This window comes from Saccopteryx bilineata, chromosome 9, assembly GCF_036850765.1.
Source record: "Saccopteryx bilineata isolate mSacBil1 chromosome 9, mSacBil1_pri_phased_curated, whole genome shotgun sequence".
Lineage (NCBI taxonomy): Eukaryota > Metazoa > Chordata > Mammalia > Chiroptera > Emballonuridae > Saccopteryx > Saccopteryx bilineata.
In genome coordinates, this window is record NC_089498.1 from 42,458,268 (window position 1) to 42,526,894 (window position 68,627).

At 47.6% G+C, this 68,627-nt stretch overlaps 4 protein-coding genes across 8 annotated transcripts; all 4 read left to right on the plus strand.

Annotated features, from left to right (window-relative positions):
* Positions 1–16,882: 16,882 nt before the first annotated feature.
* Positions 16,883–28,198, plus strand: HAUS5 (HAUS augmin like complex subunit 5). Its single transcript, XM_066242319.1, has 20 exons — positions 16,883–17,010; positions 17,723–17,785; positions 17,878–17,910; positions 18,031–18,055; positions 18,665–18,770; positions 18,849–19,008; positions 20,107–20,176; positions 20,269–20,351; positions 20,787–20,844; positions 20,994–21,118; positions 21,343–21,406; positions 21,517–21,647; positions 21,864–22,026; positions 22,239–22,319; positions 22,409–22,554; positions 22,813–22,924; positions 23,003–23,135; positions 25,428–25,560; positions 25,741–26,233; positions 27,937–28,198. The coding sequence occupies exons 1-19, from the start codon at positions 16,913–16,915 to the stop codon at positions 25,856–25,858; spliced, it is 1,902 nt and encodes a 633-aa protein (XP_066098416.1). The 5' UTR covers positions 16,883–16,912; the 3' UTR covers positions 25,859–26,233; positions 27,937–28,198.
* A 4,803-nt stretch (positions 28,199–33,001) lies between these two features.
* RBM42 (RNA binding motif protein 42) lies at positions 33,002–41,657 on the plus strand. 3 transcript variants are annotated; one of them, XM_066242324.1, is made up of 10 exons: positions 33,002–33,316; positions 33,558–33,693; positions 34,980–35,061; positions 35,168–35,242; positions 36,725–36,790; positions 36,871–37,046; positions 37,706–38,038; positions 38,387–38,504; positions 41,145–41,339; positions 41,413–41,657. In XM_066242324.1, exons 1-10 carry the CDS (start codon positions 33,189–33,191, stop codon positions 41,523–41,525), a joined length of 1,422 nt encoding a protein of 473 aa, XP_066098421.1. In that variant the 5' UTR covers positions 33,002–33,188; the 3' UTR covers positions 41,526–41,657. The 3 variants fall into 3 exon arrangements, with proteins under 3 accessions (XP_066098421.1, XP_066098417.1, XP_066098418.1); XM_066242320.1 differs by having other exon boundaries at positions 33,093–33,316; positions 36,895–37,046; XM_066242321.1 differs by lacking the exon at positions 36,725–36,790 and having other exon boundaries at positions 33,093–33,316; positions 36,895–37,046.
* A 3,359-nt stretch (positions 41,658–45,016) lies between these two features.
* Positions 45,017–47,620, plus strand: ETV2 (ETS variant transcription factor 2). 2 transcript variants are annotated; one of them, XM_066242970.1, is made up of 4 exons: positions 45,017–45,092; positions 45,231–45,305; positions 47,088–47,200; positions 47,407–47,620. In XM_066242970.1, exons 1-4 carry the CDS (start codon positions 45,023–45,025, stop codon positions 47,605–47,607), a joined length of 459 nt encoding a protein of 152 aa, XP_066099067.1. In that variant the 5' UTR covers positions 45,017–45,022; the 3' UTR covers positions 47,608–47,620. The 2 variants fall into 2 exon arrangements, with proteins under 2 accessions (XP_066099067.1, XP_066099066.1); XM_066242969.1 differs by lacking the exons at positions 45,017–45,092; positions 45,231–45,305 and adding an exon at positions 46,700–47,003.
* A 5,389-nt stretch (positions 47,621–53,009) lies between these two features.
* COX6B1 (cytochrome c oxidase subunit 6B1) lies at positions 53,010–66,726 on the plus strand. 2 transcript variants are annotated; one of them, XM_066242747.1, is made up of 4 exons: positions 53,010–53,145; positions 55,460–55,576; positions 58,704–58,804; positions 66,547–66,726. In XM_066242747.1, exons 2-4 carry the CDS (start codon positions 55,471–55,473, stop codon positions 66,598–66,600), a joined length of 261 nt encoding a protein of 86 aa, XP_066098844.1. In that variant the 5' UTR covers positions 53,010–53,145; positions 55,460–55,470; the 3' UTR covers positions 66,601–66,726. The 2 variants fall into 2 exon arrangements, with proteins under 2 accessions (XP_066098844.1, XP_066098845.1); XM_066242748.1 differs by lacking the exon at positions 66,547–66,726 and adding an exon at positions 66,390–66,458.
* Positions 66,727–68,627: the final 1,901 nt, after the last annotated feature.

Below are 68,627 nucleotides of genomic sequence, written 5' to 3' on the forward strand. Positions count from 1 at the left end.
TGAGGATCATCTTAGTAGGATATTTTATAGGGTCAAAGACATGGTTGTTTGGGTGACAATGAGGCAGTTATAGGAACAAAGTATGATAGTGGATTAGTTGAAGTTTCAGGGAAGACAAGTGAGTCATTAGAGTCAGAAGGGGATTTGGGGGGAAAGATGGGGCAAGAAAGACATGCTTTAAGGCAGTGTTCCCCAACCCCCGGGCCACGGACCGGTACTGGTCCATGGGCCATTTGGTACCAGTCCACAGAGAAAGAATAAATAACATTATTACATACATAAATTACATTATTTCCATTTTATTTATATTTAAGTCTAAACGATGTTTTATTTTTTTTAAATGACCAGATTCCCTGTTACATCCATCTAAGACTCACTCTTGACGCTTGTCTCATTCACATGATACATTTATCCGTCCCACTCTAAAGGCCCATCCGTGAAAATATTTTCTGACATTAAACCGGTCCGTGGCCCAAAAAAGGTTGAGGACCACTGCTTTAAGGGTCTGCAGGCAGTTATAGAAGTCAGAGAAGAGGTTATAGGAGAAAAGGTTACAAGGAACAGAGAAGGATTAGAGCATGGAGTAGGTAGGGCTAGTTGTTCTAAGAGACAAGGAGATATTAAAGGGGATAGGGAGAGGTTGGAGTTGGTATGGTGTGAGTTAGATAGAGTCAGTTAGAGTTTGAAATGAAGAATTTACAGGAGCCAAGGAGAGATGTTAGTGTGAAAAGATATATAGTCAGAGGGGAGGGTAGAGTTCAGAAGCCATACTAAGCCATAATCTACTCTCTTCCCTCAGGCATTTGAAATTTTGCCTGACAAGCCCCCCAAAGATTACATGTGCCTGTCAATTTTGGCCTTCCTCTTGTGTTTTCCCATAGGCACTGTAGCCTTGATCTTCTCTATCCAGGTGGGAATCTAAGTCATACCAATTCTCACCCTTTCCTCCTTCTTCATCCTGGCCATAACCTTAACTCAGATTCTTCCTTGTTTCATTCCTGTGGGTTCAGGTCCCCATCCTATGTCTATATAGTTCCGTGGATTACCTCTATACTATAACCCTTTTAAGCCCATCTATTCCTGTTCTACCTCTCCCTTCAAATCAGACAAAGCACAACAACAAATGGAATGAACGAATCTTGGCAGCTGAGACCTCCCACCAAGTCTTCTACATTGCAGTCTTGGGAATTGTTATGGGAAGCCTCATCATGCTCATCCTCTTGATTTTCTACGTAATGGACTTATTTTCTCGATAATATCCTCTTCAGTTCATAAACAAACCAACAAATACATACAACTGTGTCACTGACCTTGGCTCTAAGTATCATCTAGTTGGGCCAAATAGACTCCTGCTCTTCCATGTCTGGAATGTCAAATGTTGCCAGTCTGAGACTGCAATTTGAGGTGTTTGATGGGGAAGGAAGTGGTAGCTCAGGCCACCCATTGGACCAGAGCTCCAGATCAACCCTGGGACCCTGCCAAGGGATGGTGCCCATGGGAGATAGAGTGGGGCACAGCTCCCCAGGGCAGCCTCCCCTCCCGCCAATATTTATGTATGTATGCCACAAATCTATTTATATTAACCAAGGGCCTTGACTGTGCTGCCTGACTCTGGGGACATAGCAGTCAGCACTTAAGTCCCAACCTCACCTCCACAGAACTTATAAACCAGAATGAAAAGAAAAACACATCACCAGACAGTGACAGTCCAGAGCAGTCTAATTTCTAGTGGGGAAAACTAAGAGAGATGCATTGTAAAAGCCAGACCTAATCTGGGTGCTTAGGATCCATCAGCAAGCTGAGAGGTCAAGCAGCTGTCAGTGAAGTGGTTAGAATGCTCATGTTCTTTTATTATTTTTATTTTATTAATTAAGTGAGCAAGAGAAAGGGACAGACAGGAAGGGAGAGAGATGAGAAGCATCGACTTGTGGCACTTTAGTTGTTCATTGATTGCTTTCTCATATGTGCCTTGACTGGGGGGCTTCAAGCCAGCAACCTTTGGGCTCAATCCAGCAACCATGGGGTCATGTCTACGATCCTACACTCAAGCCAGAGACTCCACGCTCAAGCTGGTGAGCCTGCACTCAAGCCAGCAACCTCAAGGTTTCGAACATGGGTCCTCAGTGTCCCAGGTCGATGCTGTATCCACTATGTCACCGCCTGGTCAGGCTGGTTCATGTTCTGATTGTAGAGAGCTTCTATAACAGGTATGGATTGTCTCCTCTCTACCCCGCCCCCCAGCCATCAAGTTCATGATTTATTTATCATTCAACAAATATATACTTTCTGAACACCTACGATGTGCCAGGCACTACACTAGGAACCAGAAACAAAGCAGAGGAAAATAAATAAGACCCCTTTCTGATGGAGCCTACACTCTAGTTGGGAAGAAAACCAAAAATAGTCTAACCTGTGGTGGCGCAGTGGATAAAGCACCTGGAACACTGAGGTCGCCGATTTGAAACCCCAGGCTTGCCTGATCAAGGTACATATGGGAGTTGATTCTTTCTGCTCCTCTCCCCTTCTCTCTCTCTCTCTCTCTCTCTTTCTCTATAAAAATTAATAAAATCTAAAAAAAAAAAACCTTGAAAAAAAAAAAGAAAAGCATAAACAAATAGACCTCTAAATAAGCAAGATAATGATAGAGAATGGAAAATGCTATGGAGGGAAAAAAAAAAAAAAAAGACAAGGCCATAAGCTAACACAGTGCCAGTACTGGTCCCCCGCTGTTAATGCATTGTCTGCAACAAGATTAGTGAAGGAGCTGGCAGAAGTGCTTACAGGGATTGCCATTACATCCATCCAATGTCATTGCCATTACATCCAAGTGAATGATCATTATTAGAGTTCTGTCAAATAGGGTATAGACCAAAGGATCAGTCCATGAAACACGGGAGATACCAAAAACCAGGTCCTACTCCACAACCACTGATAGTCTGATACACTGGTAGGGGACAATGAGATCTAGAAGGTATATTGTTTAAGGTCTTGCTGGTAGCTGTAACAAACTTCACCAAATCAGGAGCTCACAAAATAGTTTCTCACTCACAGAACCTACCAATGTGGGCATTTCTGATGATCCACATGTTAAGTCAGGAGTCCAGGCTTCTTTCACTTGGTGAGTACACCGTCTGCTAAGCGCTCAGAGTCCAGGCAGAAGAGAGTGAAGAAAGCATACTTTCTTCTTAAAAGCCTAGGCCTGAAAGTGAACCCTTGTGCACTGTTGGTGGGATGTAAATTGGTACACTATAGAAGTTCCTCAAAAAATTAAAAATAGAAGTATTCTATGATCTAACAATCCCACTTCTGGGTATATAGCCAAAGAAATTAAAATCACTGTCTCAAAGAGGTATCTGCACTCCTGTGATCACTGATTACTCACACTAGCCAAGATCTGAAAACAATCTAAGTGTCTGAAAACAGACAAATGAATAAAAAAGATGTGGAATATATACATAAAGGGATATTATTCAGCAATGAGAAAAATGAAATCCTGCCATTTCAGCAACATAGATAGACCTTAAGGGTATTATGCTAAGTGAAGTAAGTCAGAGAAAGACAAATATTGTGCGATATCACTAATATGTGGAGTCATAGAAACAGAATGTAGAATGGTGGTTGCCAGGGGCAGGGGGTGGGAAGAATGAGGGCAAGCTGATAAAAAGGTGCTACCTTTCAGTTATAAAGAAGGTTTGAAGAGCTAATGTTAAACATGGTGAATATGATTAACAATACTGTATTGTATACTAAAATATGCTGAATATATCTTAAGCATTCTCACCAAAGCTTTTTAAAAAGTAACAATGTAAGGAGATGATGTGTTAATTAATGAGATTGTGGAATAATTTCACAATGTATATGTGTGTCAAATCACCATGTTGTGCACTTTAAATATATTACAGTTTCGGCCCTGGCCGGTTGGCTCAGCGGTAGAGCGTCGGCCTGGCATGCGGGGGACTCGGGTTCGATTCCTGGCCAGGGCACATAGGAGAAGCGCCCATTTGCTTCTCCACCCCCACCCCCTCCTTCCTCTCTGTCTCTCTCTTCCCCTCCCGCAGCCAAGGCTCCATTGGAGCAAAGATGGCCCGGGCGCTGGGGATGGCTCCTTGGCCTCTGCCCCAGGCGCTAGAGTGGCTCTGGTTGCGGCAGAGCGAGGCCCCGGAGGGGCAGAGCATCGCCCCCTGGTGGGCAGAGCTTCGCCCCTGGTGGGCGTGCCGGGTGGATCCCGGTCGGGCGCATGCGGGAGTCTGTCTGACTGTCTCTCCCCGTTTCCAGCTTCAGAAAAATACAAAAATATATATATATATATATTACAGTTTTATTTGGCAGTTATACCTCAGTAAAGGGTGGGGGAGGGGACGGGGTGGGGGTGGGGGAAGGATTGTAACAATTAAATTTTGGCCCTAAAGTGCCATACACTTTTGCTCTCAGTCCATTGGACAGAATTAGTCTCATGGCATCAGAAGCTGAAAGTTCAGACCTTCTCTTTTTTCTTTTTTTTTCTTTTTTTTTAATAATTTTATTTTTTTAATGGGGTGACATCAATAAATCAGGATACATATATTCAAAGATAACAAGTCCAGGTTATCTTGTCGTTCAATTATGTTGCATACCCACCACCCAAAGTCAGATTGTCCTCTGTCACCTTCTATCTTGTTTTCTTTGTGCCCCTCCCCCCCTATCCCTCTCCCATTCCCCCCTCCCCCCCCCCCCCGTAACCACCACACTCTTATCAATGTCTCTTAGTTTCACTATTATGTCCCACCTACGTATGGAATAATACAGTTCCTGGTTTTTTCTGATTTACTTATTTCGCTTTGTATCATGTTATCAAGATCCCACCATTTTGCTGTAAATGTTCCGATGTCATCATTTCTTATGGCTGAGTAGTATTCCATAGTGTATATGTGCCACATCTTCTTTATCCAGTCATCTATTGAGGGGCTTTTTGGTTGTTTCCATGTCCTGGCCACTGTGAACAATGCTGCAATAAACATGGGGCTGCATGTGTCTTTACGTATCAATGTTTCTGAGTTTTTGGGATATTTACCCAGTAGAGGGATTGCTGGGTCATAAGGTAGTTCTATTTTCAGTTTTTTGAGGAACCACCATACTTTCTTCCATAATGGTTGTACTACTTTACATTCCCACCAACAGTGTATGAGGGTTCCTTTTTCTCCACAGCCTCTCCAACATTTGCTATTATCTGTCTTGCTAATAACAGCTAATCGAACAGGTGTGAGGTGGTATCTCATTGCCGTTTTGATTTGCATTTCTCTAATAGCTAAAGAAGATGAGCATCTTTTCATATATCTGTTGGCCATTTGTATTTCTTCCTGGGAGAAGTGTCTATTCATATCCTCTTCCCATTTTTTTATTGGATTGTTTGTTTGTTTGTTGTTGAGTTTTATGAGTTCTTTGTATATTTTGGATATTAGGCCCTTATCTAAGCTGTTGTTTGAAAATATCATTTCCCATTTAGTTGGCTTTCTGTTTATTTTGTTATCAGTTTCTCTTGCTGAGCAAAAACTTCTTAGTCTGATGTAGTCCCATTCATTAATTTTTGCCTTCACTTCTCTTGCCTGTGGAGTCAAATTCATAAAATGCTCTTTAAAACCCAGGTCCATGAGTTGAGTACCTATGTCTTCTTCTATGTACTTAATTGTTTCAGGTCTTATGTTTAGATCTTTGATCCATTTTGAGTTAATTTTTGTACAGGGGGGGAGACTGTAGTCCAGTTTCATTCTTTTGCATGTGGCTTTCCAGTTTTCCCAGCACCATTTATTGAAGAGGCTTTCTTTTCTCCATTGTGTGTTGTTGGCCCCTTTATCAAAAATTATTTGACTATATATATGTGGTTTTATTTCTGGACTTTCTATTCTGTTCCATTGCAGACCTTCTCTTGTCTGGCCCAGGGAACAGGATGAGACATAAACTGGCAAGGTACAGCATAGCAGTCATTATAAGCCATATTCTGGCTCAAAGATTGGTTTAACAGTGGGCATGTGAAACTTCCTGAGCCAATGAGACTTAAATGGTTTCTGAAAGTAAAGCAGGGGTTGGGAACCTATGGCTTGCGAGCCAGATGTGGCTCTTTTGATGGCTATATCTGGCTTGCAGACAAGTCTTTAATAAAAAATAATAATAATGTTAAAAATATGAAACATTCTCATGTATTACAATCCATTCATTTCCTACCGCTCACGTTCATGGTTGCAGGTGCCTGGAGCCAATCACAGCTGTCCTCCGGGACAACACCAAATTTTTATTGAATAATACATAATGTACACGGGTCGTTGTATGGCTCTCACAGAATACATTTTAAAATATGGGCGTTCATGGCTCTCTCAGCCAAAAAGTTTCCCGACCCCTGTAGTAAAGAGAAGCAGCCTACCTTTTCCGTGGTAGCCTCTAAAACCACATCTTTTTCCCACACCTCGGAAGGTGCAGGGTAAGCCAGTTTGCAATCCTGCAGAAGAGCCTGGGTTTGCCAAGATAATGAAGGAGCCAAGGAAGCAAAAAGTAGAAAGTAGAGAAACAGGAAACTGGGTCCTCACAACATCACCATCATCATCATCATGATAGACTCTGAACAGTCAATTGTGTTCAAGCACTGTTCAAAGAGCTTATGCGCATTATCTCATTTAAATACCACAACAAGACTGAAAAAATAGGCATTGTTATTGTCACTAATTCATAAATAAGGAAACTGAAGCCAGAGAAATTGAGAGATTTGCCCAAGGCTATCCAGCCTGTGAGTGGTGGAGCCAGGATCATGATTCAAACCTAAGAGGTTTTGCTTGTTATACCTGCCTTCTTCGAGTTGCAGGATCAACCTCACCTGAACCTTTTTTTTTTTTTTTTTTTTTTTTTTTTTTTTTTTTTTTTAGTGAGAGAGAGAGACAAAGAGAGGGATAGACAGGGACAGATAGGCAGGAAGGGAAAGAGATGAGAAGCATAAAATCTTCGTTGCGACACCTTAGTTGTTCATTGATTGCTTTCTCATATGTGGCTTGACTGGGGCTACAGCAGAGCCAGTGACCCCTTGCTCAAGCCAGTCACCTTTGGGCTTAAACCAGTGACCATAGGGTCATGTCTATGATCCCATGCTCAAGCCAGCGACCCCGCATTCAAGCTGGATGAGCTTGTGCTCAAGCCAACGACCTCAAGTTTTCAAACCTGGGTCCTCTGTGATACTTTATTCGCTCTGTCCACTGTGCCACTGCTTGGTAAAGCTAAATCCATTTTTTTAAAACCATGTGAGCCAAGATAAGTTTCTTGATTTAGAAGGGGATAAAAACTACTTTGAGTTGGATTTTCAGACATTTATAATCCAAAAAGAGTTTTAGCTTTGAGAGTCCAGAGAAGGTAATCCAACAAATTGGTGGGGAGGGGACAGAGAAGACTTCCCTGGGAGGGCACATCTGAGGAGGAGGTAGCTATTGAAGGTAAGGATTAAGGGTAATTGAGGTAAGGGGCACAGCAGGAATAATACCCCAGAAGTGGAAGGGAGGTACTGTCCCAATGAGAACACCACTTCCCTTTCTGGAAAGGTTCTAGCCTGTGGATACGTTTCCTCCACTTGGCCCAGCATCTCTCCCACTTACTCCCTGCCTTGCTTCAGCCCTGTCATCACCTGCCCCAGTCCCCTGCCTCAGCCTCAATTTCCTCCTCAGCTCCACCCTCCACAGACCAACCAGAATATTCTCTCCTACTTTTTAAAAACTTTAAATTTCTTAATTTATTTAGATAAAGGTTTCAAATCTGCTTCTTCTCCGATGAAACACCAAGTGACAGTTGACACCGGTGCTACAGGAAGGCCCAGAGTTCCAGGGGCCCTGGAATGGGAGGGTGTGGCTGCTTCAGGGAAGGATTTGGCAGCAGCACCCAGGGCCAAGGTCATGGTTGGGGTCAGGCTGGGTTGAGGCTATGGAGCTCTCAGCAGTAAGGACAAGGAGTGGATCCCCATCAATAAGTTGGACCACTTGGTCAAGGTCATGAAAATCAAATCCCTGGAGGAAATCTGTCTCTTCTCCCTGTCCATCAGAGAATCTGAGATCACCAACTTTTTCCTGGAGGCATCTCTCAAGATGGAGGTTTTGAAGATTATACTCCTTGAAAAAGCAGACCTGCGCTGGCCAGAGGACCTGGTTCAAGTGCTCCAAGGAAGTAGCCACTGCCGTCCATTATCCTGGCCAAGCTCTCTATTTTACCTGTGCAGGGAGGCTACGGGAGGAACAAGACTGGAAAACTCCACACTGCCCCTTGCAAGGTGACCAGCTGCTGTGGCTCTGTGCTGGTGTGCCTCATCCTTGCCCCCAGGGGCACTGGCATTGTCTCAGCCCCTGTGCCCAAGAAGCTGTCAATGATGGCCAGTACAGTATCAACGACTGCTTTATCTCAGCCAGGGGCTGCACTGCGACTCTGGCCAACTTGGCCAAGGCCACCTTTGAGGCCATCTCCAATACCTACCGCTATCTCACCCCTGACCTCTGGAAAGAGACTGTTCACAAAGTCTTGCTATCAGGAATTCACTGACTACCTTGTAAAGACCAACAATAGAGTTCTGTGCAGAGGACCCAGGCTCCAGCTGTGGCCACCACATAATTTTACACAAGAAAAATAAAGTAAATTGAGCCTGCTTTTAAAAAAGCTTTCAAATCCACAGACTGTACAAGAAAAAGAGTCTAACAGACCCCTGTGTAATATCCAGATTTAACAGAGGTAAACATTTTCCTATATTTACATCAGATTATTCTTTTGTAGAAATAAAATATTATAGATACAGATTAAGCTCCTGGCCCCTCTTTTCCGTTACGTTCTTCCCACCCTCCATCCCTAGAGAAAACACTGAACTCAGGGGGCCGTGAATCACTCCCATGTGTAGTTGGCACTTTTACTCAATGAGTATGGATACACCTGATTGTTTTCAGTGTGTAATAGTCCTTAGTGACTTCTGCCAAATCTTCCCAACTTCACCTTCCAGTTCTCACCTTCTGGGTCTTTCAGTTGGCTCAGTTAGTGTCAGTTCACATGGTCACAAAAATATGAGTTTTCAGCCTGACCCGTGGTGCTGCAGTGGATAGAGTGTCGACCTGGAATGCTGAGGTTCCTGGTTGGAGACCTCGGAGTTGCCTGGTCAAGGCACATATGGGAGTTGATGCTTCCTGCTCCTCCCTTCCTTCTCTCTCTGTCTCTCTCTCTCTCTTCTCACTAAAATAAATAAATTAAAAAAATAATTTTAATATGAATTTTTATGAGGAAATTAAAGACAGGATGGTCTAAGATGTGCCAGATATTGATCACATATTTTAAAACTGTATATCCAAGAAGCAAATGATAAAAATCCATCTCTAGCAATTAATGGTAATTTAAAAAAAAGAAAAAAGTTTCATCCCTTTAAAGTTGTGTGCTATAAACTGCACTTCTTTTTTTTTTTTTTTTTTTTAAGTGAGAGGAGGGGATAGAGAGAGACAGACTCCTGCATGCTCCCCAACCAGGATCCACTTGGCAACCCCTGTCTGGAGCCAATGCTTGGACCAATCAAGCTATCCTCAGCACCCAGAGCTGACACTTGGATCAACCAAGCCACTGGCTACAAGAGGGGAAAAGAGAGAAAGAGAAGGGGGAGGGTTAGGGAAAGAGAAGCAGATGGTCGCTTCTCATGTGTGTCCTGACTGGGGATCAAACTCAGGACATCTGCACCTGGGCCAATGCTTTTATCCACTGAATCAACAGGCCAGGAGCAGACTTCACTACCTTTTTTTTTTTTTAATTTTATTTTATGGAGAGGGGAGAGAGAGAGAGAAAGGGAGAAGGAGCGGGAAGCATCAACTCGTAATAGCCGTTTCTTATATGTGCCTTGCTTGACGAGGCAAGCCCGGGGTTTTGAAACAGCAACCTCAGCATTCCAGGTCGATGATTTATCCACTGCACCACCACAGGTCAGGCCAGACTACACTTCTTAAACTTCAATATTCATACAGATCACTGATAGATTTTGTCAAAATTCAGCTTTTGATTCAATAATTCCAGGGGTTAAAGGGCAAGGATTCTGTATTTCTAACAAGCCCCTCTGGGATGCTGGGGATGCTGGCCTTGAGCACCTTCTCAGTTTTGGGACAAAAATCACTTTCCCAAGTATATTAAACAGACTAAATACAGTGAGGGTACATGATTTATGTTTCTTCTCCTGTGAGTAAGATGTCAATCGCATCTTTTTGCATCAGACGTTTTTGGAGTGGAGAGAAGAGAAGCCACTGTAACTTTCTCCCTGAACAACAGCTTAATATAATAGTGATTTCTCAGACATCAAGAATCTTTGCTTACGGAGCGTTCCAGGTTTCAATCAGAAAGGTTGAACAGCCTGGCTGGATAGCTTGGTTGGTTAGATCATTGTACCAAAGCCCGGAGATTGCTGGTTTGACCCCCAGTCAGGGCTAATACAGTAACAGATCAATGTTCCTCTCTTTCTCTTTTTTAATCTCCCTCCCCTTTCCTCTCTCACTAAAATAAATAAATAAAATTTTTAAAATTAGCCCTGGCCGGTTGGCTCAGCGGTAGAGCGTCGGCCTAGCGTGCAGAGGACCCAGGTTCGATTCCCGGCCAGGGCACACAGGAGAAGCGCCCATTTGCTTCTCCACCCCTCCGCCGCGCCTTCCTCTCTGTCTCTCTCTTCCCCTCCTGCAGCCAAGGCTCCATCGGAGCAAAGATGGCCCGGGCGCTGGGGATGGCTCTGTGGCCTCTGCCTCAGGCGCTAGAGTGGCTCTGGTCGCAACATGGCGACGCCCAGGATGGGCAGAGCATCGTCCCCTGGTGGGCAGAGCGTCGCCCCATGGTGGGCGTGCCGGGTGGATCCCGGTCGGGCGCATGCGGGAGTCTGTCTGACTGTCTCTCCCTGTTTCCAGCTTCAGAAAAATGCAAAAAAAATGCAAAAAAAAAAAAATTTTTTTTAAATTAAAAAATACAGGGAGGCTGAACCACTAAGGGAAATAGATTCTATATAGATAGATAAAGATAACAGGGTTTTGACCTTGCACAACTAGTGGAGTTGAGCTGTCCCTAAGATTGTCTTAGTGTCTAATACTCACACTAGGACAAGCTAGAACAAACTTGCCTCTGCCCTTGGTGAGTATCCACAGAAGCTGGAGCTAAACACACACCTGGCCCAGGAGTTCAAGTTGAAGGAAGGCCCAGGAGAAGGTGCACTAATTGCTGGTCTGATTGCTGCCCTATGCAAAAATGATGAGTCAGCAGCCAGCCAATGAGGCAACATGTGTGATCTACAAAATGGCAGTTGCTTCACTTCTGACCTTCAAATTTTGTCCAAGAATTTTTTGGCCCATTCTAACTGGACACATACAGAGAAGGTAATTCCAGCCCTGGCTGGATAGTTCGGTTGGTTCGAACATTATCCTGAAGCTCAGAGGTTGCTGGTTCAATTTCTGGTCAAGGCACATACAGGAACAAATTGACGTTCCTGTTTCTCTCCCCTCCTCTCTCAAAAAAAATCAATATAATAAACATTTTTTAAAAAAACGAAGAAGGTGCCTGACCAGGCGGTGGCGCAGTGGATAGAGCGTTGGACTGGGATGCGGAGGACCCAGGTTTGAGACCCTGAGGTCACCAGCTTGAGCGCAGGCTCATCTGGTTTGAGCAAAAGCTCACCAGCTTGGACCCAAGGTCACTGGCTCCAACAAGGGGTTACTCGGTCTGCTGAAGGCCCACGATCAAGGCACATATGAGAAAGCAATCAATGAACAACTAAGATGTCATAATGAAAAACTGATAATTGATGCTTCGCATCTCTCTTCGTTCCTGTCTGTCTGTCCCCATCTATCCCTCTCTCTGTCTCTGTAAAAACAAAACAACAACAACAAAAAAAACAAAGAAGGTAATTCCAGGATATAGTTCATCCAGCCTAGTCATACTGACATATTACAAAGAGACTGGAGAAAAGTAGTGAGAAGACAGTGAGTGCCTGCAGGGGAGGTGGTCACATGACCAGCTCTTTTCTCTCTCTCTCTCTCTCTCTCTCTCTCTCTCTCTCTTTTTCTCTCTCTCTCTCTCTCCCTCTCTCTTTCTCTTAGATATCCTAGAGGATGTGTCTAATAACCCCTGGGTGGCTTTTCTTAGAACTGGGGGTAGTGGTAGGGGGAACCACTAGTAGTTATATATTTTTTGGCTTTAACTTTTTTATAAAAACATACAAAATCCTTTTATACTGTATTTATATACAATTATGTAGCTTGAGTCAAGGTGCAGCTGATTAGTTGTCATTAGGTTATAGTTATAGATATTTCATTAAATAATAATAATCCATCTTTCAGCCAATCCTTTTTTTAAAAAGATGTTATTTATTGCCTGACCAGGCGGTGGTGCAGTGGATAGAGTGTCGGACTGGGATGCAGAGGACCCAGGTTCAAGACCCCGAGGTCGCCAGCTTGAGCACGGGCTCATCTGGTTTGAGCAAAGCTCACCAGCTTGGACCCAAGGTCGCTGGCTCGAGCAAGGGTTTGCTCGGTCTGCTGAAGGCCCGCAGTCAAGGCATATATGAAAAATCAATCAATGAACAACTAAGGTGCCGCAACAAAAAACTGATTGATGCTTCTCATCTTTCTCCCTTCCTGTCTGTCTCTGACTCTTTCTCTGTCCCTGTAAAAAGAAAATAATAATAAAAATAAATAAATTCAAAAATATTTTTTAAAAAGATGTTATTTATTGATTTGGAGAGGCAGGAAGCATCAATTTGTAGTAGTTGCTTCCCATATGGGCCTTGTCCAGGCAAGCCTGTAGTTTCAAACTAGTGACCTCAGCATTCCAGGTTAATGCTCTATTACAGGGGTCCCCAAACTTTTTACACAGGGGGCCAGTTCACTGTCCCTCAGTCCGTTGGAGGGCTGGACTATAAAAAAAAATATGAACAAATCCCTATGCACACTGCACATATCTTATTTTAAAGTAAAAAAACAAAACGGGAACAAATACAATATGACGTGCTTCTGGAGCCAAGACGTGTGCATCTCGCATCACCGGAAGTATTACAGTAAGTGAGCGACACCGCGCTTTGAAGCGCGACCACATACAGTACTCCACATACAGCATCCACATCCTGTGCTCCTCTCACCACCAGTGAAAGAGGTGCCCCTTCCGGAAGTGTGGTGGGGGCCGGATAAATGGCCTCAGGGGGCCGTAGTTTAGGAACCCCTGCTCTATCCACTGCACCACCATGGGTCAGACCAGGCCAATCCTATTTTTTCTTTTTTTCAGAGAAAACATCTCTACGTTATTTTGACATTTGATTATGCTGCATTCCCATCATCCAAAGTCCAATTGTCTTCTGTCACCTTCTAACTGATTTTCTTTGTGCCCCTCCCCTCCCCAACCCTCTCCCTCTCCTCCCTCCCACCCTGTAACCCCCAAACTCTTGTCCATGTCTCTGAGTCTCATTTTTATGTCCCACCTCTGTATGGAAGCATACAGTTCTTAGTTTTTTCTGATTTACTTATTTCGCTCAGTATAATGTTATCAAGGTCCATCCATGTTGTTGTAAATGATCCAATGTCATCATTTCTTATGTCTGAGTATTATTCCATAGTATATATGTACCAAAGCTTTTTAATCCACTTGTCCACTGACGGACACTTGGGCTGTTTCCAGATCTTCGCTATTGTGAACAATGCTGCCATAAACATGGGGGTGCATTTCTCCTTTTGAAACAGTGCTATGGTGTTCTTGAGGTATATTCCTACAAGTGGAAACTGGGTCAAAAGGCAGTTCGATTTTTAATTTCTTGAGAAATCTCCATACTGTTTTCCACAGTGGCTGCACCAGTCTGCATTCCCACCAGCAGTGCAGGAGGGTTTCCTTTTCTCTACATCCCTCCAGCACTTATTCTGTGTTGTTTTGTTGATGAGAACCATTCTGACTGGTGTGAGAAGATATCTCATTGTGGTTTTAATTTGCATTTCTCTAATGATTAGTGATGTTGAGCATTTTTTCATATGCCTATTTGGAGAAGTGTCTATTCATTTCTTTTGCCCATTTTTTAATTGGATTGTTTGTCTTCCTGGTATTGAGTTTTACAAGTTCTTTATAAATTTTGGTTATTAACCCCTTATCAAATGTATTGTCAAATATATTCTCCCATTGTATAGTTTGTCTTTTTATTCTGTTCAGGCCAATCCTTTTTTAAGACTATTTTTTGTGAGCAGTTTTATGCTTACAGAAAATCCCACAAAAAGAAAAGGAAGTTCCCATATACCTTCTCTCCTTCTACCCACACTTTCCCCTATCTTGTAGGAGTACATTTGTTGTGATTGATGACCAATAGTGAAACATTAAATCCATACCTTACATTAGGACTCATTCTGTTATACAGTTCTATGGCTTTATACAAATGCATAATGTGATGACTCCACCATTACAATATCATACAAATAGTTTTATCCATATTAAAATGCTCTGTGCTATACCTCTTCATCCCAACACCCATTCTATGATTCCCCTGGCAATCACTGATCTTTTTACTGATCTCTATAGTTTTGCCTTTCCTGGAATGCCATATAATTGTAATCATATAGTATATAATCTATTCAGATTGTCTTCCAAAGTGGCTGTATCGTTTTGCATTTCCATGAGCAATTAAAGGGAGTTCTGTTGTTCCACATTCTCAACAGCATTTAATGGTGGTGTTGTTTTTTATTTTAGATATTCTAATAGATGTGTTGACATATCTCATTGTTTTTGTTTTGTTTTTGAAAGAAAGACAGGGAGAGAGAGAGAGAGAGAGAAAGGAAAACAGGCTGTTCCTGTACATGCCCTGACCAGGGAATCAAATCAGCAACCTCCACACTCTGAGACGATGCTCCAACCAACCAAGCTATCCGGCCAGGGTTCAATATTTATTATTTTAGAGAGTCCAAGAGAGGCAGGGAGCAAAAGGGGAAGGGGAAGGAAAGCATTTTTTTTGTTCCACTCATATGCTTCTTTACCATCCGTTTGTTTTCTTTGATGAAACATCTGTTGTCCATTTTTAATTGGATTATTTTATTGTCTTATGATTGAGTTTGAAGAGTTCTTTGTATATTTTGGATCCAAGTTTATTATCAGACATGTGTTTTGCAAATATTTTATCTGTGACTTGTTTTTTCATTCTCTTAACAACCAATAATTTTTTAAAGCCCCTTGAAAGGCTCATAGACCTATGGCAGACATGCTCTTAGTTGATTTTTTTTTTTTTTAATAAAAGAACATCCCACAGCCTGACCAGGCAGTGGCGCAGTGGATAGAGCGTCGGACTGGGATGCCGATGACCCGGGTTCGAGACCTCAAGGTCGCCAGCTTGAGCATGGGCTCATCTGGTTTGAGCAAAAAGCTCACCAGCTTGGACCCAAGGTTGCTGGCTTGAGCGAGGGGTTGCTCGGTCTGCTGAAGGCCCGCGGTCAAGGCACATATGAGAAAGCAAACAATGAACAACTAAGGTGTTGCAACGAAAAACTGATGATTGATGTTTTTCATCTCTCTCCCTTCCTGTCTGTCTGTCTCTATCTGTCCCTCTCTCTGACAATCTCTCTGTCCCTGTAAAAAAAAAAAAAAAAAATCCCAAAAGGACAGAAAAGTAGAGATACTTGAGAGAGTAGCAGCTGCTACTATTCCTTCTAGGAAGTCCACCTGGATTACACCAGCTTCTGGCACCATTTTCCGCTTTTCAGCCCTTATGAAGCATTTGAAGCTGGACTCAGCTTTCCCCCCAAATCTGCTGCCTCACTGGTGCTCTTATGGTCCCCTTGTCCTTGGGTCAGAGATTGAGCCGGCCCTTGGATGTCTTCTTGGCTCCTCATACGGATTGTTATCAGCACCTCCCCCAACACTTCCTGCTCTTTTGCCTCTGCTCCACTTATTCCCCAGCCCAGAGCTCTGGACTTCATGCTGGATGCCTCCCCAGCTCTACAGCCAATCAACCCCATCCACTCAGTCTCCTCCTTTCTGCTCCATAGCCCTACTGTGGATGAGCAATGTCCTTCTCCCCTGCTCCTCATCTGCTTCACCCTCTCCCTGGGTGCCCAGTTTTAGTGTCACCTCACTGCTTCTCCATCTCCAATTTGTTTCTTCAACAACTATTTGGAGTCAGGCTCTGTACTGGACACTGAGTACAGAGTGGTCACCTAGGTAAGCATGTTGAATGAAAGGTCCCTGAATGTTGCCAGTTTTCAGGGCTCTACTGGAGGCTAAGAGGGCTCTCCAGAACTCCACCTCTAGTATCTAATGCCTTCTGGCACTCCCCACAGGTCTCTCACACTCCCTGTATCCCAAAGCGGCCCACCCCTGCTGTTTATTTTCTACCATCCCTGCCTGGTGATAACGCCTATTCGCCCACTAAACTGTGAGCTCCGTAGCATGGAGACTGGGGCTACCTCAGCCATTGCTGTGTCCCCAGCACAGGCTCATGAATGTTATGGAATGGTAAGGAAAAGCGAGTCTGGAAGAAAGCACGCCAGGGCCATATTAGGGCCAAGCTATCTGCCCTCCATCTCTCATTCAGACCTAAGATACCCTGTTTCTGAAATCAGAGGCAGTAAGTTTGGCATCTCCTTGCCTAATTCTCATCCTCCTAGAATTAAAGTCCGATTTTGTCAAGAAAACCAAGTGAGGCATTGGGGACCTTTTGCCTCTTGGGGAACAGCTGGTAGTGAGAGGGAGGACGCAAGTGGGCCCCACCGTTTTTCCATGCCTTTTCCATTTTCATTCAGTGGGAACCATGCTGGAGGATCAAAACATCTCCAGGACCCTGCAGAGCCGGGAGTCCCGCATCTGCCTAGCAACCGAACAAGTCACTGACGCCGCGCTCGTGACGTCAGAGGCGGGCGCCACTCTTGAAGAACAGGCGGGAGGTGGCGGCGGAGGCGCTGTCATGGAGTTAGTGCAGGAAGCGCGGGAACTGGTTTGCTGGGCGGCCGAAGAGATGGAGGCCCCGGAGGCAGTCCGGGCCCCGGAGTCGACACTGCGCAGGTGAGGGTCGCCCAAGAGTGAGGACTCCCCACCCTAGAAAGAGTGTTTCCGGGAGTGAGAACCCCGTCTTTACTAAAGACACGCCTTCCTCCTCCTCCGCGCCAGTGAGAATAACCTCTAAAGGCGCGTCCCCCACCCCCGAGTAGTTTACCTAGGAAGAGGACACGATCTGAGCGAGGACGTACAGGCGGTAACCCTCATACTCCTCCCCCACCCCGTGAGGCCGCCCAGAGGTCTTTGGCTCCAGTGAGCATCCTTGAGTTAATGAAGCTCTCTTCCCCTGTGTAAATATGATCTCGTGGGTAAGGAAGGCTGTCCCTGCACTTTACCACCCACCACCCAGCCCAGCCAGTGAGGACACTCTGGAGACAGCAGAGACCACCCCATTGGAGATTAGATCTGTAGGAGTGATAGCCCACATCCAGTAATGACAGAGCACTTCCTGCCAGTATATACCCAACCCCCACCTCTGGAAGTAACCCTCTCCCAGGAGAAAGGAAGCACCCCATCAGGGAATAAGACTGCCTCCACACCCAGTGAGAAGCCCACCCTCTCAGTGACCTATCCAGGAAGGAATATCTTAGCCCCAAAACTATCTTCCCCAGAAGTGAGAATTCCCTATAAAGTCCTGCCCCCACCCCCACCCACCACCACCACCACCACCCTGGGAATGAGGAGCCTCTGTCCTGTGTGATATCCACTGTCCCCACAGGCTGTGTCTGGGCCAGGGGGCTGACATCTGGGCCTATGTCTTACGGCATGTGCGCAGCCAGAGGTGAGCCTAGCTGCAAAAGGGAGGCTGTGGCAGGGGAGGGGACACAGGTAAGTCCCACGGTAACTCCTCTTCCTCCTAACTCTGCACTGCAGGAATGTCAAGAAGATCCGGGGAAACCTACTCTGGTAACTGATCCTGAAAGCTATCCCTTACTATCATCCCCAGTCCCATCCAGCCCTGTCCCCACCCACAGTCTCACACCTCCAGAAAGCCCCTGTCAGCTAACTCTGGCCTCATTTCCTCAGGTATGGTCACCAGTCCAGTCCAGAGGTGAGTAGAATGTGCTACAAGATTTTCTGTCATCCAAAAAAAGGACTTGTAGATCTGCTCTAGGTTCAGCCTTGTGTTTGATGATAATGGGGACACTGGGTCACAAAACAGCCTTGATCCGTGCACTCATAGGGCTTACAGTCCAAGGGGAGAGAGGCATGAGTTGGAGAGAAGGGGAAGACATAGATATGAGACGTCAAAGCTAGTGAGGGTAGATGGGAAATGGACTAGTTTGGGAAAGATATTGAGGCCAGTTTGGGACTCAGTATGTATAAGCAGCCCAGGTGATCTAGGGGTTGCTTCCAGGAAACCTCGGTACTCCTAGATGAGGGGCTCATGAGGAGATGAAGACTGATACAGAAATGTGGTGTCATCAATGCAGAGACAGGAAACAGGTTGGGAGGGTGATATGATTCCAGGAGGAAGGATTGGGGGCCAGTATAGTACCCTAGTGCTCCTCTGGGCCTAGAGGTTCAGACACAGCAACTGCCTAGGAAAAACCTTCTGATAACCCCCTGGGCAGTTGAAGAGACATGCTCTACAAAGGACAGTCAGCCAGGCTGAGCCACCTACAGGCCATGTGTCTGACCCTGTACCCGATCCCACCAGGCCAGTCAGAAATCGGAGCTGGAAGCTGCTATTGCCCGCCTACAGACAGAGATCCAGGAGTTAGACCAGAGCTTGAAGCTGATGGATCAAGAGACCGAGGCTCAGGGTGACTCAGGGGGCTGGACAGATGGGCAGCAGACTGGGTGTTGGGAAGGTACTGATAGCCACTCTGTTTCTCCCACAGACACGGCCATGGAGCAGGCGCTGCAAAACATGCAAGACACCCAGCGGCGTGCTCTCCTCCTGCGGGCCCAAGCTGGGGCCATGCGAAGGCAGCAGCATGGACTCCAACATCCCATGCAGTGGCTACAGAATCAGCTCAGGCGCCTGCAGGACATAGAGAGGTGGGCCTCAGGTGCCCAGGGACTAGCCTTCACCAGGCTGGGTGGAAAGACATCTTTCTTAGAGACCCTAGTACTCTGCCCTGACCGCTTCTTGAGTTCCAGAATTCTGAGCTCCACTCTTTAGTATTTAAAGTCCATAAGGCCAGGAAGTTTTGTCATTTCAGCCACCTGTATTTGTGCCCAGAATGGTGCCACCTATATATCTAGAATACCACTGCTAGGAAAGAACAGTAAATAATGGACAACCCTGCCCTCATGTAGTTTATACTCTGATGCAGAGGAGACAGATGGTAAACCAGGAAGCAAACCCTGTAATTGCAGGTAGAGATAAGTGCTGTGAAGAAAAGTGACAGGATAGAAAGGGAAAAGGAGATGCTACTCTAGGTAGAATGGGCAGAGATGGCTTCTCTGAGGAGGTAACATTTGAGTTGGGGGAAGAATTTTCACGAAGAGAGACAGCAAGAGCAGAGGCCCTGTGCTTAGAATATGGGGAAAACAGCCAGAGGGCAGTTCGGCCTATTTCATAGGCACGAGGGAAAGCATGAGAAGATGAGGTTGGAGAAGTGAACCTAGCACCGCGGAGGCACTGGAATTCTCTGAAGCTGAGTTCATGCCCTGGCTTGGCCGCTTATACCTGTATGGCTTTGTTAAAGTTTGTGTCTCGGTTTCTAAGATCTATAGGATGGGGATAATACCACCTACTTTATATGGTCGGTATGATAATTAAATGAGTTAAATAATTTAAAGTGCTTAGAGAAGTCTATTACCCATTGTTATTCTGAGGGTAATGAGGACACATCACATTGTTAACAGGGTTTTTAGCAGAACAGTGACATGATCTGGCTGAGGTTTTAACAGGATCGTTTAACTACTGGTTGGAGAACACCCTGCAGAGAGCAAGAGCAGTAAGACCAGTGAGGAGGGTGATGGAATCTATCCGGCCAGGAAATGACAGTGGCCTAATTTGGAGGTGGCCCCTGAGATCAGGCTCAGTGATCCCTGTGACTAGCTTTACTGGCAGCAGGAGGGGACACAGACATCGTTCTCCCAGCTCCCTCCTTCCAGGGACCCTAGCCTCAACTGTACTCTTCTCTCCAGGAAGGCTAAAGTGGATATAACCTTCGGACCTTTGACATCAGCAGCAGTGGGACTGGAGCCTGTGGTCCTGGTAAGAGTCCTGGGCCATGTGTGGAAAGGGGTGGGGAGTCTGGGGTCAGATGAACCTGAGTCCCTTTTATGTCCCATCCTCTTTTTCCCCAGGGTGCTGTCCGAACAGCCTGCACCCTCCGAACCCAATTCCTGCAGAACCTCCTGATTCCTCAGGCCAAAGGAGGCAGCAACCTGTGAGTGTCACCCATTCCCCAGAAACCCCGCAGAGAACCTGGCCTTTGGGAGGAGTTACTTGTCCTGACCTGAAGCTATCACAGACAGTGACAACCCAGACAGGTAGGGCTGTTGGAGCATGGGGAAGCCTGATAGGCTCTGAGGACGGAGAGGAGACGCCCTACCCAGCTAAGGAAGCAGGGAGGGTGTGTTCTCTGGTGAGGAGGCTTAGCAAAGGTAAACGGTTGAGATGGTATAAAAGTAAGCAGTGCATGTGACGGCCCATGGCCAGCAAGTTGGTATAAGAGAAGTCAAATCTAGCACTCACAGGTGAACGTGGTTTCCTCATCTATAAACTGGGGGTAGGGACAACTCCCACTTTGTAAGTTGGTGGTGATTATTAGAAGAATTGATATGTCTTGTAACATTCTCTGTCCCCTCTCTCAACCCTACAGAACCCCTCAAGATGACCACTTAGGAACTTCCTACCAGCAGTGGCTTAGCTCAGTGGAGGTAAGGGGCCTCTCAGGAAAGGCCACACTCACCACCCAGTGATCGAATTTCTGGATACCAGGGCCTGATTCTTCATCCCTTCTTCATCCCTATGTGGTCCCACAGCCCTGCCCCCATCCTGCCCTGACTGCCCCCCTTCCTCCCACCAGACACTGCTGACAAACCACCCTCCAGGCCATATCTTGGCTGCCTTGGAACACCTGGCTGCAGAACGGGAGGCAGAGATTCGGGCCCTGTGCAGTCCAGACAGGCTCCAAGATACGGAGATAGCCAGGTGTGTAGTAGATTGCTTCTACAGCCATGCAGGGCAGTGGCTGGGTGAGCTGGGACAGGGCCAGGACCAGGCACCGTAATCTGCTGATAGGGGCAGAACTGAACTCCAGGGACCAAACCAGGTGGACTAACATTGGCTACCCTCAAGGGTCCAAGCAAGGGGCCAGGGCTCCTCCCTTAGCGGTTTTACCCCATCCTCATCCCCATCCCCATCCCCATCCCCAGGTCTCAGGTCCCAGACCAGTCTGACTCCAGCCAGGCCCTGCCGTCTGTGGTGCATCTCATCCAGGTGATCCCCAGACACGCTTTCCAGATCCTATGCTTTTCCTATCCCAAGACCCATTTGTTCCCCTCACCCTCAAGGAAGATGCCCACCCTGACTTTGTACTCCTGCCCCAGGAGGGCTGGCAAGCTGTGGGTGTGCTGGTCACCCAGCGGGGCCCCCTCCTGAAGGAGCATCAAATCCTGACCCAGCGCCTCCAGAGCCTAATGGAAGAGGTGGAGAGGTGTACCCTGGAACCCAGTGAGAGGTGAGGGGGCTCCCTGAGCAGAGGCCTCCAGGACATCTCTTTCCCTGGAGTGTTGGAATATTGGACTTTTTCTGCCCCTGTGACTCTCATCTCTGCCTCCCTACTCTCCATGCATCATTTGTAGCTCCTAGTGCATCCTTGCAGATATTACCTGCCCTGCTGCATTGTAGCCTTAGTCACCTTCCTCTCCACTGCTCTCATCTGCTTGTCCTCCAGGCAGGCACTGGTGCTGGGGCTCCGGGGCTGCGGCCTGTGGGCAGAGCTCAAGGCCCTGTGTGCCCAGAGAAAGGAGCTGGAGGAGATGGCTGGACAGCGGCAGCTTCTGTTGCAGGAGCTACAGGCCAAACAGCAGCGAATCCTGCGCTGGCGCCAGCTGATGGTGAGAAACAGGGCTCTGGGAGAAACGGTAGGGCCTGATGGAGGGTCAGAGTGAGGCTGGGAGCCTTATGATCCAGAGCTAGACCTCCTGGTTGGGAGTGAAGCCCAGGCTGAGTCTTTCGAGAGGAAGCAGGACCAGTGGGAAGGGCAGGGCCAGAGGCTGGGAGTTGGGAAGGAAAAGCCGCCTGTCTTGGTGACCTCCTGGTTGTCCAGGGGGAGACACAGGAACAGGTCCGCCTGCTCATCAAGGGCAACTCAGCCAGCAAGACACGCCTGTGCCAGAGCCCCGGGGAGGTGAGTTGGGATTTGGAGGGAGGCCAGGTCTCCAAGGGATGGGGCTGGATGACCTCAGGCGTCCCTCCCATCCCTTTCCTTCCCCACAGGTGCTGGCTCTGATTCAGCGAAAAGTGGTTCCCACATCTGAGTCGGTGGCACCACAGAGCCAGGAGCTGCTTCACTGTCTAGAGAAGGAGGCCTTGCATTTGCCTCACCTTCTGCTGGGTACCCTGCTGCGACACAGCCCTGGAGGGTGAGACTAGGGCCATTCCCTATAACTCCTCCCTTGGTTGACTGTCCTAGTCCAAAAACTAACCTCAGACCCCAGTGTTCCCAGGCTGCCAGACCTCACCCTCAGGTCTTCAACCCCACTCTGGAATCCTCTGGAATCCTAGTCCCTAGACCTACCACCAAGTTCCTGGACCTTCCGAGTCCACCCATCAGCCCCCAGAGCCTCTGCAACCCAAGCTTCCCTGCTCAGTACCTCACCCAGCCTGGATTTTCCCCCCAGATTACAGCCTCTGCCCACAGTCCTGCCATCTATCCATCAGCTGCATCCTGCATCTTCAAGGGGCTCTAGCCTCATAATGCTTAGTCACATGCTGGGGCTGCCCGCAGGGAAGGTGAGTGCCTGCACCCTATGACTTGTCTTCCCATCCCTACCCCCACCCAAGGTGACTGTCCTTTCCCCCTCTCTCCAGGCTCCAGAGTTGCTCCTCCCGAAGGCTGCCTCTCTTCGCCTGGAGCTTCTGTTCTTGCAGGACCAGTGGAATTTCTGGTGCTGGAATCTACTCCACATGAAGACCAGCCTACCACCAGGACCGTCCACCCAGGGTAGGCCTGCCCTGCTTCCATATCTAGCATCTCTGCCCATTGCCAGGACCATCAGCCTCCAGAACTAATCACAACCCATTCCTGACACAGAGCTTCCTTTAAGTTTGCTCACTTACTCATATGCACAGCAGCCGCAAGGGGTTAGTGCTCCCATTCTCCCTTTTACAGAGTTGGGACCTGGACAGAGGCCCTGGTAGTTGCCCAGATGGCAGAACTAGGATTTGAATCCAAGCATTCTAACTCCTGATGGGTCTGTGCTCCTAACCACTATGCAACACTGCCCACCTAATTGCCCAGTACTCATTTGTCACCATTCAGTAGTATACTTTAGTAGTTCAAAGCCAGGTAGTAGAGTTCAAGTCCCTGGATTCTCCTCTCAGCACTACCTCTATGTGAGCTCCCTGTGCCTCAGTTTCCTCCTCAGTGGAGTAGACATAGGATAGTACCTCACAGAGTTGCTGAGAAGACACAGTCAGGTGACCCCAGTAGGGCACTGAACAATGCAGGGCATACAGTAAGCACTCTCTGTCTCTGGTGAGATTGCAGTAATTTTTTTTTTATTCAGTGAGAGGAGGGGAGGCAGAGACAGACTACCTCATGCACCCCAACCAGGATCCATCCAGCAAGCCCAATAGGGGGTCCATCTGAGGTAAACTGTATTCTTTAGTGCCTGAGGCAGAGGCCATGGAGCCTTCCTCAGTGCCTGGGGCCAACTCGAGCCATGGATGCAGAAAGGGAAGAGAGAGAGAGGAGTGGAGAAGCTGATGGTCATTTCTCCTGTGTGCCCTGATCGGGAATTGAACCTGGGACATCCACACGCTGAGCCAGTGCTCTACCACTGAGCCCACCGGCCAGGACCAAGATTGTAATCATTTTATCTGCTCATGCAAACAGTCTCTTCCAGTCCTTACAATGAGGGAAGGAAGGAGTTATTAAGACTCAGTTTATAGTTGAGAAAACAAACTCAGAAAAGTCATTCATTCCTGGACTCACTCAGCAAGCAGAGTTCAATGGAGAGAGAGGCGAGAGCAGTCCACCCCCAGGGCAGTGTTCCCATGGTGGAATCAAAGAGCAAAGAATCAAAGAATAAATAGGAGATGTGAATTGACGAGAAATGAATCGGGGTGCCATCAGCAAAGTAGGAAGAGACCATTTTCAGGCCTTTGAGCTTCAGGCTCTGCCTTCCCCCTCTCCATTGGGCAGGGAGTGGTGTGCAGGAACAGCCCAAGAACCAGCTCAGTCGCATCCCCCTAACGGGCACTGTGGACTTGAACATATCTAAACGGGTCTTAGTTCCCTCTGCTCCAAAAGCAGTTTTGTTTTTCTTCGGTCTGGTTTCCTTCCTCAATAAATGATCCTACCCTACTTATCTAGGTGTGGAAGCCAGAAACCCAGGAGTCATCCTTAATTCCTCCCAGGCCTCTACCCCCCCCCCCCCTTCAGCCTGTCAGCAAGCCCTGGGTCCCATCTCCAGAGTACTCCAATCTGTCCCCGCCCCACTAGCCTGTGGCTCAGAAAATGACACCTGACACAGAAGTGGCTGAACAAAGGGCAAATGTTATGCCCAATGTCACAAGGCAAAGATGGGTTGGAGCAATCCTTTCAGACCCAAGGGATCTGATCACACTGCAGATCTGCACTGTTTGGGGCCTGCGGAGAGGGACTAGACCTAGTCACAGTCCCCAGGGGAAAACACCGCGGGAGTGAAGGGCCGCGGCAGTCTGGGGAGGCAGCGCTGGGGTGAGGAATGCTGGGAAGGGTCACCCAGAGGAAAGGTGCTATTTCAAGTGATCCTTGGGGGACAGGTGAGGTTTTGCTCAGGAATAGTGAGCAGCAGCCACATAATGCAGAGCCTCAGGTACTATGCTGAGGAGCTTGGACTCTGTCTTTGGGGCACTAGGGAGCTTTGGCAGAGTCTCAGCAGGAGAGCGAAAGAATTAAGTTTAGACTTCGGGAAGATCACTTTGGCTGCTACATGGAGAATGAAGCAGAGTGGGTGGCTGAGGCCTGGAGCCTACGAGGAGGCTGGGGAGGGGGAATAGGGAAGGAGGAAGAAACTGAAAGTTAGGCCATAGAGATTGATGGTGGGGGTGGCAGGGGGCGGCATCCAGGATGAGGTAGGGGAGGGGAGAGACAGTGAGCTTGCCCCCGAGATGTGGACCTGGGAGGAGGGAGAGGTTTGGAGAGATGCTGAGGTCAACACTAGGTGACTGGAGATTTACTTGACCCACTGGCTACAAGACACAGGGAACCAGAGGACTCAGTGCAACCCCCTGGGCTTCTAACCTGCAGAGTTGCTGCAGATCCGTGCGTCTCAGGAGAAGGAGCAGAAAGAGGATCTGGGGCGGGCTCTGAAGCAGCTGGAGAACCTGCTGAAACAAGCGCTGGAGCGAGTCCCCGAGCTGCAGGGGCTTGTAGGGGACTGGTGAGCAGGAACTGGGAACTGGTGTTGGGGAGTGGGGCTGGGCTGGGTAGAACGTGCCAACCTCAGAGCTGGGGAGGGGATGAGGGGAGAGTGGTGACAAGCAGGCCATGGCGTGGGGAAGCCAGGGAGGGGTGGGTCTGAGGAACCAGGACTTTCCTTTGACACCATCTCCTTCCCCAGGTGGGAACAGCCAGGCCAAGTCGCCCTGTCGGGGGAGCTCTGCCAAGGCCTGACCCTGCCACAGTGGCGGCTGCGCTGGGCCCAGGCCCAGGGCACCCTGCAGCAGCTGTGCAAATGAAGAGGGGACTCAAGCAGGAACCAAAAGCTTCACATTTGTTCACCCCAACACCTTACCTCCCTCAATATGGAAGAAAGCATTGCCGGAGTGTATCAGCCGTGTCTCTAACTACATCTGCCACCCCCTCACAGGCTGTTCTGCTATTTTCCTCACAACTGCCTTACCTTTTATCTCACCAAAGCCAAGAGAATGGGGTGCCCTGGCCCCCACCCCAGGTCCTCCTGAACCTCGCCTCATCACTTTCACCCTCAGCAGAAAGTAACTGAGCACCTGCTCTAAACACGGGGATATAGCACTAAACAAAATAGACAAAGGTCCCTGCTTTCGAGGAGTTGCATTCTATCTAGGCCGAGGAACAGACCACTGACAAGATAAGTAAGTGAAATATCTATACTTCCGATGTATGTTGGAAGTGAACTGCCATGGAGGAAAACAAAGCAGGCTGGAAGAGGTGCAGTTCTAAATAGAGGGCTACACAGCAGAGGTCACACTCAGTGCCTGTGAGAGGCACGCAAAGGGCCCGAGTGGAAACATGCCAGCGTGATGGCCCAGAAGGCAGTGCGGCTTCAGGGGAGGGCGTAGTTAAGAGATGAGATTGTCTCCTAGTTTTTATATTCTTTCTTTTTTTACATTTAAATCTTTTAGCCATTTAGAATTTATGCAAATGGATCCATTTTTATCTTACTGTACCTGTATCCCAGTAGCACTTGCTAAAATGGAGCAGTGGCTGCCTCTGAAGGAGTGGTCTAGATCAAGGTGGCCGGATCAAAGGAGACAAGGATGCTTTCTAGGACTGGTAATGTATTATATATAGTTGACCCTTGAACAGTGCTGAGGTTAGGGGTGCCAGCCCCTTGATGCAATTGAAAATCTTGCATTTTACTTTTGACTCCCCAAAAACTTTACTAATAGCCTGCTCTTGACTGGAAGCCTTACTAATAACATAATCAATTAGTACATATTTTGTATGCTTTATGTATTATATACTATATTCTCATAGTCAAATATGCTGGGCAAATAAAATGTTAACTAAGAATTATAAAGTCCTGACCTGTGGTGGCGAAGTGGATAAAGCATCAACCTGGAACACTGAGGTCGCCAGTTGGAAACCCTGGGCTTCCCTGGTCAAGGCATATATGGGAGTTGATGCTTCCTGCTCCTCCTCCCCTCTCTAAAATGTAAAATAATAATAATAAAACTAAAGTTTGCAAGTTTAAAAGAAAATCATAAAATACATTTACAGTACTGTATTGAAAAAAAAAAATCCACATATATGTGGACCCACACAGTTCAAACCTGTATTGTTCAAGGGTCAATTGTATATGGTGAAAGTGGTAGTTACATAGGTGTATAGATTTGTCAGAACTCATCGTACTGTACTTTTTAGGTCTGTACATTCCACTGTGTGAATTATATATTCTTCAGTTTATGAAGTCAAACTTGACCCACCTAAACTTCATAAAATAGCCCTGGCCGGTTGGCTCAGCGGTAGAGCGTCGGCCTAGCATGCGGAGGACCCGGGTTCGATTCCCGGCCAGGGCACACAGGAGAAGCGCCCATCTGCTTCTCCACCCCTCCCCCTCTCCTTCCTCTCTGTCTCTCTCTTCCCCTCCCGCAGCCAGGGCTCCATTGGAGCAAGGATGGCCCGGGCGCTGGGGATGGCTCTGTGGCCTCTGCCCCAGGCGCTAGAGTGGCTCTGGTCGCAACATGGCGACCCCCAGGATGGGCAGAGCATCGCCCCCCTGGTGGGCAGAGCGTCGCCCCATGGTGGGCGTGCCGGGTGGATCCCGGTCGGGCGCATGTGGGAGTCTGTCTGACTGTCTCTCCCTGTTTCCAGCTTCAGAAAAATGAAGGAAAAAAATAATAAAATAAAATAAACTTCATAAAATAAAAACTTCAGGTGATTTGACGCCACCTTTGCACACACTGAGTTTCGATGAGTAAACTGGGCTTGTCTAGGTCCTCTCCAAGACCACTGTGTGACGTGTGTGCCATCCCCATGGTGTCGTAACTACAGGCTTTGGAGTACCTTCTAGTATCTGAAATAGCTGGTTGCCATCTTGTTCTTATTTTTCCAGGTTTTCCTGTTTCTTGCTAATATTTTCTCCCAACGAAATGAACTTTATGTCCAACTTGCTTGGCTCCAGAAGAAATACAAACATGGATGGGAGGTTTATTGAGGTTACAGTAAGTTTATGTTAGACAGATTTGACATCTTTGTGATCTTGCACCTGGCTTCCCACCTCCCTCCTCTCTGTAGCCTCCAGAGTACCCCACTCTCCCAATGCTCCTACCCCTGGCAACTCTTCCCTAATCTTTATACATATGCTTTTTCCCTGTGCCCCCTCGTCCTTTTTTCTCCCCTCCCTTTATATTGGCTCCCAAGCCCCATCTCCCCACCGAATGTGGTAGTTCTTCCCCTGTCCTCGCTTAACTGTTCTCCTAGCATATTGGGCAAATTTTCTGAAATATGATTCAAAACCCAGGAGCAATAAAGGGATATATTGACAAAAACTTGAAGCATGGCAAAAAAAAAAAAAATGAGCAAAGTAAAAAGAAATGACAAACTAGGAATAAATTTTGCAGTTTATGCCCTAAAAGGGTGTGTGTGTGTAATATCAAAATTGAAAAGAAACTGACCAGGCAGTGGCTCAGTGAATAGAGCGTCAGACTGGGATGTGGAGGACCCAGGTTTGAGACCCTGAGGTCACTAGCTTGAGCGCGAGCTCATCTGGTTTTTTGGGTGTTTTTTTTTTGTTTGTTTGTTTTTTTGTATTTTTTTTTTTTTTTGTATTTTTCTGAAGCTGGAAACAGGGAGAGACAGTCAGACAGACTCCCGCATGCGCCCGACCGGGATCCACCTGGCACGCCCACCAGGGGCGATGCTCTGCCCACCAGGGGGCGATGCTCTGCCCCTCTGGGGCGTCGCTCTGCTGCGACCAGAGCCACCCCAGCGCCTGGGGCAAAGGCCAAGGAGCCATCCCCAGCGCCCGGGCCATCTTTGCTCCAATGGAGCCTCGCTGCGGGAGGGGAAGAGAGACACAGAGAGGAAGGAGGGGGGGGTGGAGAAGCAAATGAGCGCTTCTCCTATGTGCCCTGGCCGGGAATCGAACCCGGGTCCCCCGCACGCCAGGCCGACGCTCTACCGCTGAGCCAACCGGCCAGGGCCGAGCTCATCTGGTTTGAGCAAAGCTCACCAGCTTGGACCCAAGGTCACTGGCTCAAGCAAGGGGTTACTCAGTCTGCTAAAGGCCCACCGTCAAGGCACAGATGAGAAAGCAATCAATGAACAACTAAGGTGTCGCAACGAAAAACTGATGATTGATGCTTCTCATCTCTCTCCATTCCTGTCTGTCTGTCCCTATCTATCCCTCTGTCTCTGTAAAAAAAATAATAATTTTAAAAATTGAAAAGAAAAATGCCAAGTCCTTGGAAAAATGGGCAAAATATATAAATGAACTATTTTCAGAAAATATGTTCAAACTCAATCATTAGAGAAAAGCAAATTGAAACTGCATTATTTTTTTTTTTTTTTTGTATTTTTCCGAAGCTGGAAACGGGGAGAGACAGACAGACTCCTGCATGCGCCCGACCGGGATCCATCCGGCACACCCACCAGGGGCGATGCTCTGCCCCTCCGGGGCGTCACTCTGTTGTGACCAGAGCCACTCCAGCGCCTGGGGCAGAGGCCAAGGAGCCATCCCCAGTGCCTGGGCTATCTTTGCTCCAATGGAGCCTCGGCTGCGGGAGGGGAAGAGAGAGTCAGAGAGGAAGGAGAGGGGGAGGGGTGGAGAAGCAGATGGGCGCCTCTCCTGTGTGCTCTGGCCGGGAAACGAACCTGGGACTTCCGCATGCCAGGCCGACGCTCTACCACTGAGCCAACTGGCCAGGGCCTGAAACTGCATTTTGATGCATTTCCCATCTATCAGACTGGGAAAAAGAAAGCCCAAAAATTTGGCAGCTTGCTTTGTTGGCAAGACTATGGGAAAACAGCACCCTGCTACATCAGTGGACATACAACATGGAACCTCATATGAGAAAATCTCCAGCAAACCTACATATACATTTACTCTTTGCTCAAGCAATCCCATTGTTAGGAGTCTGTCCTGGGTGAAATACAAGTTGTGGGACCTTGTACAAAACAACTAGACTGCATTCTTCAGAAGGTCAATGGGGGTAGAATGGAGACTGTTCCAGATTGACAGCCAAGTGCAATACGGGTCTTTATCGAATCACAGATTTTTTTTTTTTTTTTTTTTTTTTTTTTTTTTTTTTTTTTGTATTTTAAGTGAGAAGCAGGGAGGTAGACAGACTCCCACATGCGCCTGACCTGGATCAACCCGGCATGCCCACCAGGGGGCGATGCTCTTGCAACCAGAGCCATTCTAGCACCTAAAGGCCAAAGCCATGGAACCATCCTCAGTGCCAAGGCCAACTTTCCTCCAATGGAGCCTTGGCTGCAGGAGGGGTAGAGAGAGATAGAAAGAAGGGGAAGGGAGGAGAAGCATGTAGGCCCTTCTGTGTGCCCTGACCGGGAATTGAACCCTGGACTTCCACACACGGGGCCAACACTCTACCGCTGAGCCAACCGGCCAGGGCAGAATCATGGATTTTTAAAAACTATTTTGAAGTACATTTTTGGGACAACTGGGGAAATGTGTATATTGGAGAATATTGTGTCTTGGTTAAATTTCTTTGGTGGGATAACAGTACTGTGGTTATATGAGAGAATATTCTTAGAGGATTTGTTGAAGTATCAATACTAAGGGTGATATCCGCAACTTATTTTCAAATAATTCAGGCCAGGAAACAGGTAGAAAGGAGAAAGATGGCAGCCAGACATCTCAAATGTCAGTTGTTTCTTACCTTTTTCTTTTTCTCTTTTGTTTCTTGCCTTTAAAAAAAATTTTTATATAAGTTTAGCCTGACTAGGCAGTGGTGCAGTGGACAGAGCATCAGCCTGGAACACTAAGGACCCTGGTTTGAAACCCCGAGGTCACCAGCTTGAGCACAGGGCCACCGGCTTGACTCTAAAAGTCTCTGGCTTGAAGCCCAAGGTTGCTGGCTCAGCTGGAGCTCCCACACCCCTGGTCAAGGCACATATGAGAAGCAGTCAAGAAACAACTAAGGAGCCACAACTGTGAGTTGATGTTTTTCATCTCTCTCCTGGTTTCACTGTCTAAAAAGAAAAATAACATTTTATACGTTTAGTTGAGCCAAAACTAATGATTGCTAGAAGTAAGTTCTCAAATGCTCTCGTTTCAGACTTTTGACTATGGAAATACCTGATTTTTTTTTTTAATGAGGAGGAAAAAATCCCTAAAAATTCAAAGAAACTAAATAAATGATACTAATTCTGTATCAAGATGGCAAAAGTGTTTCAGATAAGAAATTCAGGTGATGTTAGCCTGACTGGTGGTGGAACAGTGGATAGAGTCAACCTGGGACACTGAGGTCCCTAATTCAAAACCCCCAAGGTGGTGACTTGAGCTTAAGGTCGCTGGCTCGGCTGGAGCCCCCTGGTCAAGGCACATATGAGAAGCAATCAGTGAACAACTAAAGTGACGCAACTAGGAGTTGATGTTTCTCATCTCTCTTCCTGTCTGTCTCTGTCTCTCTTGTTATACACACATACACAAGCTGGAATATTTAGCAACAAAGTAATATTAAATTACAACCCAAAGTATAACAGATCTATGAGTTCATACTGATATAATTTAATAATTAAATAAAGGGCAGAGAATAGTCAAATCCCAGGTGCAGAAGAATTCCAAACAATTTATAGAGATGTAGAGCTTAACTGCCCATCCCTTGACTGTAGGCTGGAAATAATGACTTCCTTTCAAAGAGCAAGGAAAAAGAGTTGGGTTTCTTTTTTTCTTTAGTGACTTTAGAATGGAGAAACCTGTCAAATGCTATGTTAGCAAGATCAAAGTTAACATGAACAGTGGTCAGTCATGTTGATAGTGTGTATCCTAAATTAGAATTGCACTTCTGTGGTCTTTAAAAAAAAGAAGAAGAAAAGAAAGCCTTACCAGGCAGTGGTGCGGATAGGCAGTTGGCCTGGGACACTGAGGACCCAGGTTTGAAACCCCAAGGTCACTGGCTTGAGTGCAAGCTCATCCTGCTTGAGCATGGGCTCACCAGCTTGAGCACGGTGTCGCTGGCTTGAGCAAAGGGTCACTTGCTCTGCTGTAGGCGCCTGGTCAAGGCACATGTTAGAAAGCAATCAGTGAACAACTAAGGTGCCGCAATGAAGAATTGATGCTTCTCATCAATTCTTTAAAATGTTTAAAATGTGTTTTTAATAGTCCTTATCTGTTTAAAGAAATACGAGGCATGAATTGACAAATGGCTAGAATTTAATATACTTCAGCAAATAAAAATAAGAAATACAGATGAAACAAGGGTAAAATATTAGTAATTGTGGAGAGGTGGGGGAGGTTTGTTTTATTATTCTCTCTACTGTTGCATATTGTTTATAATATTCATAATAAAACATTTTGAGAACTACCAAAAAAGGAGGGATCAGCTGTGACACAAGAAAGGGCACAAACCAAACCTACACGTGAGCTTCTGAATTGACACATTTGACTACAGTCTCTTGGCCTTTACACAAACTATTCCTCCTACGCAGAACATCTCATCCCGTTTTCATCTAGCAAAAGCCTTCAGCTGTCATATCCTCCAGGACGCGCCTCCTCTGAGCTTCCCACGTGATGTCCCTAGTCTTTCTGGGAGTCCGTGGCAGGTAGGTACGTGTCTGTCTGCCGCAGATTGGCAACCCACGGTCGCCAGCTGTCTCCAGCCTCACCCAGCCCTGAGTTTATGCCGACTTATTGTTTTAAAACTTCCAGAACGGGCCTCGCGGTGGCACTGGAGGGGCCTCCGAACCTTCCCGAGTTTTCAGAGGTCCAGTTTCCACTTTAGGGACGGACCAACCTTATCTGTTTAAAGAAATATGAGGCATGAAGTGACAAATAGCTAGAATGACCAACTGCCTTTTGAGCGCTCCCAATTGCCTACGATCCCAGGTGAAGGCCCGACCGCCCCTTCCCGGCACTCTCACAGACCCAGGCTCTTCTACGGTTATTTTTTCCAGCACTCTAATTGGCCGATTTTCTCCCTTGGGCAGGTTCTCCGGGAGTGGCCAGACTCTCACTGGCCCTCGCTCTGAAGACTGACTCACGCTGCGTATGATGTCACGCACCAGCGCCCGTCGCTTTTTCTTTAGGTCATCGGCGGGCGCCTGCGCCGACGAAGCCAGAGAGTACACAGCGGAACAGGAGAATACGAGGCGGTAGTAGCGGCAGCAGCGAAGGCAGAAGCTATGGCTGGGGCGGGGCCGGCCCCGGGACTCCCGGGTGCGGGAGGACCCATGATCCCGGGCCCCGGCGCCAGCATTCCGGGAAAGAGCGGCGAAGAACGCCTGAAGGAGATGGAGGCGGAGATGGCCCTGTAAGGCCCGCGACAGGGTGGGATAAAAGTACCAGAGTGAGAGCCGCCGAGCCCTGGAGCCTCCAGGCCACGATAGGACCGACATATGGCTCTGTCACAGGGAAGTGGGACCTTCGGGAATGTGGGAGCGAGAGTAAGGAGAGGTTGGCAGGGGTGAAGGCGCTGTCTCGATATAGACAGCGTTCCAGAATTGGTGCAGCAAGGCCCTGAGCTGTGTGTGGTGTCTGTCCTGCTCCCCCAGGTTTGAGCAGGAAGTTCTGGGGGCTCCGGTAACGGGGATCCCAACTGCTATGCCTACGGTCCCCACAGTAGAAGCAATACAGGTCCCAGCAGCTCCTGTCATCCGCCCTATTATCGCGACCAACACATACCAGCAGGTACGTCTGAGCTGTGGCATCTAAGTCAGAAAGTGAAGTGCCTGGAATTCAGTGTTTGTCTACAGAGCTGTTGACATGTTGGCTTATTAATTTGCATGACATTTTATGTGCCAGGCATTGAGGACACAGTAATGGTTAAGACAAACAATGTTTCTCCCCTTTGAGAGCTTATATTCTCAAGCATGTTGTTTAGTAGAACTTTATGCAATGATGGAAATGTCTGTATTTATTTAAAATATGTATTTGAGTTAAATAGTTCCTCGTCTCATTAGTCACATTCAAGTGCTCAATAGCTAGCTATGTAGGACTAGTGGAGAGAGAGAGAGAGAGACTACTCAAAAGAAAACTCTGTCAACAGATAACTTTGGGTGCCTTCTACTCACCAGGCACTATTCTAGGAATTAGGCATATGTAGCAGAGAACAAAACACTACCTTTTGGAGTTTACCTTTTACTTGGGAGAGACAGGTCAAAGTGCAGTCAGAGGGACAGAGGTTTGTCATCGCAGTCAGGGAAAGCCTTTCTGAGGAGGTAACATTTTAGCAAAAATATAAAAGGCTGTGATAGAGGAAACCATGAAGCTATCTGGAGGAAGAGCATTTCAAGTCGAGAGAACTGCTGGTGCAAGGGCCATGAAGCAGGTGCATATCTGACATGTTCAAGGAACAGCAGGGAGAATAGTGTGGCTGAAGTGGAGTGAGCAAGTGGGAGGGTGAGAGGAGATGTGGACAGAAAGGAGATAGACAACACATCTGGTAGGGTTTTGTGGGCCACCATAAGGACCTTGGTTTCCCTCTGAGATGGAAACCGACTGAGAGATTTTGATCAGAGGGATGATATGATCAACTTACATGTTAAGAGGGTTGCTCTGGCTGTGTTTGGAAAACAGAATGTAGGAAGGCAAGGACAGAATCAAGGAGACTAAGAAAGAGGCTACTGTAATGATCAAGGAAAAAGATAATGTTGTCTTGGACCAGGGTGGTGGCATGGGAGATGAGGAGGACAGGCTGGACATAATTTCAGAGAGACCCAAGTGCTATGGGGCAGTTGAAACAGCAAGATGGTGAGAGAAGTTGCTACTAAAGATGGGCTAAAGACAGCTTTAGCTATTGTGATCCCAAAAGCCTCCCTGAAAAAAATGCCATTTTAACTAAGACCTAAAGGTTGACAGATAGCCAGCCCCACACAGAATGTAAAGAAGGAAACCCTTGGCCTCCCAGGGTGAGCCAGCCAGGGCAGTTTGGGAGCACGGAGTCAAGCCCCTTACCCCAACCTCCTCCCCAACAGGTCCAACAGACTCTGGAGGCCCGTGCAGCCGCTGCAGCCACAGTGGTTTCTCCCATGGTGGGCCCTCCTTTTGTTGGCCCAGGTAAGTACAGAGTGGTGGGGTGAGGGAGCCAGGGGATTGGGCAGGGTGATAAGAAGGGATGCCCAGTACTCTCTTCCCACCATCCTTGTCTCTCCTCTCCCAACAGTTGGCTTTGGCCCAGGTGATCGGAGTCACCTAGACAGTCCAGAAGCTCGAGAAGCCATGTTTTTGCGGCGAGCAGGTAGGTGTGGGGCCAGGAAACCCACATTTAACCAAGCACTCTTATTTCAACTACTTCAGCCTCTAGCTTGATTTATTCCTCGAACTCATCCTGTCCATTTCATCCCCACACTGATGTTGTCATCTTCCTAAAGTACAAAATTGGCCTTAATAAGGCTTACTTTTATCATTGCAAACCAACCTCCTGTCACTCCTGATCCCTACCCTTTGCTGGGTTTCCTCATAGCACTTAACACTTTATAAATTTACTTACTTGTTACCTTTTGCTTCCTCTGAAACATAAGCTCCAGGAGGGGCAGAATTCTTGGTATCTGTCATATAGTAAACATTACATGGTATCTGTTGATGAAATTAACAAACTATCAAACAAGCACCAAGCTGTTTGCCTGGCAGTCAGGACCCTACATCTCTTGTGCCCTTACAAAGAGGGATCCCCACATCTTCCCCAAAAGCCTTAAACATTGCTGGGATGTGCCAGCAATGCTCTTGTTGACATTCTCCCCTTCTCACTGTCACCCAGCTATAACCTTCTTTAGAAGGTTGTATCAACTAACCAAAATCAAAACAAAGTCAACCAAATTCTGTTCTCTCCACAGGCCTTTCTTACTTTTCGTTGTTGAGATGAACTTTATGTACGTAGTCAATTTTTGTGGTAGTACTTCCTAATGAGTATGAAAAGGATATGTGTTCTCTAAAGTTCTGGTGTAATCTGTTAGATTAAATGTATTATTAAATCTTGCTATACTTTTTTAACCTGATATCTGAGAAATTTTAACATCTCTTACTCTTTAGTATGGTTTTGATCAAAATGCAAATCTAACCTAGTCACCCTGCCCAGCTCCCAACCCTGTTGTAACCCCTTGGTACCCTCAGGAGGACATTCATGGCTGTGCTTGGATGCCTGCTGAGCACTTGACCATTCTCTTATGATGTTCTCCAACTCTTACTTCCTCTATTACAATTACACTAAATTGAAAAGGAGAAAATATTTTATTTATAAATATTCTCCTTTGCCAGTACTTTTCCAATCATCTTTTGCATGATAACTCTTCGTTATCCTCTGGGTTTTGGCTCCCGGGTCTCTTTCTTCAGGAAGCCATCTCTTGTCCCCCTGGATATGTCAGAGGGCTCCTCTGGGCTCCCACTATTCCTTGGACTTTTCCGCCATCCCAACCCTAATCACTCTATGCTATCACTTTCTGGGCTGTCTCCTACTCTAGATCAGGAGCTCCCTAAAAGCCCTCAGTCTTTTGATGTGTCTGTGGCATTCCCCAGGTTAGGGACAGGCACAGAGGAGATCCTCAATAGTAAATTTCTGCTGAATGAACAAATGAAAAGACCCCTGCATCTCCCAGAAGGCTTCCACACTCTTCTCCAGTATTTCTTGGGTGCTGAGAGTACCCCCCCCACACACACACACACACACCTTGCCCCAAGTGCCCTGGTATCCCATGACACACACCCCCATCTCTCTTTCCCACAGCTGTGGCCCCCCAGAGGGCCCCTATCCTGCGTCCGGCCTTCGTCCCCCATGTGCTTCAGAGAGCAGGTGAGGGGCCAGGGTCATCATCCCTGCCACATAACCCCCCCCCTTCAAGCCCTCTAACTCCCCCACTAACACCCTGACAGATTCTGCTCTTTCTTCTGCTGCAGGTGGTCCTCGCCCTATGGCCCTGCGGCCCCCTCACCAGGCCCTTGTAGGTCCCCCTCTGCCTGGGCCTCCTGGGCCCCCTATGATGCTACCACCTATGGCTCGGGCCCCAGGGCCCCCCCTTGGCTCCATGGCTGCTCTAAGGCCTCCTCTAGTAAGTGTGGTCAGGGAGTTGGTGGTCAGAGGTGCAGTGGGTGGGGCGATCTCGATCCTGGCCTGCCGGGCTGTGTCTGAGTCTGCCTTTTCCCTGCTTTCCGTGTCTGTGCTCTCTCGTTCTCTGGCTCTGGCTCTGTCTTTCCTTGTATTTCTGTGACTGAATCTTTGTTTTTCTTTTTATTTATTTATTTATTTTTAAAGAGTTTATTCATTTTAGAGAGAGAGAAAGGGAGGGGGAAGAAGCCAGAACCATCAGCTTGTAGCTGCTTCTCGTATGTACCTTGACCAGGCAAGCCTGGGGTTTTGAACTGGTGACCTCAGTTCCAGATTGACTTGACGTTCTATCCACTGCACCACCACAGGTCACGTTTTTCTTTCTTTTTTTTTTTTTTTGAGAAAAGTATAGGAGCACATGCTGTGGATATAGTTCTATCTATATATCTTTATTTTCCCATTGATTGTACTTTCCTTGTCCGTGTGTGTGTGTGTGTGCGTGTGTGCTTATATATCTCTGCGTTTCTCTGTCCCTGTGTCCCTGACTAGAGACTCCTTTCTCTGTCTAGATATCTCTTACCTGCTTGCTTTGTTGTAGAGGTTGGAAGTGGGCTAAGGTCTGAGCCTTAAGCTGACCTCCTCATTCCTCCCCTTTGGCCACAGGAAGAGCCGGCAACACCCCGAGAGCTGGGCCTAGGCCTGGGGTTGGGCCTGAAAGAGAAGGAGGAGGCAGTGGTGGCAGCGGCAGCTGGGCTGGAGGATGCTAGCACAGCAGTAGCTGTGGGGGCAGGAGGCACCCCAGCTGGCCCTGCTGTGATCGGGCCCAGCCTACCACTGGCCCTGGCCATGCCTTTGCCTGAACCTGAGCCCCTACCCCTCCCTCTGGAAGTGGTGCGAGGCTTACTGCCCCCACTACGCATTCCTGAGCTCCTGTCCTTGCGTCCGCGACCCCGGCCCCCACGGCCTGAGCCACCGCCTGGTCTCATGGCTCTGGAGGTAAGCAAGGAGCACCACAGTGGGAGAATGGAAGGGGAAATGACATCAGAGTAATGGCGTGGTAGGAAGAGAATGGAAGGGACTAGGCGGGCAGACAGCAGCCCATGAGTTACACACACAGACACACAGGTAGCCCTCTAATGATGGAGGTAGGAGGGACCCAGGAAGTTGGAGGGGCTGGGAAGACATGAGAAAGAGGGTGACAGGCACACATACCCCACACCCAGGAGCACATTCGGTCCTTTCACTATGGAGGCAAGAGGGCCAGGGGGCAGAGAAAGGTGGAAAGGGGAAAGATGAGTCCAAAAGACTCCTAACACCAAGCCTTTGCTCCCCTTTCTTCTGCAGGTCCCAGAGCCATTGGGTGAGGACAAGAAGAAGGGAAAGCCAGAGAAATTGAAACGCTGCATTCGCACAGCAGCTGGGAGCAGCTGGGAGGATCCCAGCCTACTGGAGTGGGATGCAGGTAAATAGGCCAAAGTCCAGGGTCTTACATTACTCGGCCAAAATCAGGCCAAGCTCTCCTCATTGGGACAGAAACAGGAAAGGCGAGCCAGTCAGCTCTACAGCTGTCTCCTCTCTAGAGAGAGCACTGTTATTAGCACACTTCATGGAGAATTAGGCTGTGGCTCTGAGAGGCAGCCCTCATCCAGCCACTGAACAGAACTTGGTGGAGGTGATTGGCACCTAGGACCTTCTGGCCTCTGTTTTATTCATGAAGGACCTGGTTGCTAAAGGTAGAAGAGCATTCTTTTTTCTCCCAACTTCTTATGAAAAATGTTAAACATCGAACTATGCAGTTTAGCCATATATCCACCACCTAGATTCAGCAATTAATATTTTGCTATATTTATTTTATATCTCTGTGTGTATGTGTGTTTTGTAGGGTTTTTTTCTTGAAGTAAGTTATAAATTATCACTTTACTCCTAAATGCCTCCGTATTCATCTCCTAAGAAAAGTGACATTCTCTTTCATGTCATAATACCATTAATGTTTCCATCTTCTGGTTCTCCTTTCTTCTTGTCCTCACCCGGCAGAAGAAAGGGACCTACAGAAGAAAGGGGGGCAAAGACTTGATGTTGGAAGTTTTTTGGACCCATCTGCCCCCCTCCTACCCTCTTTCCTCTAAGAAAATTAACAATAATTTTGTGGTATCTCATATTCCATTTATATTCAAATTCACTCAGTTTTCCCCAAATTATCTGTTATAGCCATTCTTCCCAAAATCAGGATACATGCAGTTTTATGCCTCTAGATTATCTTTTTTCTTATTAAGTGAGAGGTGGGAAGGCAGAGAGACAGACTTCCGCATGCACCCCGACTGGGTTCCACCCAGCAAGCCCCCTATCAGGCAATGCTCTGCCCATTGCTCTATTCCATTGCTCAGGAACTGAGCTACATTAGCACCTGAGTTGAGGCCATGGAGCCATCCTCTGCACCTGGGGCCAACTTGCTCGAACCATTCAAGCCATGGCTACAGGAGGAGAAGAGAAAGAGAGAGTGAAGGGGGGAGGGGTGTAGAAGCAGATGGTCACTTCTGTGTGCCCTGACCAGGAATCAAACCTGGGACTTCCGCAGGCCTGGCTGACGCTCTACTGCTGAGCCAACCGCCCAAGGCTTATATTATCTTTTAATGAGAATGGTTTCCCTCCCATTGCTTTGTCTTGTGTATAATACAGTGGTAGTCAACCTGATCCCTACTGCCCACTAGTGGGTGTTCCAGCTTTCATGGTGGGTGGTAGCAGAGCAACTAAAGTATAAATAAAAAGATAGATTTAACTATAGTAAGTTGTTTTATAAAGATTTAGTTTGCCAAACTTAGCAGAAATCCGACATAAAGTACTTGGTAATTATTATTATATGCTTTAACTTGCTGTAACTCTGCTTTATAAATTTTATAAAGTAAAGTTACTTCCCTACTTTATAAATCACCATTACTGTGGAACCAGTGGGCGATTAGAAAATTTTACTACTAACAGAGATACAAAAGTGGGCGGTAGGTATAAAAAGGTTGACTACCCCTGGTATAATAGTTATTTGAAGTATCTAAACCAGTTGTCTTGTAAAAGGTCTAGCCCTGAGTTTGTCGGATTATTTTCTCTTGGGTTGGCCTAACTTGTTCTCAGAGAGTGTCTTTAATTACCACAGAAACCATGGGACAACCCCATTTGTAGCCAAGGAAAGAAACCTACCTCCCATCTCAGACCTTCACTTCTGCCTCTTCTCCTGTGATAGTCTGTCACCCCAGGTCAGGGTCATAGCAGCTTGGGCCCAGATGTGGCCAGTACAGATTATAGACCGTAGTTTTGTGACATTGGGAAGTAACTTAGCCTTGCCAGTCTCATTTTCCTCCTCTCCAACAAGGGGATAACCATAGGATGTGTTTCATGGGGAAGGGATTTTTTGGGTGTGCGCACATTCGGTTGAGGCTCAGGTCCAGCCCAGGGGATATGCCCAGAAATGGCAACTGATGTCAGCTTTGAAGAAGGGTTGGGCAATGTGTTCAGATGTCGGGGACTCAAGTGGAAATGAAGGGAGGGATTTGCAGAGGAAGCAGAGCTGAGGAAAGATGAAGTGCTGCCATGTGGGAGCAAGCAATGGTACAGACCCAGGGGATGTCTATGGGGAGGTGTCCAGGAGACCAAGGGCTGCTAGGGGCTCAGAGGAGAGGCCAGGTCTTGGACAGAATTAGGGGCTTCATTATGGGTATGGGTGAAATGACCCTAGGGTGGGGAAGGGTAGTGCAATTAATTAAAAGCTCTGAACCCAGATGCCTGAGTTCTTGTCCCAGCTCTACCACTTCCTGGTTGAGTAACTTTGGGCAAGTGACTTGACCTCTCTGTGCCATGGTGTAAAAGGGTTCTTGAGAGAGCCATATGTGTTAAAAACCTCTTAAATGCTTAGCAGGGAGCCTAGCACAGTGTAAATGCCATACAGGTGTTGGCTGTTATTACTGAGGGGGCCACAGGTAGAGACTGCTGGGGATACAGAGGGATCGTGGCTTGGGCGGTGGGGGCGTGCCACCAGAGAAGGTAGGGCCCTTTAAATAAGGCAGACGGTGGGCCAGGTGTCTGCATGCCCTGACTTCCTCTCTCCCAACCTCAGATGACTTCCGGATCTTCTGTGGGGATCTGGGCAATGAGGTGAACGATGACATCTTGGCACGCGCCTTCAGCCGCTTCCCATCCTTCCTTAAAGCTAAGGTGATCCGTGACAAGCGCACAGGCAAAACCAAGGGCTATGGCTTCGTTAGCTTTAAAGACCCCAGTGACTATGTGCGCGCCATGCGTGAGATGAATGGTAAGTGAGGCTTCCCCTAGTTGGGTGTGACAGACATCTGATAAACCTGACCCCACACTCTCCATTCCCACAGGGAAGTATGTGGGTTCACGCCCCATCAAGCTGCGCAAGAGCATGTGGAAGGACCGGAACCTGGATGTGGTGCGCAAGAAGCAGAAGGAGAAGAAGAAGTTGGGCCTGAGATAGGGTCTGTGGCCAGGCACCCGCTCCCACCTGGCCGGGCGCTGACTTCTCCACACAGTTCTTTTTGGAAAACCCCAAGTATCCACCCACCCATCCTCTCTAAAACCAGTTTCAATAAATTTTTGTTCATTTCCATCCCTGGCTAGACTTGGGAGCACTCTAATGGGAAGCCTTGAAAGTTTACCCAGACAGCGATGTAGATGGGCATTTTTCAGCCCCTACTGAGTGCCCATTACATCTTCTGGCAACTTCTTACGTGCACGCTGAGTGCAGCCTATTCCCCAGAAGAGGAAGCTAAGGCTGTGGCAGGGCTGAAGCCAAGCCAAGACTCACGCCCGTGCTCTTCTGACTCCATCCTGTGTTCTCAGCACTACAGTAGGGGGTCTCCTGGGCCCTGCCTTTCTGGAGTTCACAGCTTTTAGGCTTTCTACAAACTCATCTAGGATAGAGACACAAAGATGATGGAAACAGCCTGACCTGTGGTGGCGCAGTGGATAAAGCGTCGACCTGGAACGCTGAGGTTGCCGGTTCAAAACCCTGGGCTTGCTTGGTCAAGGCACATATGGGAGTTGATGCTTCCTGCTCTTCCCTCCCTCTTCTCTCTCTCTCTCTCTCTCTCTCTCTCTCTCTCTCTCTCATTCTTTCTCCTCTCTAAAAATTAATAAAAGAAAACTTTTTAAAAAATTAAAGAATTAAAAAAAAAAAAAAGACGATGAAAACAGTGCCAGGCCCTTTCCTTAGAGCTCCTGGTCTAAGGCAAAAGATAGGCCCGTTGCCAGATGACTGGTCAGGGTTGGGATAGGAGAGCTCAGTGAGACTGGGGAGTCGAGGAGGGCTTCCTGAGAAAACCGCCCTCCCTTTTTTTAATTGATTAATTTTAGAGGAGGAAAGGAAAGAGCGCACAAGAGAAACATTGATTTGTTGTTCTACTTGTTTATGCATTCATTGGTTGGTGTTTGTATGTGCCCTGACCAGGGATAAAACCTGCAAATGATTTATCAGGACAGTGCTCCAGCTGAGCTGGGCCATGGCCAGAACTGGTCGCTTCTGAGACTGTCTCTCTTCAGCATTCTTTGTCTCCCAGTCTGCAGTTTTCAGCCTCTGGATCTCTGACACCGTTTCCCAGTTTTTCACTGCCAAACCCCAGCCTTCTCTCTTGCTCTATATCTCTGTGGGGTCTTGAGTGTTTTTGTGTCTGTCTTTGTGTATCTCTATCTCTCTGAGTCAGTTCTTTTTCTGTGGGAGTCTCCCGCATCTCTTTTCCCAGCTCCAAGCTTGTCTCTGCCTGTCTGAATAAGGGTCCATGCATGACCTTGAATACCAGACTAAGATCTTCCGGGCGTCCCCAAACTACGGCCCCGTGGGCCGCATGCAGCCCCCTGAGGCCATTTATCCGGCCCCCTGCTGCACTTCTGGAAGGGGCACCTCTTTCATTGGTGGTCAGTGAGAGGAGCACTGTATGTGGTGGCCCTCCAACGGTCTGTGGGACAGTGAACTGGCCCCCTGTGTAAAAAGTTTGGGGACCCCTGCCTTAGACTTTACCCTGAAAGCAGCAGCCTGCCTCAGGAAGCTGAGACAGTTCAAGCAGGAAACACATCACAGATCACTTTAGGAAGAGCCCTGGGACTACTGTGGACTGGCGATCTGGAAAGGCCTGGGCAGGGATGAGGCAGAGGGAGATTGCATGGTTCAGGCATGAGGCGGGGATGAGGGTCCCCAGGACCATAGTGGTCAGAACCCTGGATCGGTAGGGGAAAAGGGTGGGGAATAATGCCAAGGCCTCTCAGGGAAGCTAGTCACCCAGGAGAGGTGTCAAATTTCCTGTTCCTGTCTTACGCCTTTACTGCTCCCTCTGTGATGTCACATTTTCCAGTCTGGTCAGAGGGTGAGGGCCTCCTTTCACAGCAGGAAGTGTCCTGCCACCTGGGCTGGACCACCCAGCACAGGGACCCTCAAACCTCACCCTCACATCATTAGCCCTCCCTACTTCTGCCCCACTTCTGCTCACTAACCATAGGGGCAGGAGAATGCTGCAAGAAAGGAAGATTTTAAATGTGTGCATTTAAGTCGTCCTGAGCATAGGGAGAGAAAGATCAAACATGGGTTGTGAGGCGGATGGACAGAGATGGAGGGGTGGGGAGGGAGGCAGAAAGATGAAGAGAAGTGAGAACCGGGAAGCAGTGCAATAGGACTGGAGATGGGCAGAAAACCAAGAAAGAGACGGAGACAAGGACATAGGGAGAGAGAGAAGAAAACTCAAAAACAGATATGGGGAGGGTTGCCGAATCATCTGGAGCAAGTTACAGACATCATAACACTTCACTCCTAAATATCTCAGTGTTCTTTGCACTATAAAGACATCTTTTACATCGTGATACCATTATCACATCTAGGAAAGACCTCATTTTCAGTTTATACTGAGATTTCCCATTTGTCCCAAACTGTCCCTTCCCATGGAAGGGCACGGATTCTGGAGATAAAAAAGTGGGAGGAAGCCTGCTTCAATTTCCGCTTTCATAAAATGGAGATAAGACAAGCACTTCCTTATAATAAAAGTAAACGAAGGCCCATGGCACTGTTGGTGGCATGCAGTGAGCCCTAAATAAGTGTTAGCTATTTGTATTACTACTGATGCTATTGGTTTCATGACTGACGCTCCTCGAGAGCAGCCCCAGACTGTCCTCAAAGCCCTGGTAAGGGGAGAACACTCCCTGGTCAGGGATCCCGATTATCCTCCCCCAACTCCACCTCTTTCAGTCCCCCTGTGGATTGTGACGACTGGTCAGAGGGTCTGGCCGGAAATCCCCCTTCCTGTTGCAGATAAGCCTGGCGCAGCCCAACTGTACCCAGACCCTTCCCCCCACCCCACCCCATGTCACAGGATCAAGTCCCCAAAACAGAGAACCTGTCCACCAAGTCCCCTGCCCCACCCCATCACCCCATAAACACCTCTGCATCCCACCGTCCAGCCTGCTGTTCTCCAAATTCCTGTCCAAGTCCAAGCCACCCGTGCAGGACAGCCCCAGCTACCAGGATGCAGGCGGCCATCCCTGGGGTATGGGCAGAGTGTAGTTCAGCCCCGCCCCAGCCCCAGCCCCCTGCAACTCGACCCTAGTTTCGACCCCTAGCTCTGACGTCTTGGAAAATTTCCCCCAGCCCAGGGCCCCAGGGGAGGGGGTACATGGTATGAAATGGGGCTGAGACCCCCAGTTGGGGGCAGAGGAACCCGCCAGAGGTAAGCCATGAACTGGAGCCGGGAGGTCGGGGGGCCTGGACTCTCGTGTCTGAGGAAAAAGAAGGCTGATGTCTCTCACTCCCAGTCCGAAAAAAAGGAGAGTGGAGGTCAAGATTCCAGGGTCCTGGGAAAGAAGGGAGCAAAGGCCTGGGACTCCTGGGTCTAAGGAAAGCAAAGGCTCAGGACCAGACTGCAGGGTCCCTAAGTGTCACCAGCTCACACTGTGTCTTTTCCCCGCTATCCAGAACAGTCTCCTTGAGCACACATGGACTTGTGGAAGTGGGATGAAGTATCACCACAGGAAGTGCCCCCAGGGAACAAGCTGTCAGGGCTGGGTAGGCTGCTGGGGCTGAAACGTGTGTGTGTGTGTGTGTGTGTGTGTGTGTGTGTGTGTGTGTGTGTGGTGGGGGAGGGTGCCCAGCTGGGGGGCCTCCGCTGACTCTGACCGACTCTAACCTCCTGATTGCCTGCAGAAGGAGCTGAACTCGGCTTCTATTTCCCTGAAGTGGCGCTCCAAGAGGACACGCTGACAGAGACGTGCTGGAAAGGTGTTTGTGAGCTGGGACCCCTGGGTGCTGGGGAAGGTTAGGTCTGAGGGAGGAAAGGGGCATGCCTAGACTCTGGGCGTTCAATGCGGAGAGGGCTGCGGGCTTGAACTCCTGAGGTTGAAAGAGGTTGGGGCTGGGGTCGCCAGTCCTAGGTCCGAGTTTGTAAGGGCTGGGAGTAATAATGACTCTCAGTCCCTGAAAAAGACTACTGGGTGAGAGGTTGAAAGAGATCTCTAGTCATTGCTTCCCTAAACTCAGTTACATCCTTATCACTCGCAGGACTCCCACCGCTGGACTGGAGCTCCGCGTCACCGCACCCAGAAACCCCATGGGCGGTGGGTGAGTGTGTGCCGAGAGGCAGGGAAGGAGGAATTTGGGGTCCTTCACCGTGGTTGAAGTTTAGCCTCGCTGATCTTTGAAGGAGAATGGAGATAGAACTGGGGAAGCAGCCCTGGCCGGTTAGCTCAGTGGTAGAGCGTCGGCCTGGCTGCGGGAGTCCCGGGTTCGACTCCCGGCCAGGGCACACAGGAGAAGCGCCCATCTGCTTCTCCCTCCTTCCTCTCTGTCTCTCTCTTCCCCTCCCGCAGCCAAGGCTCCACTGAAGCAAAGTTTGCCCGGGCGCTGAGGATGGCTCTGTGGCCTCTGCCTCAGGCGCTAGAATGGCTCTGATTGCGGCAGAGCGACGCCCCAGAGGGGCAGAGCATCGCCCCCTGGTGGGCATGCCGGGTGGATCCCGGTCGGGCGCATGCGGGAGTCTGACTGCCTCCCCGTTTCCAACTTCAGAAAAATAAAAAAAAAAAAAAAAAAAAAAAAAAAAAAAAGAACTGGGGACGCCTGTGTCCTCCAAGTGGCCTGGTCCAAATCTGGGAGCCAGGAACAACAGCTTCGACTTCTAGAACTCCCGAGGAGGCCGGAGAGCTGGACATCTGGGTTCCCTTCACTTCGAGTCCTTTTCTCCTCACAGAACACGCCTCTCAGGCTCTTCCGTGGTCTGGAGACTGTACACAACTGGGGTGCCCCGGCTGGGACGCATGGAGCCCACCCTCTTCGGTCCTGGGCCCCGCCTCCTTCGCTGGGTCTTTAGGGGTCCGGGGCCAGAATACCACCACCTCCGCGGGAGGAGCCAACTCGTGGTCGCACGCCCCCGCCGCAGCCAGCACCACCAGCTGGGACTGCTCTACTGGCTCCGACAGCGCCACCTACTGGGACAAGGGCCTCTGCAGGGAGCAGCGCGCCGACTGTCCCACCTCCTGGGACTCAGGGCTGCATATGGACTGCACCACCTCTTCGAAGAGATATCAGAGTTCATATCGCACCACTTCCTCCGAACCGAGCCAGCAGTCGGAACGCGCAACTTTGGCTCGTTACCCAAAAACTAACCATCGAGGTGAGAGGTCCGCGCGGCTTCGTCGGGAGGGAGCAAAGCTAGTGATTAAGACTGGTAGTCTTTTAGGAAGCAAGGGACGAGGAACTAGGCTCCTGGGTTAGGTGAGAGGGAAGACAAGAAGGGTCTGGATGACTGGGTGTCTGAGGTGGGACCTAACTCCTGAATCTCCGAGATGGGGGCCCATGCCTGGGTCCCCGAGTCCGACTCGTGGGTCCGTTATATGGAGGGATCCGGACTCGCTGGTGCCCGAGGAGGAGGGGATCGGCTCTTAGGTCCCGATTTGGGAAGACCTGGACCTCTGAACCTTCGAGGTGAGGGAGCCTGGCTTCTGGGTCATCGAAGCGACATGGACCGGGCCCAGAAAACCTAAGTGTTCACCTGCCTCCACCCCGCAGGTCCCATTCAACTATGGCAGTTCCTCCTGGAGCTGCTCCAAGACGGGGCGCGTAGCAGCTGCATCCGCTGGACCGGCAACAGCCTCGAGTTCCAGCTGTGCGACCCCAAAGAGGTAGCAGCCCCAGCCTCCTCTTGTTCAACCCAAGCCCGCCACTCCTTTGGCCTGGTCTTTGGCTCCTCTCCGGCTGCGCCCTCACCTCAATCCCACTCGGCCCCACCTACCCTGTATCCCGACTGCACCGAACCCCGCCCCCCGCCCTTGTATTGCCAAACCCTCCCCCTCCCAACTTCTCAGACTAAGCAGGGCCTTCACCCTAGGTGGCGAGGCTGTGGGGCGAGCGCAAGAGGAAACCTGGGATGAATTATGAGAAGCTGAGCCGCGGCTTGCGTTACTACTACCGCCGCGATATCGTGCTTAAGAGCGGTGGGCGCAAGTACACTTACCGCTTCGGGGGTCGCGTACCCGGCCTCGCTTATCCAGTCTGCCCCAGGAGTGGACAGGGAGCAGCAACCCAATAAAAATATCCGGTCAACCCCCCTCCGTGTGCTGTCTGTATCCTTCCCAGTGACACTGCCTAGACCCCGCTAGACCCGTTGGGGAGCCTGTGTGTACCCCCACCCATCCACCCACTCACTCACCCCCTCCCCGCCTGTATGATCCTAAGACAAACCATGACCAAAACAGACCTAGATCCTTAGATGACTTACTGTACGCTCATTGTATGTTGGGACATGCAAAGTAATCTCAGGCCCCCTATAGGATCTACTGTGTGCGTGACCTGTGCTGGGACTTGTAAAGAAATCGGACCCAAACATTAACTTGTGGGTTTACCTACCCTGTCACCCTTGAAAAGAGGGGCTGATGCTCCAAAAAGGGCTTACTGTATGCCCTCCCAGTGCTAGGGACGATTAAGGAATTAGACTTGGTGCTTATTCCCCCACCCCCAAAGAAAAACCACCTACTCTGTTTCCCCACTCAAGCTGTGGGGCAAAGGGCAGACCTAGACTCCAGGGAGAGCCTCCCCCATTCTGGGAACCACTGAGTGCCTAAAGAGAGCCTGCTGAGTGGTCGTCCTATCCTGGGACAATGCTGGGTATTCAGCAGTGACTGACAGCCGTCAGGGAGCTCACAGTCCAGTGGGGAAACAGACCCATCGCCAGAAAGGGATGGCCCAGAGTGTTCAGGGCTGAGATGGGGACACTCCAGGGGGTTGGGGGACCCAAAAGGAGGGACCTGAGCTAGCCTGGGGAAGGGGAGGTCAGGAAGGGCTTCTTGGAGGAAAAAAATAGCTGATTTGAGAAGTCGGGCAAAGAATGTTCCAGGCAGAAGAAACTGCATGAGCAAAGAAAGGCCTGGAGGTAGATCTCACGGCACTGTTCAATGAACTAAAATAACAGTGTGGTTGGAGAGGGGACCAAGGGTCAACTTACAAAGGATCTGTGGGGCATGGTAAGGAACCTGGACTTTGTCCTGCGGTCACATGGGAGCCATGGAGGGGTTAAGCAGGGAAAAGATTTGGCCTTTAGAACGATCTCATTGAAGGAAGTAAATGAAGGCGTGTAAACAGGTAGTTCCACAAATAATTACAATGTTGATGGGAAGCTTTGCAGACCAGACATAGAGGAGGATGAAAGCATTTCTCTTTCACACAGCTTTGATACAGTCTCCATTAGGCTATTTTTATTTATTTATTTATTTTTACAGAGACAGAGAGAGGGATAGATAGGGACAGACAGATAGGAACAGAGAGAGATGAGAAGCATCAATCATCAGTTTTTCATTGTGACACCTTAGTTGTTCATTGATTGTTTTTTCATATGTGCCTTGACCGTGGGCCTTCAGCAGACCGAGTAACCCTTTGCTCAAGCCAGCGACCTTGGGTCCAAGCTGGTGAGCTTTGCTCAAACCAGATGAGCCTGCGCTCAAGCTGGCGACCTTGGGGTCTCGAACCTGGATCCTCTGCATCCCAGTCTGACGCTCTATCCACTGCGCCACCACCTGGTCAGGCTAGGCTCTTTATTACACAAATTCACTACAACAAATATAGGGTATTCCTATGTGCCAGTTGCTATTTCAGGTGCTGGAGATACAATAGTGAATAAAACAAAAATTGCTCCTTTACAATCTTCTATTATATTGAGGGAGACAAAAGAAGGTCAACACAATAAAAGGATATCATATCTGAGAAAAGAAGTACTATGGAGAAAGTAGGAAAGGGAGCTAGAGACTGAATAGATGACAACGTCAAATATTTGGTCTGAGAAGGGCTCACCAGGAACGTGACATTTGAGCAAAACCTGAAGGAGGTGAAGCAGGAAGCAAACCGTGGGAACAGCATTTTAGGTCAAGTGGACAAGTGCAAAGTCCCTTCAGGGGAAGACCGCCTACATGGTTAAGGACCTTTAAGGAGGCCAGCTCCTGGGCTGGAACAGTGGGAGTGAAAGGACTGGTAAGATATGTTGACTTATACAAAGAGGCAACTGAGGCAAGCTAAAAAAATAAGCGAGTTTGGTCCTGGCCAGTTGGCTCAGTAGTAGAGCTTTGGCCCAGTGTGTGAATGACCCAGGTTCAATCACCAGTCAGGGCACACAGGAGCATCAACCATCTGCTTCTCCACCCTTCCTCCTCCCCTTCTCTCTCTCTCTTCTCCTCCCACAGCCATGGCTTGATTGCTTCGAGCACATGGGCCCTGGGCACTGAGGATGGCTCTGTGGACCCTCCATCTCAGGTGCTAAAAATAGCTCAGTTGCAAGCATGGCTCCAGACGGGCTGCCAGGTGGATCCTAGTCAGGGCACATGCGGAAGTCTGTCTCTCTAACTCCCCTCCTCTCACATGGAAAAGAAGGGGGAGAAAGTGAGTTTATCAGGGAATAGCAGAGGAATTGCAATTCGGGACAGGCAAACTGTAGCAAGCTACAGGCAAGTCCAAAGCAAGCCCAAAGTGACAGGAAGGTCAGCTTTTATTAGGTTTTAGGAGGAAATTAGAGAGCGTTGTTTTGAACAAAAGTCCATTGGAGGGGAACAAGAGTTTGAGGTGGTAGTGCTCTCTCATTGGCTGCCACAGTGGTTACTGTGTTGTTGCTGGGACAAGGAGGGATCTTCCTTTTTTTTTTAAGCAGGTCAAAATTCCCATGAGAAAAATGTCCTCCTTTGAATCAGATGAAAAGGAACGTTCTTATTATCACAGACAAGAAGTTGAGAAACAGACCTTGTTAATTCTTCCTTTTTCATTAGGCTGCAACGGATGGTACAGTGCATGAGAGCTCTCCCTTCAGGGCTTCCCAACTCCATTTTGAATAAGGTTTTCTTTATCAGTTTTTACAGAGATAAGGGTATATAAAAAGGTCCCAACTTGTGTAGGTCACTTGTAAGGACCTTCAGACACCAAGGTGGGGTTCTAGGCTAAGGAAGGGAAATTATCTAACTGGTGTTAATGTGGTAGGCAGTTAGGAGCCGACTAAGGACTATAGGCAAGGCACAGGTCACCAGGGCAGAAAGCCCCAGGTGCCTAGCAGCAGGCAAAACTAGGAAAACAGGGATCTAGCTCCAGGGTAAACTTTCCTCCACTAGTATATTGCTGGTCAAGAGAAAAAGACTCTCCCCTAAGCTTTCCTTCCCTGGCATGTTGCTAGTCATGCCGGTTAGACCACTTTAGCAGGGGAGTGAACAAGGGGGCCCGAGTATAGCCCTTAAGTACTCAGTCCTAGGGATAACATCTAGGCCACAATTGTGTTTCAGATCCATGCCCAGAAAAGTGATGCCGAGGTTGACCTCAAGATCAACTGCATTGACTAATGACACCCTGCCCTGGCACCAACCAATCGGTGAAGACCACAACCCTAAAAGGACACACCTGGAGAATTGATATTCTATTGAGATCTTCCCCTAGTAGCTCCCCTAAGATTTCCACCCTTCCCTGCCTGCTCTCCCTTCTAAGTACCCTTGCCCTTCCCCTGTCTCCTCCCCTTGCTCTTCTTCCCCCACTAGATGGGTTTTCCTTGCTTCTCTTTCTCCTAAGCTTTAAGGCAGTGGTTTTCAGCCTTTTTACACTTGGGGGCAGGTGAAATTAGAATTATTTTGGGAACCACTAAGGCAGAAATAACCCTATGCATAAGCAAGTTCAATTAAGATCACTGGATCTATAATCTTCATACAACATCAGGGTAGTTGACTCTTTAGCAGACCAGCACCCTGGTGGTTGAAAAAACACTGCTCTAAAGGACCCTATGAGACTTGCAACCAAGGGAGCAATGGACAGCAGCAGCTTGTCCTGGGCTAACCCCCTGAACCTGTCTCCAAGGCCCCTTTTCTTTACACTCTCAGTCTCTTCTGAGTGTGTATTCCTGCACCCCCAATAAATTATTCCTTTACTTGTTGCACTTTGTCTCTTCTCTCTTTCAAAAAGACAAGAATTGAGGTCTCGTCATTTTGTAACATTAACAGGGTCCCTCTGGCTGAGTGGACTGATTGGAGGACAGAAATAAAGCCAGAAGGCCAAGGAGTGGGCTATTACAATAGTCCAGCCTAGAGGAGCTGGTGGCTTTAACCAGATGTGACAGAAGATTCTGAGTATATTTTTAAAGACAGAGCCAACAGAATTTCTTTTCTTTTTTTTTCTTTTTCTTTTTTTGTGACAGAGAAAGAGAGACAGAGACAGACAGACAGGAAGGGAGAGAGATGAGAAGCATCCATTATTCCTTGTGGCACCTTAGTTTTTCATTGTCTGCTTTCTCATATGTGCCTTGACTGGGGGGGGGGGCTACAGCAGAGTGAGTGACCCTTTGCTCAAGCCAGCAACCTTTGGGCTCAAGCCAGTGACCCTCATGCTCAAGCTGGTGAGCCCAAGCTCAAGCTGGTGACTTTGGGGTTTTGACCCTGGGTCCTCTGTGTCCCAGTCCGACACTCTATCCACTGTGCCACCAAATGGCCAGGTCCACTATGGGTATGAGAGAAAGCTAGGCCTCGAGGACAAGTGTGTCCAGAAGAATAGAGTTGACATTTTTCCCAGATGGACCAATTTCTCCCAGACCCTTCACAGAACTAAGTTAATTCTTAACCCCTCTTCTCTCTGACTCTTCTCTGTGACACAGGACTGACTTCTGAGTCCTCAGCCACCCAGATCTTTCAAGGGTTTGGAGGTGGAGTCTGGGCATTCCTTTTTTTTATTTTTATTTTTTTACAGAGACAGAGAGAGAGTCAGAGAGAGGGACAGATAGGGACAGAGAGAGATGAGAAGCATCAATCATCAGTTTTTAGTTGTGACACCTTAGTTGTTCATTGATTGCTTTCTCATATGTGCCTTACCCGTGGGGCTACAGCAGACCGAGTAACCCCTTGCTCAACACAGCGACCCTGGGTCCAAGCTGGTGAGCTTTGCTCAAACCAGATGAGCCCGTGCTCAAGCTTGCGACCTTGGGGTCTCCAACCTGGGTCCTCCGCATCCCAGTCCGACGCTCTATTCACTGCGCCACCGCCTGGTCAGGCTGGGCATTCCTCTTAACATGACAAATGACCCTGGGAGAAATACTTGTTCCTTTTCAATAACCTAACAATTGACCCCCAAATACAATGAAAGTCAGGATTGTTGTCTGTTCAAGGATGCACCCCAACCCTTACAAAAGTACCTGATTCAATAAATAATACTTGCAAGAATAAGAGTACTTCCTCTTGGGTACTTCTCCAGGCCCACCACTCGAGCCAGACCAGGGACCCGGACAGAATTCCTTTCCTAGGTAAAGCCAGAGTAAGGATGAGAACCTGAACCTAGGTGGTGTCCCGAACCCCAGCTGGAAGTGCTTCCAAGTGATAGCAAGCTCATGATTGGACCTGGAATGATGATGAACAGCTATTTAGCCCAATAGATGATTGGAGTTCGTATAAATGGGCGTAACTTTAATGACCTCAGGGACCGCCTTCCTGAGGGCGCTCTAGCTGGGTGGCAAACTCACCTACTCCTCTCCCGGCTTCCTGTCCGCCTTAATTCCGTTTCCGGTCAGACTGATGCGTCTTTGCTGAGGGTCACATTGAGCTGCGAACCGCTTCAGGGGTGTCTTGAGGTGAGTGTCGAGGATTCGGGAACCCGAGATCCCACCTTGGGGGACTAAGAAACTGGACCCAGGTTCCTTGAGAACGAGGTGAGGTTTCCAGCCGTCGGCGTTCGGCTGCCCTGGGCCCTGGGGTCCTGCTGTATTAGTAGTCATAGCGAACAGTTATTATTTTTTAATGCTGTGCAACATTCCAAGTGACTTATATTAATTCATTTATTCCTCCCCCAGTTCCTGTTGACAATGCGGCAACTGAGGCTCAGAGATAGCCAGAGACCATTATTTAGAGTTAGTAGTTTGGACTGCGGTGCCCTTAATCATCGGGCCGCAGGCGTGGCTCCCCGCAGCTTGCCCGGGCCGCAGCCTAGCTTCCTGGTGTGTGGCCCCTCCGCTCCCCCTTGGACATTGGAGGACCCGCAGTGTCATCCCGATCCACCCTTACACACAGATAGCGGTTCAAGATCTTGCCCCAAATCACTGTTCCGACCGCGTCAGTGCCCCAGCTGCTGGTATTCTGTAACCCCCAGCCCCCATCCTTCCACTCACTCCCCCACCCGCCCCCGACTACCCTGGTGTCCCAGGTCTCCACCACTACCTTGCGATTTAACACCGGCTTGCGCACCTCTGTGTAACCGGACTCCTCGAATTCTCTAGAATAGAGGCACTTTCAGATTCCCTGTTGAAAGATGTGTCACTTCATAAGAGACATTATAGTAGGGGTTTTTAACCCTAGGTCCACATAATCTATAAAATTCATAGGGATTTAGTACGCGGAACAGTGGGAATCACATCTGAATTTTTACTACTCTCTAATTGAAATATAGCATTTGCTTCAGTTAGGCATGGATACAACAACTTGAGGAGTATTAGCAACATCTGTGACTCTCTTTTATTATTTTTTATTTATTTATTTTTGTATTTTTCTGAAGTTGGAAGCGGGGAGGCAGTCAGACTCCCTTATGCGCCCAACGGGGATCCACCCGGCATGCCCACCAGGGGGCAATGCTCTGCCCATCTGGGGCGTTGCTCTGTTGCAACCAGAGCCACTCTAGCGCCTAAGGCAGAGGCCATGGAGCCATCCCCAGCGCCCGTGCCAACTTTGCTCCAATGGAGCCTTGGCTACGGGAGAGGAAGAGAGAGACAGAGAGGAAGGAGGGGAGGAGGGGTGGAGAAGCAGATGGGCGCTTCTCCTTTGTGCCCTGATTGAGAATTGAATAGGGACTTCTTTACGTAGGTCAGTGCTCTACCTCTGAGCCAACCGGATAGAGCCAACATCTGTAACTTTTTTTTCTTTTTTCTTTTCTTTCTTTTCTTTCTTTCTTTCTTTCCTTCGACAGAGAGAGGGACAGATAGGGACAGACAGGAAGGAGAAAGATGAGAAGCATCAGTTCTTTATAGGCACCTTAGTTCATTGATTGCTTTCTCGTATGTGCTTTGGGGGGGGGTGCCACAGCAGACCGAGTGACCCCTTGCTCAAGCCAGTGACCTTGGGCTCAAGCTGGTGAACCTTGCTCAAACCAGGTGAGCTGGCGCTCAAGCTGGCGACCTCAGAGTTTCGAACCTGGGTCCTCTGCGTTTCAGTCCAACACTCTATCCACTGCACCACCACCTGGTCAGGCTGTGACTTTTTTAATAATCAAAATCATAGTTCATCTTATATCACATTGTGGTTGCAAAGAGCTCAAAGTTTTCACTCATGATTACTTCAAAATTGTGGTAGTTAATAAATCCTCAACTATATATAACTGGTTTTCTTTGTGAGCCTGTGCAATTTTTAATGAATTTAAACATTTTCTGAGAAAGGAGTCAGTAGACCCCTGAAGAGTTCATGGCATCAAAGACATTAAGAATCTCTTGCATTGTATGTCATATCAGTGATTGAGTGCAGCTTCACCACTTGTATGCTGTATGACCTTGAGAAATCATTTAGACACTGGTTGTCTCTTGTCTCTGAAACAGTGATAGTAATGTCAATAGTTCTTACCTTTTATTAGACCGGCTGTAGGAGTAAAGCTATAGGAGTAGAGGAAAGCACCTGTGTGTAGTAAGCACTCAAGTGTTAGCTAATGTTATTTTGCGACAGATAAGGCCTGATTTTACCAAGGACTTGATCCTTCCTCCAGATCTTGCCGTGACTTTTACATTTAGATGTACAGATTTGCCCTGCCCTTCACCTCTTTGTGTGTATGTTAAGAGGGAAGGGATTGTGGCTTATTTACACCCAGCCCATCTTTGTATCTGTGCTCCTCCCACCCCTGGGTGGGCTGACTTGCCAAGGTTCAGGCTCCATAGAACCCCTGCAAACACCCCCTCTCTTTTCCTCCAGGAGTCAGCAACATGGCAGAAGACATCAAGACCAAAATCAAGAACTACCAGACTGCCCCTTTTGACAGCCGCTTCCCCAACCAGAACCAGACCAGGAACTGCTGGCAGAACTATCTGGGTAAGCAGGGCGTGGTGGTGGTGGGGAATGCATAGCTTCTCCTGTTCCCACACCTGAAGTTGTTCACCTCTTGCCGTCTCGGGGACCCATATGCATCCCAGGCCTTTTTTTATTTTGGGACATCCCACCTCACAGGGCCTAGGTTACTTATCACCAACTGTGTCCAAGACCTGGGCCAGTGTCACAAACTTTGGTTCCTACAATGATTTCTTTTTTTAAAGATTTATTTGTGTGTGTGTGTGTGCTATAACATACATACAGGAAGTACAGAAAACAATGTACAGCCTACGTAAATAATTCCAAGGTGAAGCCCTGTGTTACTCTGACCATAACCTGGGTAAAAGTAGATATTGCTTGAACTCTGAACTCCCCTGCCTACTGCACCCCCCTGTATTGAACACAGCACCCTACTCTCCTCTGGAGATGTAAGCCCACTGACTTAAAGGCAATCATATTTTGGTTTTATCACCATGTTTAGGTTTGCCTCTTTGTGAACTTTATATACTGTATATATTTTCTTGTGCTTGGATTTTTTAATATAATAGTTCTGAAGATTATCTGCACTGTGACATACAGTTTGCTCATTTTTATTGCTGTGAAGGTTTCCATAGTTTATTCATGAACACTGGTTTCCACTTTAGGGCTCCTGTGAATGAATGATGCTGCTCTATACATTTTTTTTTTTTTTTTTACAGAGACAAAGAGTGAGTCAGAGAGAGGGATAGACAGGGACAGACAGACAGGAACGGAGAGAGATGAGAAGCATCAATCATTAGTTTTTCATTGCGCATTGCAACACCTTAGCTGTTCATTGATTGCTCTCTCATATGTGCCTTGACCGTGGGCCTCCAGCAGACCGAGCAACCCCTTGCTGGAGCCAGTGACATAGGGTTCAAGCTGGTGGGCTCTTGCTCAAACAAGATGAGCCAACGCTCAAGCTGGCGACCTTGGGGTCTCGAACCTGGGTCCTCTGCATCCCAGTCCAATGCTCTATCCACTGCGCCACCGCCTGGTCAGGCTATACATTTTTATATATGTAATTTGATGTCCATGAGAATGCTTTTCTGTCTAAGGAATATGCCCAGAAGTGGAATACCTGGATTAATGTTTTTTAAATTAGTTGCCTACTTTTAATAATTAAAAGTAATCTGTAAAACCGATTATTCCTCTCCTGCCTTTCACTCTCGAATTCCAACATCTTAGCATCAAGATTATCTTCCCCCTGCCCCTGGCCGGATAGCTCCTTGGTTGGAGCATCAGCCCAAAGTGCAGAGGTTGCCGGTTCGATCCCGGGTCAGGGCACATACAGGAACAGATCAAAGTTCCTATCTCACTCTCCCTTCCTCTCTGGCTAAAATCAATAAATAAAAAAAAAGAAATCATTTTAAAAAAAGACTGTCTTCTCTTTCCCTTGCCCTGGCTCTGGATTTCCATGATCCCTACACGTGCCCTTCATGTTGCCCTATCAGTCCTCACCTCAGAGTTTTCAGGTTGTATAGCAGTTCTCTAGGGGTTGCAAAGTCAATTTAGTGAGGTATAGCTAGCTTTTTTTTTTTTTTTTTTTTTTTTAAAGAGAGGAGGGGAGATAGACTCCTTCATGTGCCCTGACCAGGATCTACCGGGCAGCCCCTATCAGGGGCCAGTGCTTGAATCGACCGAGCTATTTTTAGCAGCTAAGGCTGATATACTGGGACCAAAAGAGCCATTTTCAGCACCCAGGCCAATGCTCAACCCAATTGAGCCAATGGATGCAGAGGAGAAGAGGAAGGGAAGGGGGAGAGGAAAGGGGAGAGAAGCACATGGTCGCTTCTCTTGTGTGCCTGGACCAGAAATTGAATCTGGGACATCTGTACACCAGGCAGACCCTCTGTCCACTGCGCCAAGCAGCCAGGGCCTATCTGTGAGTTTTATTAAAAAACGTGTCCTAGGCAGGCGTGGAGTGGTTACGGGGGGTGGGGGGGAGGGGAGGAGGGAGTGGGGGAGGGGGAGGGGTACAAAGAAAACTGGATGGAGGGTGACGGAGGATGATCTCTCTTTGGGTGATGGGTATGCAACAGAACTAAATGACAAGATAACCTGGAAATGTTTTCTTTGAATATATGTACCCTGATTTATTGATGTCACCCCATGAAAATAAAAATTTATTTATATAAAAAAAAATTAACAAAAAAAATGTGTCCTAGGCCCTGTCCAGTTAGCTCTGTTGGTTAAGAGCATTGTTTGGAAACGACAAGGTGTTGCAGGTTCAATCCCAGGTCAGGGCACACATGGGAAGCAACCAATATAATGCACGACTGAGTGGAACAACAAATAAATGCTTTTCTTCTCTCTCTCTCTCTCTCTCATGCTCTGTCTCTATTAATGAATTTAAAAAAAATCCAAAAACATTAAGCCCTGGCCTGATAGCTCAGTTGCTTGAAGCATTGTCCTGGAACATGGAGGTTGCCGGTTCAGCTCCCCAGTCAGGGCACATACAGGAACAGCTTGATGTTCCTGTCTCTCCTGCTTCTCTCAAAAAAAAAAAAAAAAGATGTTCTGCCCAGTGGTCCCCAACCCCCGGGCCACGGACCGGTACCGGTCCGCAGAGAAAGAATAAACAACTTACATTATTTGTTTTATTTATATTTAAGTCTGAATGATGTTTTATTTTTAAAAAATGACCAGATTCCCTCTTTTACATCTAAGACTCACTCTTTTTTATTTTATTTTATTTATTCATTTTTAGAGAGGAGAGAGAGACAGAGAGGGAGAGAGAGGAGAGAGAGACAGAGAGAGAGAAGGGGGGAGGAGCTGGAAGCATCAACTCCCGTATGTGCCTTCACCAGGCAAGCCAGGGTTTCGAACCGGCGACCTCAGCATTCCAGGTCAACGCTTTATCCACTGCGCCACCACAGGTCAGGCTAAGACTCACTCTTGATGCTTGTCTCGTAAGTTCGACAATTACATTTAAAAATACCACAGTTTTTACACTGGTTGCATAATTTTATTCTGTGCATTTATCCGTCCCACCCTAAAGGCCTGTCCATGAAAATATTTTCTGACATTAAACCGGTCCGTGGCCCAAAAAAGGTTGGGGACCACTGTTCTAGCCCTTTGTCTGGGCTGAGCCTGCCTTCCTTTTTTTCAGACTTCCACCGCTGTGAGAAGGCAATGACTGCTAAAAGGGGTGATGTCTCTGTGTGCGAATGGTACCGACGTGTGTACAAGTCCCTTTGCCCCATATCCTGGGTAAGTGACTCCTACTGGGGCCGTTGGGGTGCTGGGGTGGGGTCTTAGGAGAGGGGAATTTGGTGACTTGGTGGGTGCTCAGCTGGGAGAAACAGAGGGAAGATGGCATCACACTTTCCATGGGACTTGACCTTTTCTTCCTAGAATTGCTTCCTTTTCCTTTTCCTTTTTTTTTTTTTTTTTTTTTTTTTCGTATTTTCTGAAGCTGGAAACGGGGAGAGACAGTCAGACTCCCGCATGTGCCCAACCGGGATCCACCCGGCACACCCACCAGGTGGCGATGCTCTGTTGTGACCAGAGCCACTCTAGCGCCTGAGGCAGAGGTCATGGAGCCATCCCCAGCACCCAGGCCATCTTTGCTCCAATGGAGCCTTGCGGAGGGGAAGAGAGAGACAGAGAGGAAGGAGAGGGGAAGGGGTAGAGAAGCAGATGGGCGCCTCTCCTGTGTGCCCTGGCCGGGAATCGAACCTGGGACTTCTGCACGCCAGGCTGACGCTCCACCACTGAGCCAACCGGCCAGGCCCCCTTTCCTTCTTTCACCAATACTCTCAACAACTTTGGGCTCACAGCCAAGGTGACCACGGCTCTCTTGCTGAATACGTCTCACTTATGCACTCTACAGATTATAACTCAGTACTGCATCCCTGAACCTGTGGAGTTCACCATCTTGTGCAATCCTTTCATTTTTTTATTATGAACATTTTCAAATATACACAAAAGTACCATATTTCCCCATGTATAAGACACGCCTTAATTTTGAGGCCCAAAATTTGGGGAAAAAATGGATTACATAAAGTTACTGAACTCGTTTTATTCATCATAAAATACATACATATTCTCATCTGCATGAAAAAGCAGGAAATGCAAGTAAAATATCTACAACCACTATATAAGACACACCCAGTTTTTAGACCCCAAATTTTTTGAAAAGGGGTGTGTCTTATACATGGGGAAATACGGTAGGCCTGACCTGTGGTGGCGCAGTGGATAGTGTTGACCTGGAACGCTGAGATCACTGGTTCAAAGCCCCGGGCTTCCCCGGTCAAGGCACATATGGAAGTGATGTTTCCTGCTCCTCCCCCCTTTCTTTCTCTTGCTCTTTCTTTCTAAAATGAATAAAGAAAGTCTTAAAAAAATGATAAAAATAAAAGAATAATTATGCTCATTATCCATGTTGAATAATATCAAAATTTTTCTAAATTTTCATCCTGTCCCTTTTCTTTTTCTTCTTTCCTTTGCTGAAGGTTTTGTTTGTTTGGTTAAGCAAGAGAGAGAGATAGAGACAAGGGAGAGGGATGAGAAGTATCAACTCATAGTTGCGGCACCTTAGTTGTTCCTTGATTGCTCTCAAATGTGCCTTGACTGGGCTGCTCCAGCAGTCAGTGATGCCTTGCTTAAGCCAGCAACCTCGGGTTCCGAACCTGGGACATCAGAGCCCCAGGTTGATGCTATCCGCTGCGCCACCACCAGTCGGGCTGCTGAAGTATTTTGAAGTCAATCCCACACATGTCATTTTACCCCTGTCTGCTTCTGTGTACATCTCTAAAATATATGGACACAAGTCCTTTTAGCCTGATCTAACCAGACTTTTTGTCACCACTTAATATTTTCTGCTCCTTTTTTAATAAAGATTTTTTTTTCTCTGAAGTGAGAAGCGGGAAGCAGAGCGACATACAGACTCCCACATGCGCCCGACTGGGATCCACCTGGCAATCCCACTAGGGGGCGATGCTCTGTCTATCTGGGGTGTTGCTCCCTTGCAACCAGAGCCATTCTAGCACCTGAAGTGGAGGCCATGGAGCCATCCTCAGCGCCCAGGCCAACATCGCTCCAATGGAGCCTTGACTGCAGGAGGGAAAGAGAGAGATAGATAGATAGAAAGGAGAGGGGGAAGGGTGGAGAAGCAGATAGCGCTTCTGTGTGCCCTGACTAGGAATCGAACCCAGGACATCCACATGCCGGGCTGACGCTCTACTACTGAGCCAAATGACCAGGGCAATAAAGAGTTTTTATTATACGTTACCCTGTTTTATCAAATCGAAGACCCTATCAGCTGCAAGAAACCTTGAGAGATGTTTAGATCTTTTAAATGCCGGATATGAATGTAGCGAGCATAATAATTTCAGAGATGTTAAAATGAAAATACCATTTGTCTTAGAATCAAAATATTACTATTGCAAAAGTAATAGTGCTCATTTAAAAAAACAAATGTGCCTGACCTGTGGTTGCACAGTTGGTAAAGTGTCAACCTGGAACGCTGAGGTCGCCAGTTCGAAACCCTGGGCTTGTCCAGTTCAGGCACATAACAAGAAGCAACTGCTATGAGGTGATGCTTCCTGCTTCTCCCCCACTTTCTCTCTCTCTCTCCCCCCCAAATCAGTAAATAAAATCTAAATAAAAAAAACAACAAATGTGAACAGAGCAGTAAAATAAAAAGTAGAAGCCTTCTTGTGTTCCCCAACCCCCCCCCCCCCCCCAGGTAACTACTATTAACTGATTCCCTTTTCTCTATAAATTTATTATACGTAAGCCTGTGGTGCTTTGTGTGTATGAATGGTTCATACTGCATATTCTGTTCTGTGACTTGCTTCAGCTTAGAAGCTGTCTTGGAATTTTGTTTATGGTACTGCCTTGTTCATTTTAATAATTTACAGGTGCTTTTATTTAACTGACCCCCTTTTTGATGGAGATTATGTTTTACTTTTCTAGTATTTTAAGCATCCTTGATGTACATCTTTGGAGCTTATTTTTGGAGAACAAATTGCCTTAATGGTACTCTTCCTCAGCGCACTTGCTTTTCCTCTTACCTCTTTGGCCACACTGTCTCGTGTCTGAGTACCCTGGATTTCGTCATAACCCTGGGTGATCATGGTTAACACGATGTGTTGGTCTAGCATCCCACCTCAAGCCTCAGGGCCTGCATTGGGTGCGTGCTGGACCGGGTGTTAGGATCATGCTCTTGACCCAGATGCTCCCCACACCCCAGTCTCTAGGACCTGGGCCTGTCCTTCCCTGGGGAGCATCAGATTGTGTGGTTCCTAGCTCAGGTACTCCCTGTGTCTGCCCTGTTAGGGTTGGACATAAATGTACTCTGCACAGGTCCCTTTATACCCACAGCCCTGGCTTCTTTATTTCAAAAACTTGATGAAGTAAAGAAGTGTTTTGTTATTGCTGCTGGGTCCTTTTTTTTTTTTTTTTTTTTTTTTTTAAAAAGCAATATAATCAATTCACAGAAACTTAAAAAATAGTGGAAGGGAAAGATAAATGTTTCTCATCCTCCTCACTTCTCCAATAACATTGTCACATCTTCCAAGTGTTTTCTGTGTGGATTTTTTTTTAAACTTCAGCTTTAATAATTTTTATTCTTTTTTTTCTTTTTTTTACTGAGACAGAGAGAGAGTCAGAGAGAGGGATAGATAGGGACAGACAGACAGGAATGGAGAGAGATGAGAAGCATCAGTCATTAGTTTTTCTTTGCAACACCTTAGTTGTTCATTGATTGCTTTCTCATATGTGCTTTGACGGGGGGGGGGGGCTACAGCAGATGGAGTAACCCCTTGCTGGAGCCAGCGACCTTGGGTTCAAGCTGGTGGGATTTTGCTCAAACCAGATGAGCCCGCGCTCAAGCTGGCGACCTCGGAGTCTCGGACCTGGGTCCTCGGCATCCCAGTCCGACACTCTATCCACTGTACCTCCGCCTGGTCAGACTCTGTGGATTTTAGTCTCTTATCTCAGTTTGTATATTTTGGGAGGAGTGGGGGCAGGAGTGTAGTGTCGGGGACCAGGTCCAGTCCTGAGTGAGAACAGTGGGGGGTGAAGAAATAAACACAGACAAATTGGGATCTGGCGGTCTCTGTAGGTGATGACCTACAAGAGCTCCAATATTTGCAGTCAGCTTTATTTTATAATGCAGAGAACAAAGCGGTTTGCTAGAGACTGGGGTGTGAGGTATTACCTGGAACTTTAGCAAGGAATTCTTTGATACAGAGTCATGCATAACATCTTAACTAGCAGTTCCTCAACAAAGGGTAAGAGGAAGGGAATATAGATTATCTTTAGCAACTCAAGCAAACAAAAAATATAAAAAAGGGCTGCAAGGACTTTGTCAGCTTATAGCCTGTCTCCCACAGTATAGCACTTTTTCTGTAGGAGTGTTTAAGACGTTTTTTCCCAACTCTTTTTTACTTTCTGGTTTAAAAAAATCTTTAGTTGCCTAACCAGGCGGTGGCACAGTGGATAGAGTGTCAGACTGGGATGCAGAGGACCCAGGTTCAAGACCCCAAGGTCACCATCTTGAGCGCGGGCTCACCTGGTTTGAACAAAAGCCCACCAGCTTGGACCCAAGGTCGCTGGCCCGAGCAAAGGGTTACCCAGTCTGCTGAAGGCCCACGGTCAAGGCACATAGGAGAAAGCAATCAATGAACAACTAAGGTGTTGCAATGCGCAAAGAAAAATTAATGATTGGTGCTTCTCATCTATCTGTCCCTGTCTATCCCTCTCTCTTTCTGTCTCTGTAAAAAAGTAAAATAAAACTTGTTTTTTAAAAAAAAAATCTTTAGTTTATGCCCTGGCTGGATAGTTTAGTTGGTTAGGGCACCCTCCCAATATGCAAGGTTGCAGGTTTGATCCCCAGTCAGGTCACATGCAGGAACAGATTGACGTCTCTGTTTTCACTCCCGTCCTCTCTCACATCAACTTTTTTTTTTTTTTAATTTTGTTTATTGATTTTAGATAGTAAAAAGAAAGATGGAGGCAGTGAAGGGGGGGAGAAGTGGGGAGCATCAACCAGTAGTAGGGGCTTCCCTTATGTGCCTTGACTGGGTAAGCCCTAGTTTTTTGGGGTTTTTTTTTTTGTATTTTTCTGAAACTGGAAACGGGGAGAGACAGTCAGACAGACTCCCGCATGCGCCCGACCAGGATCCACCTGGCACGCCCACGAGGGGGTGATGCTCTGCCCCTCCAGGGCGTCGCTGTGTTGCGACCAGAGCCACTCTAGTGCCTGGGGCAGAGGCCAAGGAGCCATCCCCAGTGCCCGGGCCATCCTTGCTCCAATGGAGCCTCGCTGTGGGAGGGGAAGAGAGAGACAGAGGAAGGAGAGGGGGAGGGGTGGAGAAGCAGATGGGTGCCTCTCCTGTGTGCCCTGGCCGGGAATCGAACCTGGGACTTCAGCACGCCAGGCCGACGCTCTACCACTGAGCCAACCGGCCAGGGCTTTTCACATCAACTTTTAAAAAATTTTTATTTCTTCATAGAAAATAGCATTGGCTTCAGAATGAGAGATTTGTATATACTGGAGGCAGTGAAAACCCCCAAATCACCCCTTCTGAGACCTAAAATTAACTTTCCTAGAATTTGGTATAAATCTTCCACTTCCTTTTCTGTGTGCTAATGGATGTGTGTGTGTAGGTGTGTTTTTATATACTTTTATATTACATAGATATGGATCATACTATAGGTACTGCTCTGAACTTCGCTTTTTTTTTTTACTTAACATGCATGGCATTCCGATTTTCATTTCAGGGCAGTATGTTCAATTATTGAGTAGCAATCAGGTTTAATAGTTAAAAAATATTCCCTTCCCCTTTGGCTGGACTCATTCTTTTTTTATTATTTTAAATGATAACTTGATATGCAAGATATTATTCCCCTCTAGTTGAAAATTTTCCTTAATTTCTTTTCCATGAAGAGGGATTATTGGACAAAAGGTGGTTTGCCAAGGGACCAGATCAGCCTGATCTTTTCATTTTAAAGGGGGTGAAGATACAAACCCAGCAACTAAGAAGTTCACACTTAAAGACCTGTGGACTATAGACAGTACAAGTCCAGTACGAGGGAATCCAGATAAATCCCAGACATGACAAGTTGTTTATCCCCAGGAAAATGCTGCTTAAAACAACAGAGACATGCTTGCTTTTTTACCTTGCAGTCTGGTCAAGAATGAAAAGGTTGATAGTGCTAAGTGTTAGTGGTTTTACAGAATGATCCAGTCATTTTCGAGATCAGTTTGGCAAGATATTTCACAAGGAAAAAAATCATATTTTAGATGTGGCATATTTTTCAAAAATAGAAAAAAATCATACTCAACATGCCTACAAAAATGTTTGTATACAAAGATGTACACTGCAGTTTTTTGTAATGGAGAACATTGAGAAAAACCCGAGTTAGGTAAATGATACATTTATCTTGATCTACAGGACAGAATACAGAAAGAGCTCTTGAGACTTGTGGAAAAAAGCAAGTTGCAGGACAGTATATATAGTATGGTCCAATTTGCGTGTGTTTGTGTGTGTATTTTTTAAAGTACAGGGTATTTGTGATACATATGTGTGTATAAATAAAATAGGCACATACACGGCACTTACTGTATGGGTAGCTGCATTGTAAGTATTTTATGGGATGAGGTATAGATACTATTATTAGTATCCTCATTTTATAGTATTGGAAACTGAGGCCTATGGTCACAGAAGTAATGAAGTGGATATTAAGCTTCAGTCTTCCCTATCCATGTTTTTATTCACTGCCTCTGCTATATAGCATATAAATTTGTGTGTGTGTGTGTGTGTGTGTAAAAATGAATATGCACCTGACCTATGGTGGCGCAGTGGATACAGTGTTGACCTGGAATGCTTAGGTTGCTGATTTGAAACCCTGGGCTTGCCTGGTCAGGGCATATATGGGAGTTGATGCTTCCTGCTCTTCCTCTCCTTCTCTCTTTCTCTTTCTCACTTCTCTCTAAAATGAATAAACTATTAAAAATATAAATAAAATAAAAATTTTTTTATAAATGAATATGCGTCTAACTGCCTAGAGGAGGGTCCATAAGGAACAAGGTGTTAATTTTGGGGAGTGTTAACAGTGTGATGCTATCAGCCTTTTCATCATGTTTTATGTGTATTCCTACATTTGTGATCATCCCTAGGATCCCATTATATTCCTTTCAGCACCTTTTTGCACTCAGTTGTATCTTAGAGATCCATGCATGCTGAAGCATAGATCAGCCTTACCTTTTTCTTTTCTTTTCTTTTCTTTTTTATTTTTATTTTACAGGGACAGAGAGAGGGATAGATAGGGACAGACAGACAGAAACTAGGAACGGAGAGAGATGAGAAGCATCAATCATCAGTTTTTCATTGCAACACCTTAGTTATTCATTGATTGCTTTCTCATATGTGCCTTGACCACGGGCCTTCAGCAGACCGAGTAACCCCTTGCTGGAGCCAGCGACCTTGGGTCCAAGCTGGTGAGCTTTCCTCAAACCAGATGAGCCCACGCTCATCTGGGTCTTCTGCATCCTAGCCTGACGCTTTATCCACTGCACTACCGCCTAGTCAGGCCAGCCTTACCTTTTTTCACAGCTGCCTAGTATTCCTTCTTTTCTCTATTCTGACAAACATCATTGAGTGTTGACTGGGGTTCCTGAATCACGGCACAGCCACTCTCCTGAAGCTCTGTACCTTACATATCTCCCCATGGACAGCCCTGCAGTGAGTCTGGGATTTTTCTGTGCATTACTGCCCCTCCCCCACAGCCCCTCAATGGTTCAGCTTGCATTAGCTCATTCAGGACAGTGATTCTTGTCTTTCAGGGTCACTTGGTGGTTCCCCAGCTCCTGGAACAGTGTAGGTACTCGGGTTGTTAACTGACTGAAGAAATGAACAGGTGGGCAGAGTGAGGAAGAGAAAGAAGTCTACCATCTGGTTTCCCCAAGGCGGAGGGGAGTAACACTGGCTGTCTTTCCACAGGTGTCAGCTTGGGATGACCGCCGGGCAGAAGGCACATTTCCTGGGAAGATCTGAACTTGCCTGCACCTCACTCGTCCTGTGTCCTCCATCCTTCTCCCAGGGAGCTGAAGGGGGACCTGGGTACACCCCACCCTAAGATCATGAATCATGGCTTAACTGTAATAAATATTTGTTGGAAAAGCTTAAGGCTGTGTAAATGTAAAAGAGCTGGATGATTGGGCAAGAAGCTGGGTTGGAAAAAGTACTGGACCATTAAGAGGGGCTCAAAGTGAGTATTTTTGTTTTGTTTTTAATTTTTGTTTTATCAAAATTAGACCACCTCAGCCCTGGGTTGGCTCAGTGGTAGAGCCTCGGCCTGGCGTGCGGGAGTCCCAGGTTCGATTCCCGGCCAGAGCACACAGGAGAAGCTCCCATCTGCTTCTCCACCCCTCCCCCTCTCCTTCCTCTCTGTCTCTCTCTTCCCCTCCCGCAGCCAAGGCTCCATTGGAGCAAAGTCTGCCCGGGCGCTGAGGATGGCTCTGTGGCCTCTGCCTCAGGCGCTAGAATGGCTCTGGTTACAGCTGAGCGATGCCCCAGATAGGCAGAGCATCGCCCCCTGGTGGGCATGCCGGGTGGATCCCGGTCAGGCGCATGCGGGAGTCTGTTTGACTGCCTCCCCATTTCCAACTTCAGAAAAATACAAAAAAAAAAAAAAAAAAATTAGACCACCTCCTCTGTGCCAGACAATAGAGTGAATAATTATACAAGTTAGCCTCAAGCCCCTGTATGTACTAAATTAGTCTGTATGTTCCCTTAATTACCTGTATAATTTTAAAAGTTTTTTTAGATAATTTTTGAGCTACATGAAAATAATATAATAAAAACACGTATGGCCTGACCAGGCAGTGGCATAGTGGATAGAGCATCAGCCTGGGATGCTAGGAACCCAGATTCAAAACCCTGAGGTTGCCAGCTTGAGTATGGACTCATCTGGCTTGAGCTGTGGGATCACCAGCTTGAGTGGGATCATAGACACCATGGTCTCTGGCTTGAGCCCAAGGTCGCTGGCTCAGCTGAAACCCCCCAGTCAAGGCACATGAGAACGTAATCAATGAACAGCTAAGGTGCTGCAATTAGGAGTTGATGCTTCTTTGTCTCCCTTCCTGCCTGTTTGTCCCTCAATATCTCTCTTTCTCTTTCTCACTAAATAAAACAAAAACACAAATGTACCTCACCTAACTTCAAGTTATCAACAAATGACGCCTCTTCCCTCTAGATAATTTTAAAGAAAATCTTAGAGATCATAGTTTATCTAGAAATAAGTATATGTATCTCTTAGAGATACATGTTTTTTAAAACATAATCATACTATTAGTATACCTGAGAAATTAGCAATATTTAATATTTGATAAGCAGTCTTATACACAGTGTATAATTTCTGTGTTCTGAGCCTCTTTTATGTTGATCGTAGTAATGATTGAATGTCATTTGAAAATGTTCTTTCCCAATGCCCCCAAGAGAATTGCCATACAGAAACAGCCCAAAACATATATATCAAACCTGTTAGCAGGACAGTGTCGGGGTAACGCAATGGAAGGAGATTTTCTGCTATTCTTTTTTTCTTTTTCAGCCAGAGAAACAAAAAGATAGGGACAGACAGACAGGAAGGGAGAGAGATGAGAAGCATCAATTCTTCATTGTGGCACCTTAGTTGTTCATTGATTGCTTTCTCATATGTGCCTTCATGGGAGCAGAGAAGGGATTCTAGCGGAGCCAGTGACTTCTTGCTTAAACCAGCGACCTTTGAGCTCAAGCCAGCAACCATGGGGTCATGTATATGATCTCATGCTCAAGCCAGCAATCCTGCACTCAAGCTGGCAACCTGGGGTTTCGAACCTGGGTCCTCTGCGTCCCAGAACAATGCTCTCCACTGCACCACTGCCTGATAGGCAGATTTTCTGCTGTTTTGTCTGAATTTTGACTTGGGATTTTGATTCAGGATTTTGATTCAGGATTCTTGGGGAAGGCTCCTAGACTCCTCACTCTCCAGCTGCATCTGCTCTAACTAGGGGATCTCTGCAGACTTGAGGTACTCATCTGGT

What these genes read in the sequence shown, in the direction of transcription:
- HAUS5 (XM_066242319.1), top strand. Translation starts at nt 16,913, where the DNA reads ATGGAGTTAGTGCAGGAAGCGCGGGAACTGGTTTGCTGGGCGGCCGAA. An exon ending in AGTGGCTTAGCTCAGTGGAG is followed by an intron (nt 20,845 to 20,993) that starts GTAAGGGGCCTC and finishes TCCTCCCACCAG; the next exon opens with ACACTGCTGACAAACCACCC. An exon ending in TGTGCCAGAGCCCCGGGGAG is followed by an intron (nt 22,320 to 22,408) that starts GTGAGTTGGGAT and finishes CCTTCCCCACAG; the next exon opens with GTGCTGGCTCTGATTCAGCG.
- RBM42 (XM_066242324.1), top strand. Translation starts at nt 33,189, where the DNA reads ATGGCTGGGGCGGGGCCGGCCCCGGGACTCCCGGGTGCGGGAGGACCC. An exon ending in CATGTTTTTGCGGCGAGCAG is followed by an intron (nt 35,243 to 36,724) that starts GTAGGTGTGGGG and finishes TCTTTCCCACAG; the next exon opens with CTGTGGCCCCCCAGAGGGCC. An exon ending in CGCCATGCGTGAGATGAATG is followed by an intron (nt 41,340 to 41,412) that starts GTAAGTGAGGCT and finishes CCATTCCCACAG; the next exon opens with GGAAGTATGTGGGTTCACGC.
- ETV2 (XM_066242970.1), top strand. Translation starts at nt 45,023, where the DNA reads ATGGACTTGTGGAAGTGGGATGAAGTATCACCACAGGAAGTGCCCCCA. An exon ending in GACAGAGACGTGCTGGAAAG is followed by an intron (nt 45,306 to 47,087) that starts GTGTTTGTGAGC and finishes TCCACCCCGCAG; the next exon opens with GTCCCATTCAACTATGGCAG. An exon ending in AGCTGTGCGACCCCAAAGAG is followed by an intron (nt 47,201 to 47,406) that starts GTAGCAGCCCCA and finishes CCTTCACCCTAG; the next exon opens with GTGGCGAGGCTGTGGGGCGA.
- COX6B1 (XM_066242747.1), top strand. Translation starts at nt 55,471, where the DNA reads ATGGCAGAAGACATCAAGACCAAAATCAAGAACTACCAGACTGCCCCT. An exon ending in CTGCTGGCAGAACTATCTGG is followed by an intron (nt 55,577 to 58,703) that starts GTAAGCAGGGCG and finishes CCTTTTTTTCAG; the next exon opens with ACTTCCACCGCTGTGAGAAG. An exon ending in CCCTTTGCCCCATATCCTGG is followed by an intron (nt 58,805 to 66,546) that starts GTAAGTGACTCC and finishes GTCTTTCCACAG; the next exon opens with GTGTCAGCTTGGGATGACCG.